This window comes from Pinus tabuliformis, chromosome 4_2, assembly GCF_031772625.1.
Source record: "Pinus tabuliformis cultivar Carrire ecotype Pingquan chromosome 4_2, CPIR1, whole genome shotgun sequence".
Lineage (NCBI taxonomy): Eukaryota > Viridiplantae > Streptophyta > Pinopsida > Pinales > Pinaceae > Pinus > Pinus tabuliformis.
In genome coordinates, this window is record NC_142304.1 from 974,759,910 (window position 1) to 974,831,998 (window position 72,089).

At 36.9% G+C, this 72,089-nt stretch overlaps 1 protein-coding gene across 1 annotated transcript; it reads right to left on the reverse strand.

Annotated features, from left to right (window-relative positions):
* Nucleotides 1-5,877: 5,877 nt before the first annotated feature.
* LOC149172887 (GDSL esterase/lipase At3g26430-like) lies at nt 5,878-44,917 on the reverse strand. Its single transcript, XM_089424456.1, has 6 exons — nt 44,400-44,917; nt 43,491-43,700; nt 12,120-12,289; nt 11,749-12,019; nt 11,359-11,620; nt 5,878-6,169 (listed from the first exon to the last, which is right to left on the reverse strand). Exons 1-6 carry the CDS (start codon nt 44,716-44,718, stop codon nt 6,091-6,093), a joined length of 1,311 nt encoding a protein of 436 aa, XP_089280582.1. The 5' UTR covers nt 44,719-44,917; the 3' UTR covers nt 5,878-6,090.
* Between the last annotated feature and the right edge of the window lie 27,172 nt (nt 44,918-72,089).

Here is a 72,089-nt window from a genome sequence, read left to right on the forward strand (position 1 = left end):
CGCTGCAGAAAGTCTCAGGAGCCAAAGTGATGTCTTTCTTGGATTGATTTTCAGGGTATAATCAGGTTGTTGTGCATCCAGATGATCGAGAAAATACTGCATTCACCACTCCTTGGGGCACTTTTATGTATTCCAAAATGCCTTTTGGGTTGATGAATGCTGGAGCCACCTTTCAGAGAGCTATGGATATAGCATTTGTGGGAGAGAATGATAAGTTTGTCCTTATCTACTTTGATGATATAACAGTATACTCCAGCAGCCATCAAAACCATTTGCAGCATTTGGAAAAAGTGTTCTTGAAGTGCAGAAGGTTTGGGATTTCAAGTCAATCCTAAAAATCACAATTTGCTTTAGAAGAAGGCAAGCTGTCAGGACATGTTGTTTCTGCTGCAGGTGTCTAAATTGACCCAGAAAGAGTAAAAGCAATACAGACCCTGTTTGTCCCTAGATCAAAGAAGGACATCCAGTCCTTTCTGGGCAAGATTAATTTTGTGAGGAGGTTTATACCAAATTTTGCAGAACTGGTGAAGCATATTACCTCCATGTTGAAGAAGGGGTCGGAAATCAAATGGTCTGATGCAGCAAGAAAATCCTTTGAGTCCATTAAAAAAGCTATTACGGAGGCTCCTACTTTAATCAGTCCAGAATACAGCAAGGAGTTCCATATATTTCCTTTTGCCTCTATTGACACCCTTGCAGCAGTTTTATTGCAAGCAGATGAAGAAGGCTAAGAGCATCCGGTGGCATTTTTCAGCAAAACCTTAAGGGATGCTGAGCTGAGGTATGATATTATTGAAAAACAAGTGTATGCTCTTATCAAGTCTTTGAAAGCTTTCAGAGTTTATATTCTGCATTCCAATATAATTGAATATGTGCCTTCTACTTCAATAAAAGATGTCCTAACACAACATGATGCTGATGGAAGAAGGGTAAATGGATTGCAAAGTTGATTGAATTTAATATAGAACTAAAGCCCACTAAGCTTGTCAGATGTCAGGGTCTTGCCAGACTATTAGCTGAAGAAAATTGCAGAACATTGGACATAAATCTCATAAGCACAGATGCAGAAAGTGGTCAAACAAAAGAAGAGGAAGCAGCTGAACCAGGGAGAAAGCAGTCATTGGCAAAAAATCTAGCTTCTTGTGATTGGTACTGTGCAATAGCTAAATTATTGTTGAAGCTAGAAATCCCTCCAGGTTTAAGCACAAGTCAAGCCTAGAACTATTAAGCTTAAGGCAGCTAAATATTGCATTAATGAAAATCTGCTCTACTGGAGGGATCCATCTGGATTGATTTTGAGGTGTCTGGACAAAGAACAGTCAATGGAAGTTATGCAGCAGTTTCATTCCAGCATGTGTGGAGAGAACCATTATTGGAAAACTACAGCCCACAAGATCCTCAGAGCTGGGTACTATTGGCCCACCTTATTTTCTAATGTCTTTTCATTTGTTAAATCTCGTGACAAGTGCTAAAGATTTGAAGGGAGACAACAGTTGAAGTCCTTGCCCTTAAAACCAATACATGCAAAAGGCCCTTTTCAGCAGTGGGGCTTGGATTTCATTGGAGAAATCAATCCACATTCCATTGGCCAGCACAGATGGATATTTGTAGCACTGACTATTTCACTAAGTGGATTGAAGCAATCCCGACCAAAAAGGCTGATCATAATGTGGTCATGAAGTTTTTGACAGAGCACATCTTTACCAGATTTGGTTGTCCACATAAATTAGTCACGGACAATGCAGCAGCTTTCAGGGAAAAAGAATTGGTGGATATGTGTGATTAAATGGGCATTAAACAGGTTCATTCCACCCCATATTACCCTCAAGGTAATGGCCCTAGCAGAGTCTTCCAACAAAAGCCTGATAAGAATAATTAAAAAGTTGCTGGAAGAAAATAAAAAGAAATGAGATTCTAAGCTCAGGTATGCACTATGGGCTGACAGGGTAACCACCAAGAAATCCACAGACAATTCTCCATTCAGGCTGGTATATGGCACTAAGGTTGTGTTTCCAATTCAATTAACTATCTCTGTGGCAAAATTCCTTCAAGAAGAGCAGAACGGGGAAGAGGACATGGCAAAAAGGATCACTGATTTGGCAGAGATACATCAAATTAGAGAACAGCTAGTTGAAAGGTCTGCAGCACATCAAAAGAAGATCAACGAAGCTTTTGACAGAAAGGCCAAATCAGACAACTTTCAGGTGGGAGACTTGGTTCTGAAGTGGGATGCACTGAAAGAGAAAAAGGGCAACCATCGGAAGTTTGATGCTTTTTGGACGGGGCCTTTTATTATTTCACAGATCCAAGGGAACAACACCTTTATACTGCAGAGTATGGGAGGAGAAGCAGTTTTTGAAGGCCCAATTAATGGGTGTTTTCTGAAAATTTATGTTATTTAAGGTCTCTTGGCCTTAAGGTTGTAAATATGTTGTTTTATCAGTTTTTAGTGTAGGTTCAGTCAGACTCCATGCCCAATGGAACACTAGGAAATTTTATTAATTGGTTTTCACAGGAAAGGCATTGATCCGCAAGTTCTTGAGACCTCACAGGGAGGATCTCATCCCTAGAAGGAGCCAGTGTTAACTCTGCTACATACTTTGATGATTCAAGGGTCAAACACAGATCTGGCTGTGTGTTTAGGCTAAAAGGGAGCTCACAGCAGTCTGTTTTATTCTTCCCCTTCATTTTCCTTACACTCTCATTACCCTCCGACACCTTTGTTTTTCCTCCAAAACTCTGTATAAACCCTGTTTCTTTAAGCACTGAGCACAAAGCTTAAGCCCCGCACGACCATATTCATGTGACCCCGCACTCCCATAGTCTATCACCACCTTTTGATCCCAGTCGTTGATCACCACAACTTGATCTAACGATCCCCGCTGCAATCAATGAACGATCCACCCATTTATTTCCTCCACCGTCCGATCATCTACCGCACAAATCCAACGGTATTCGCTTCTCCCGCGATCATAAACTAACCACTCTTTAACTCACGAGAAAGGTGGTTTCCACCGCATCCCTTCATCCACGTGTCGCGCGTTAAATGGGATCGCGCACCCACGTACCTTTACCACCCATCCCCCGTAAGTGGTGCGGGGAATACCGCTTACCACCCAAACTGTTTTCCCGCTCGTTATCTCTCGTGTACCTTTGACTCCCGATAGTCGTTGGATCTGCTTGCCTGAGATCCAACGGCCTGTGTCCATCCCAATCTCATATCTCCCGATTCCTCCTGCAAAACAATCCCTGCCGTCCATCTGCACGATCCAATGGCCAGATCTTCCTTCTCCATTCGCCTGTCATGCAGTCCTCTTGTCCTTGACCTGTCCCATGCATCCGAAGGACGAAGATGGCCAGTGTTCAATACTCTGTGCAGTTACTCCTCAACCACCGTCTTCAACGAATAGTATGGCCAGGAGAGAAAAGGACCAGCATCGAGCGGAGAAATGTATTTAATAAGCATGGCATTTTATCTCATACAACACTCTACCTACTCGAGAAGGACAACCAAATACGAGATAACATCAAATTCATTTATTAAAGCAAGCAGTTTGCAACAGAGACTCTTTTAGACAGTTAAAGCAATTGGTGGTCAATTATGACCCCTCCATGCCTAGAACAGCAGAGCGTTTTTGTAATCAACCTCTACATATACCCAAAAAACAGATATAATCAAGTTTGATGGTTGTTGTTTTGATGTAAGGTTTAAATTCTGGAGACTGTAACTACTTTGATACTTGCAGCGTCTGGTCTTCATTTTCAGTTAATACAAGCTTCTTTTACTATTAATTGCTCACTTTCCATTTCTACTCTATTCTAGGTTGTGCTTGTTATGCATTTGTTCATGTGCTCTTGATATTTATCATTTGAGGGGCTATCATCCCACCTCTATGTGTTGAAGTCTAGTATGTATCATTGAATGTGTTATGCAGGTTTCTGTTTACCTAGTGCCAGAAAGCTGTCATCTTGTCTGTGCATTAGAAAATAGATTTGCAGACCTCTTTACTGGTTGCAACCGGCCATCACATGGTTTTGTGCATCTGCTGGTGTGGTCAGTATTCTCCATGTACACCTAATCCTCAAACGGTGAGTAATTGGTGGTCTAAAGCCTTGTAGTCTAAGGGTGTTCTCTGGAGTTAAGCATAGTAGAAGTGGTTGTCTGGCTTGAACAAATATCATTCTTTCCATTCATCCATTTCCAATATTATGTTGAGTTTGTAATGTTCCCAAGCATCTTCGAGATACAACCTAGGAGAGTTTCTTGGGGTGATAACACAATATTAGAAGAAACATTATTTCAACAAAAGAACAATTCCACAGACATTTTGATATGAAGAAGACCAATTACTATGTAGAAACATGTGATGAAAAGCACCAGAATCTAACAACCATTCTTCATAGTATTGAAGAACATTACAAATACATAGAACTTCATAAATCATACATGGACCTGATTCAAATAGATTTTCTTATTTTTTGGAGTCTTCCTTGCATTCCCACCTCTTCCAAAAATCTTTCTTGATATGCCCTAACTTGTTATAGTACCAACATTTAAGTTTACTCTTCTTGCCTTTTGGCTTTGATTTGGACGTACCTCTTAACTTTTCTTCTTTTTATGTGGATCAGCCTCTAACCACCATTGCTTCTAATGTGGAACTTTCAATACCATATTTCCTTCATGCCTCATTATATAAAAATGTTCCAAAAGTAAAATCATATTCAAGAGTATCAATTGTACTAAAGCTAATGGAAGTGACTAAATAATCCCATGATTCAAAGAATGAAATCAACAATGTTCTTATCTTCCCCATCAATTTTAACATCCATACTAGTCAAGTGACATATTAGAGTGTTAAAAGCATTTAAATGATGTGTAATTTTTGTACCTTTGTTCATTTTTAAACTATACAGTTGTCTCTTCAAGCAAATTCGATTTGTCAAGGATCTCAACATATAAAGGCTCCCCATCCTGCACCATAAGCCTATTGTTGAAACATCATAAGACTATTGTTGTTACTTATCTAATAATGTTAAACAAGACATCATCTACAAGAGATAACCAAAAGTGTTGATAGCTTTTACATACAGATCTTCACATTCTTTATCAGTCATATTCGTAAGTATCTTCCCATTATTATCTAATATGTTATAAAATCATTCTTATACTAACAAATATCACATTTTAGATCTTTCATAATTTAAAATTATTTTTACCATTAAACTTCTCTACCTCAAATTACACAAGATCCCTTCAATTTGATATTTTTTTAGATGTCAATTAAAAAATTATACCTATATATAGACACTCTCAACTTCTTCATTAAAAAAATTGCAGATCCTCCCTCCCCCACATATAATTATGTCTCCACTTATAAACGACTCTATCATTACACACATTACTACATAAGTCTAGTTTTACCTCAACACACTCTCAACTTCATTAAAAAAAATTCCAGATCCCCACAAAAATAATTATGTCTCCACTAAAAAATGACTCTATCATTACACACACATTATTACATAAGTCTAGTTTTACCTGAACTTTCTGTGTTGACAGTTAGGGCCGCTTATAATTCCATGGCCCTTTTCTCTACACTGAAATGACTTCTCCTGTCTGCATGCTCGGATAACCTAGACCCCTACGATAGGCTCCTCTACAATTAGGGTTTGAAAAAACCAAGGACTATTACTCTGTTTATATTTTCCTTGCCGTGGCTGATAATCCCCTAAGCAGGCAAGACTCCCAATAATATCATAGATCTATCTCTCTCCTCACTGCAGACAGTATGGGTGTTTTTGTGGCTCGAACTCCTACTGTGCCTCGACCTCCTGCAAAAGAAGAACGAACAGTTTTAGGATTGTTGTGCCTCCACCTCCAGTAGTCTCTCCGGCGGTTTTCTCCTCTGCATGATGGTCCCATAACCGGCTTCGGTTCCTCCACCTGTGGGTAGAATGCAACCCTCCTCTTTTTTTTAATCATGTAATTCTGTTTTGCAGATGTCTACATGGCCACACAACTCGACCTTTTCTCAGCATGGCTCGGTCTTCTTTGTGCGGGTTGGCCTCCTTTCGGTGGCTCAATTTCTTTTACAATACTCTAATACACATACATCCTCCCACAGTCTCCTTTGACTTGTCTTTCATACCGTTTGTTGATATATGCAACCTGTATAAAATATAACTTTTGAGAAATAATGCTAGCTGGTATAAAATATAACTTTTGAGAAATAATGAACAAATATGATGAATAACAAACTCAAAATCAAAAAATTACCAAAAATACTTTAATTATTTAGGGAAGTATAAGAATATTTTAAAATTAAGTTTAGAGTATGTTCTAAAATTGTTTATGTTTGGTTAAATAGTTCTTTTGGAAGTAATGAGGAAAACAGGTAATGCCCAAAATTCAGAGTTATATGGCAGGAGTGAAACCCTGTCCACTTATGGACCACCAAGAAGTAATTTGAGATGGTGGTTTTCCTTGTGTAACTATGATTAGTCTGCTTCTATTCCCGGATAACAGCGAGTGATGAGTGTATTGTTGGTTTGACAACTAAATTATGATACTTTTTCCCATTATATATATATATATATCCAATTTTAAGGTCATGGCCAAGCCAGAGACCAAATTGGTGTATGAGACCCCCTTGTTTGTGGGACAAGGGAAGTGTATGAGACCCCCTTGTTTGTGGGACAAGGGACCTACCTTGCGTAGCGATTTGACTTCTAAGTCCTACGAAGGCATACATACTCTACTTACGTTTTGAATCTTAAGGAAACACATGGAAAGAGCTAACCAGCCATCCCATGGTATTTAATGCCGGGGATATGCACGTTCGCTTAGCCCAATAACACGCGAAAGCCAAAATATTAGTTAATGCCGAAACTTGGCTTTGCGTGTTATCGCGGTTAAACGGTGTGCATATCCCCGGGCATAAATACCCTGGGGATCGCTGGTTAGCTCTTTAGGAAACACATGCTCTTAACTATTAAGTCCACTCAAACTGTAGAATATATATATATATATACTATATATATACTTACTTTTAGGAAGAAACACATGCTCTTAACCATTAAGCTCACTCAAGCTGTAAAATATATGACAATTAGTGGGATAGTAGGATTTAATTTAGTGATATGACAATTAGATAAATATCTTATTATAGGATGGGTTGACTTCAGATGAGATTTTGATGGTATGACCATTCATCAAATCTAATCTGAACAATTACTTATGATCTTTGATTTGAGTTTATGTTGATTCTAGTATCACATCTGTTGACTTTACTGTGATAGTAGAATCAACAGAAGTGATAGTAAAGTCAACAGATGTGATAGTAGAATCAACATAAACTCAAACCAAAGATCAGTGTCTAATTGTCATATCACTAAATTAAATCTTATTATCCCTAATTGTCATATTACTAAATCAATCCCACTATTTCACTGTTAATTTGACAACTAAATTATAATAAATTTTCACAATATTAAACACTTTAAAATTAGTGTTTAAAATTTTCATTTATAACCTGTTATCTAATAAAGCGATGTTATCTGATTAGAGTCCGGCCATCTAATAAACAGCAATGTTATCTAGATTAGAGTCCGGCCATCTAATAAACAGCAAAGTCTAACAGTTTTGATAGCCGAATAAATTTGCACACTATTAAACACTTTAAAATTTTCATTTATAACATGTTATCTAATAAACAGCGATGTTATCTGATTAGAGTCCGGCCATCTAATAAACAGCGATGTTATCTGATTAGAGTCCGGCCATCTAATAAACAGCAACGTTATCTAGATTAGAGTCCGCCCATCTCATAAACAGCAAAGTCAACAGTTTTGATAGCCGAATCAGCATACACTCAAACCAAAGATTAGAAGTAATTGTTCAGATTAGATTTTATGAATGGTCATGCCATCAGAATCCCATCTGGGGTCAAGCCATCCTATGATTAGATACTTACCTAATTACCATGTCACTAAATTAAGTAAAATCCGATCATTGGATCTTCCAGCCAAGTCGGATTCCTATAAAACACTCTTGCCTGTAAAAACGGAAACTCCTTCAATATTAGATTCATTGCATTTCTGTTTCTATATAGTCGGTCTTAGCATTGGATAGATATGAGCTTGTCGGAACTGATGCACAGAATCTTCAGAGAGAGCTGTGATTCTTTTGCCAGTAAGGATGAAGACAGCGAGAGGAATTAGAAACAAGAGGGAAATCGGCGCCCATTACGGGCTAAGGAACAAAAATAACAATGGATCACAAAAGAAGAAATTAAACTTTTTAGTCCAGGCTCCATAATGGGTAGACGCAAGGATCCGGCTTCCAGATTCAAGAACCATGAAATTCCTCTCAGAATTCGATGTCAGATCTCCTTGAAAGGATGGTGCCAGGATGGACTTCCAGTTGAATAGCGATGGTTGCCCGATGGATTTGATATTGGTGAGCGAACTTCCGAGTCCCCTCACATCCACACATATTATTCACACAGAGGAAACGCCTTGTGGCGTAGTTAAAGGCTGGCTACCCTGCTTGCAGTCACTCTCTATGTGCCATTAGTTTGGTGTAAAGCACAGGAAGCTTCCAAGAAGCCCTGTGAAACATTTTGTTTAGAAATTTTAACTTAATATGTAGTTTTCATCAGTTAACCGAAGATCATCAACCTATATACCTTTATGTTTCTCCATGGTAATGCTAATCACACCATTTATTCCAATCGACAGATGAGATTAATAAGAGACAATCATCTTTTTTCTTTGTTCGCAGAACACATGGCACTTTAGTGGGTATGTGTATTTCTTTTTCTGGTTAGCTATATACCCAGCTAACTTAACTTCCCAGTAATGTGAGGTGAGAGTTACTGCTTACCAATAACTGAGTGACAGGAATAGCTAAGTCTTAATTTCTAGATGTTTCAGTTTACATTCCCATTAATGCAATTTTTATTATTGATGGACAAATATTTTCATCAGATCTGACCTCTGCTATTAATGTGGGTATTTCCATAAATAGAGTACAATCCACAGTTAAGATATAAGTTATAAAAAAAAGGCAGCAGGAAAATTAAAATTAGATCGCTGTCTTAAGTACTTCAAGATCGTGTAGTTGACTTTTTCCAGGTGTATTTTTTAATTGATTTTGTCCAAAAATTGTAGGTATTTGTCAGAATGGTAAGTTTGAGATTTCTGATCTGGACAATTAGAGTAAGCAAGGGATTTTTGAGGGCACTGAACCTATTAATACATTCAAAATGTATTTTAAAATTTAAAGAGTAAAAATAAAAAATCTCACAAAAATTTTTATCACCCAATTTCAGCCCCAAAAAAAAAAAAAAAAAAAACCATCTAATAATTAGACTATATTAAATTACACTACTCTGTTAAAGATGTTTCCATTCATATTTCTATTAATGTAATTTTTATAATTGATGGATAAATGTTTTCATTGATCTATCTTATCAAGGCCAGGATCTGACTTTCTATTAATGTGAGTATTTCCATAACTAGAGTACGATCCACAGCTCAGATAAAAATCATGAAAAGGGTCGCGGGAAAATTGAAATTAGAGTTCAGCAATTTGCAGAATTGGAAGCTTTAGCACACTTTGCTTTCTATCTTTACATCAGTTGGTAAGGGATCAACGACTATGTTAGGTGCTAAAACAATCTCAGTGGGCTCCTTTGAAAGTGGGAAAACACAATTTTTAGAGTACTCCATTTTGTGGGATTTTAGGTGTTAGTTTTATTATTATAATTAAAATATTTCATGTTTTCATATATTTATTTTCTGCCAGATTAACACTCTTTGCTTCCCTTCTTTTAATTGTGTGTGTTGGGCATGCTTGTTGCGAATGATCCCGATTCCCACCTCTATAACATTTGTGAGACAAAAATGGTTTATAATGCATTGCTCACACCCAAGGCTTTGTAAATCATGACAGTTTAAAGTGAGTGGAGGTGCATCTGCAAGTCTTACTGCTACTATTGTATATCCCAACAGTTTATCTACTATATATTTAGGTTATAATGCATTGCTTACATCCAACGCTTTGTCAATCATCAAAGTTTTGAACTGAGGTGCATCTGGAGGTCTTGCTACTACTACAGTATATCCCAACAGTTCTGACATCTACAAGAATCTACTATGTATTTAGCGTAGTTTTAAACTTTGAAGTGCATCTGAAAGTCTGAATACTAGAGTATATCCCAACAGTTTTGGTGTCTACAGCTCTCTACTATGTATTTAACAGATTTTGTTGGGCTTTTTGTGATTGGTTTACTGCTATCAACTATGTATTCAGTTGTTTCTACAACTATCTATTCTGTATTTAGCAGCTTCTGTTGGGATTGTTGTGATTGGTCTACTGCTATCAACTATATGTATTCAGTTGTTTCTACAATTATCTACTATGTATTTAGCAGCTTCTGATGGGATTTCTGTGATTGGTCTATTGCTATCAACTATGTATTCAGTTGTTTCTGCAACTAGTGGTGCCATGAAATAATGTCATACTCACCTTACTGCAATGCAGTGAAAAAGAGACTGAATTAGTGACTTTATAATTGGTCTACTACCATCAACCATGTATTCAGTTGTTCCTGCAACTAGTAGTGCCATGAAATAATGTTGTACTCACCTTACTTTGCAATGCAGTGAAAAGAGACCGAATTTTTGACAATTGGTGTACTACTATCAACGTTGTATTCAGTTGTTTCTGCAACTAGTGAAGCCATGAAATAATATTGTACTCACCTTACTTTGCAATGCAGTGAAAAGAGACTGAATTTGTGACTTTGTGATTGGTCTACTACTATCAACTACATATTCAGTTGTTTCTGGAACTAATGGTGCCATGAAATAATGTTGTACTGACATTACTTCGCAATGCAGTGAAAATAACCTCAACTTTTGACTTCGAGGTGCATATGCAAGTCTTACTTCTATAGCATATCCCGAGAACTTTGGTGTCTACAACTATCCACTGTGTCTTTAGCTTCTGTTGAAACTTTTGTGGTTGGTCTGTATTCAGTTGTTTCTGCAAGTAGTGGTGCCATGAAATAATGTTGTCCTCACCTTACTTTGCAATGCAGTGAAAAGAGACTGAATTTGTGTTGATTATTTTATGAAAATAAAGCATCAATGCACATTACAGTCATGTATAGTCAATTCTTAAGCATATATCAATTCTTAGCTGAGGCACATACAAATATTGTTTAGACACTGTTCCACAATGGATCTATTCATTGCTTTTTAATACTTATCCAAGTGATTAATACATCACTGCCAATGGTTGAATGGATTGACCTCTTTGATGAACTACGAAAGAAGCATAAAAACTGTCACCTAGTTGAAGATATGTGACAGACTTGAGATATGGGAAGAGGTGGATCAGAGAACTGTCCAGATATGACATGGCCCGAAAATATGTGATTAGAAGCCTGTGTGAAATGCACTCCATCCCAATTAACATAAACAGATGGGTCCTTGCAAGATTTTCCTTCCACTTGGGTTGCATTCAACGTAACCTTGGATCCACAGCCCACATGCCTGTTGTAATTGTACAAACCTCCATATCCACAGCATGTTCTCAGAGGATACTTAAAACCTGCACATCCAATCAATGAATATATTCTTTGCATCAAAATGCTGTTGGAAAAGGAATCACCTCCTCCAAATAATATTTGACACAATACCGAGATCAATAGAATCAGAAGAGGATCTTAAATGGTGTACCTTCCTTGGTGGCATTTGTTATTAGACCATATTTGATTGAATACATGTCAACATAGGTTATTGCTGCCATTGGAAGATCTGTCCTCAGCTGTATGACTGCTTCCTTGAGTAATTTGTTGTAGTCCTGAGCAACTTCATTGTACGGAGTGGCACACCCATTCTTGTCCATCTGAGATGTAGTGTGAGGAAGCCTGTCCAGAATGTAAGGCAGGCATCCTACTGGACCAGTGTTGTGTATTAAGAATGATCTTCCTCCTCCAAAATAGATATTCTGTTTGTTTTGGAAATTTTCTAACTCATGAGATTTGTGTACTGTAAATCAAGTCCCAAAATCATGATACAATGCAACTACAGACTAATGTTTTGCTCACCTTGATGATGGTGGAAAACTGGCTGATAAGATCAGGAATAAAGGCTTTTACTTGGTCTACAGTCATGTTGAGGAAGTAGCCAGCAGCGAGGTCATTCTGGCCAATGTCAAAAGTATAGAGTGCTTTGTTGAAATAATCTGACTTTGGTAGCAGCTCTTTGTAAGAAGCTCCTGTGTTCCATAATTGGTTATACACAGACATCAGCATCTATGTCAAAAATATACATAGCTGACCGTTGCCTTGCAAAAACATGAAATCTTACAGGAGATTTATTATATGTTTGCAAAAATTTCAAAGAATTTCGCTTCTTTCAAAGAGAACTCTGGATAATTTGATTTAAAGATCAGGAAAAAAGGAATGAAGGAAAAGATCAATTATTTCCATTAACCATAGGTGTCATAGATTTCTATTGTATAGGAGGGGTCTCTAATTTTCATCAGCCCCCTGCTTGAAAAATTTTCAAGCTTCAAAACTTATATGAACCAGAAAAAGGTATTACACAAACTCAATAGCTTAAATTTGTCTCAATTTATCGAGAGCAAAATAAGGCAAACTATCAATGGCATGAGTTGCCAGGGTGAACACACAGGCTTTCACTGCTTGTCTGTGCTCACAAGAGGTAACTTCGAGCATGCCCTGGTACCAAACTTATTACAGAGTAAAGCTGGTGTGGACCTCCCAAACAAGAACATGGTTTCATAGTGAGTGCAGAGATATGTTTGTTCACTATGTCTAATTGTCTCAAAATCAAAATAGCATCATATTAAGGGTAATATGGTTTCAGACCCCCCCATCGAGGGAACAGTGCACACTCTGTATAAGACATACAAAACTGCTAAGTTCCGTTCAATGGTTTATATAGTTCAGACAAATTCTTATTAAGAAATCAATGGCCCCATATTAAATTTAAGGATCTCATTCACAGAATCCCTTTGTCACTAGGAATGCAGACAGGCACCTACTAAGCAATCAATAGTCCCCTAATAAAGTGAAACATCATTTGATTTGGAAAATCCCTTTGTCACTAGAAATGCATGCCAGTGTTTATTTAAAGGACTAAGTCTCTCATCTCAAGATCATCAAGATTGAGGATTTCATGGATATAGATGAAAGTATAGTTTTCAATTTAGTTCGTGAAATTGCTGAACAATGAAAAGCTTGCAAAGTCCAGATGGACAATTGCCTTTCTTTTGTAATTACTGCAATCGTGATATATAGGAGAATCTGTGTTTGTTAGTTGTTATGCTGAAGTGGGACAGTTGTAAATATTTTATTTATTGCAGTGGTATTTAAGCTTCTAGAATGGGGACAGCTGTAGGATATACATGATGCCTGTTAGTTGTAGCCTCTAAATTGTATATTGGGACATTTTTGGTTGGGGTGATGTTTTCTTCTAAGTCAGAAGGAAGATAGGTGAGAGCAGGAGAGGGTTTCACAGTACCCTATGCAGTTGTCTGGCTTTGCACCATGAATCTATGAGTTCTGTGTAATTGTTTTGTTCTACGCAATATAATGATAGTTGAATCCCACTCTCTGTCTACTGTGTTAAATTTCTGTAGCTTCATATGAATACTCTGTGATGAGTGGGACTCTTGAAATTCCCATTAATTACAGTTTCTGCACAATGAGTGTACCTTGTTTAAAATACCTTTCCATCAAGGTATGAAGATGTTGGAAATTGTAATTAGGTTCAGTCTTCATAATAACATTTTGTAAACATGACATTGTATATTTTGTATAAAGAAATAAAAAAATTATTTAAAGCATGGGTCTCATGCTCAAGCCTAGGTCAAAAGCATTGTTTTCGTGCTTCTACGTCTTTCCAGGACAAAGAAGAATTTATGTCATGTACTATAGTCCCATTTGGACTTATTGTAACAAAAGAAAATATTTATTTTTGTCAAGAAAAAGCCATTTATAGTACTAATCATTCAATGTGCATCCATTCATAGGAAATACACTTCTGAGATAGCCAAGTTATCTGAGGGAGCAGAAGAGACTTGTTTGGGACTGTGTTTGAGTTAATTTGTCCCTCACAAGGCCGAAGTTTCAACAGCAGGCAGCCGCATTACTAAAGGATTGTTTTAGGTGGTGTTTTGGTAAGACTTTGAGGATGGTTTCCTTCTCATAACAGGCAGCAGCCCTAACTGTGGTTTGAAGGCATGTCACATGCCTAGATGACCCTAAAAAAGGGTTGTGTGCATCACAAACAGGCAGCAGAAATTGTTCAGAGAGAAGGACAGGCTGTGAGGCATGGTGGAGGGCTGGAAATAGCCCAAAACAGTTATTAAGGGTGGGCAGACTCAGTTGAAAGGAGGTCGTAGTCAAAACAGAGGGTTGGAAGGTGGAAAGAGGGTTGCAGCAGCTTGACTACAAGCCCTAACCAGAATACCAGACTTGCAGAGATAACACCAGTCCTTGGGAATGCAGTGTGTAATCAATTGTTGGTGTATTCATGTTGAATTGGGTGCTAGTGGATCAGTCCTGTTGTGAGGACATATGCAGCCTGTGGAAGCTGTGTATTGGAGTTGACTTGGGTGTCAGAAAGACTTCAATTAGGAGCAGATTCCGCAATGGAGGATTGGGCATCATTGGTCTGGTGGAGGGCAATGTGTTGATAGCCCAAAGTAGCCCTAGACGAGTTATCTTGAAGTGACGAAGAGGAGCTGAAGGTTGGGTGAAGTTTGGTGCCAAAGTGCAGCACCTTGATGGACAAAGGTGACTACTAGCCTGGCAGATTGGAGCTCGGGAATTGGCCAACCCAAAGAGCAGATTGGATCAGCCCGTGTACATGCAGCAGAAGTGACTTGCAGCAGTGTTAGGTGGCAACCCTCCTGGAGTTTATATGTGTTGTCCTTTGAAGGACTAAGGGGCAGCTAGAGAGCAGTACGGAAGTGAAGGACCGATAGGACAAGATACGACATCGAAGCTGCAACGAAGTTTGTCATTGTATCTTGTATACCATAGACTGTTGTATTATTCATATTTGGTTTAATATAACAAAGATTGGGTTGTACATTATTGTACAATATTTTTAAAAATTGTGTATACTTGTGTACATGTGATTTACTGCTTTATATTTTCTGCGGTGCAAAGTAGTTCTTGTTGAGATTCTTGGTTTAGTAGCGTCGGAAATTTTAAGATTCTAACCTAGACCCAAAATCGTGGAAATTCAACATGGTATCAGAGCGTGTGTGAGCTACTTTGGAAGTCAGTGAATCAGAGTTGTGTGCAACGAAGTACAACTTAAGAGGAGTTGGTCAAATTGTAGGTGACAATGTCGAAGTTGCAGGCTGGTATCTGATATGAAGACAGGTTGGAGGGGTTGTCCAACTGTAGTCCGTGGAAGGAAAGGATCAAGTTGGTCTTGTAGGTCAACAAGATCTGAGAATTCGTCGAAAAATCCATCAAGAAGCCAATTGATCCAAAGGAGCTGGAAGTGTACAAGGATTTGGATACGAGGGTGAGAATGATCATCCTAGATGGTGTGAAAGGTGCCCTAATATCTCATTTGTCCGGGAAGAACACCGCACATGAGATGTGGATGGCTCTTCAGAATTTGTTCCAAAATAAGAACGAGAATTGGATATTGGCATTGGAGGATAAGTTGAAGTCCACCAAGATGATAAAGGGTGAAGGCGTGACTTCGTATCTAACGAGATTGTCTCAGGTCAAAGATGAGCTTGTTGCCGTCAGTGTGACTATTTCAAATGGAGATATGGTGAGGATTGCTTTGAAAGGGTTCATCGAGGAATGGAAGCCCTTCATCAAAGGGATTGGTTCCATAGAGAAGTTGCTAGACTGGAATAGGCTGTGGGACGACTTCATTCAGGGATAGTTGCGAGACGAGGATCTTCATCCAAAGAAGAAGGCTTTCGATGATGACGTGGCACTTGCAGTGCGAATGAAGGGTAAGCAGAAGAAGGACTTGAGTAAGGTCAAGTGTTTCAACTGTGGCGAGATGGGTCATTTTTCGTCGAGATGTCCGATGAAGAAGAAGGGAGATGACGAGAAGAAGAAAGAAAAGCAAGCCATCAGTGTTGCCACTTTTGCTAAGATAGATGATCTCACCAGGAGATTGGAGGAGGAGGACTTTGCTATGATCTCTCATTTCTCGCAGGGTACTATCAATGAGGATGGATGGTACGTGGACAGTGGTGCAACAAAGCATATGATAGGATCACAGGAGGATTTTGAGACTCTAGCTGAATGGGACTCGAAGTTGTACATGGTGTTGAGCGACAAGAGTCAGTTGGAGATCCGAGGATCGTGTATTGTGCCATTCAGAATGGAGACAAGACTTGTGATGCGGGTCCAGGATGTACAGTTTGTACCAGGACTCAGATATAGTGTGATTTCCGTCTCGATGATTGAGAGGAAGGGATTTGAGGTCTTGTTCCAGGATGGGAAGGCAAGACTCAGGCCCATAGTCTCTAAGTCTGATGGGATTGTACTCGGAGTTAGAAAGCATGGTCTATATAGGCTGACGAGCAAGCCTATGGATCATGAGAAGCAGGTGGAGCAGGTGCAAGTTCCAGGGAAGCAGGAGTAGGTGCAGGTGCAAGTTTCAAAGGGAGTTGAGTTCGAGAGGGAGCTTGCAGATTCAGAGGGAGACTCTACAGTCCAAGAAGAGCGCATGGTCGATGGGGAGCAACGGTGCTCCTACAACTGCCAAGAAGGAATCATGGCGAGAGTGGAAGACATTACAGGAAAAGGAGAAGAAGCAAGATGCTTCTAGTGACACTGACACTTCCGAGAAGGGCGTAGTTCACAAAACAGGGATTGCTGCGATTGTGAGTGCCAAGTGTTGGGCAAGTGTTGCGAGCAGTGATGATGATGACGAGTTACTTACTAGTCTTGGAAGTACCTCCCTCGCTAAGAGGGAGTGTTGATTTGTGTAGCTTGGGAGGTACTCCAAGCCCTAGGGTTCAGGGTTTGGAGGGAAAAGCACCACAAGGGTCACTTGTGGGCTTGGAACCCAAGGTTGGGGTTTTGCACCCATCGGGATTTGGGCCAAAACCATGAAGAATTTGAGCATGATAAAATTTGAGTTGATAGAGTTTTGTGTGTTGATTCCAATGCTGCAAAGATCACTCAAATCAGAGCTCTAGAAATGAAGATATGAATTTTTGAAGTTGACAATTAATTATGGACAATCAAAGTCATGTAGGATTGAGGAATTCGTCCAAGAGACATGTCTCTTCAAATGAATTCATGGAGCCCTCTTTATGCATATATATAGAGGTGGAATGGAGTCCTAATCATGCAATGTGCATCCATTCATAGGAAATACACTTCTGAGATAGTCGAGTTAGCTGAGGGAGTAGAAGAGGCTTGTTTGGGACTATGTTTGGGTTAATTTGTCCCTCAAAGGCCGAAGTTTCAACAGCAGGCAGCCGCATTACTAAAGAATTGTCTCAGGTGGTGTTTTCGCAAGACTTTGAGGACGGTTTCCTTCTCATAACAGGCTGTAGCCCTAACTGCGGTTTGAAGGCATGTCACAGGCCTAGATGACCCTAAACAAGGGTTGTGTGCATCACAAGCAAGCCACAGAAATTGTTTAGGGAGAAGGACAGACTGTTAGGCATGGTGGAGGGTTGGAAATAGCCCAGAACAGTGATTAAGGGTGGGCAGACTCAATTGAAAGGAGGTCGCAGTCAAAACAGAGGGCTGAAAGGTGGAAAGAGGGTTGTAGCAGCTTGACTACAAGCCCTAACCAGAATACCAAACTTGCAAAGATAACATCAGTCCTTGGGAACGCAGTGTGTGATCAATTGTTGGTATATTCATGTTGAATTGGGTGCTAGTGGATCAATTCTATTGTGAGGACATATGCAACCTGTGGAAGTCGTGTATTGGAGTTGACTTGGGTGTCGGAAAGACTTCAATTAGGAGCAGATTCCGCAGTGGAGGATTGGGCATCATTGGTCTGGTGGAGGGCAACGTGTTGATAGCCCAAAGTAGCCCTAGACAAGCTATCTTGAAGTGACAAAGAGGAGCTAAAGGTTGGGTGAAGTTTGGTGCCGAAGTGCAGCACCTTGATGGACAAAGGTGACTGCTAGCCTGGCAGATTGGAGCTCGGGAATTGGCCAACCTAGAGAGTAGATTGAATCAGCCGATGTACATGCAGCAGAAGTGACTTGCAACAGTGTTAGGTGGTAGCCCTCCTAGAGTCTCTATGTGTTGTCATTTGAAGGACTAAGGGGAAACTAAAGAGTAGTACGAAAACAAAGGACCAGCAGGACAAGATACGACATCGAAGTTGCAACGAAGTTTGTCATTGTATCTTGTATAGCATAGACTATTGTATTATTCATATTTGGTTTAATATAATGAAGATTGGGTTGTACATTATTGTACAATATTTGTTAAAAATCGTGTATGCTTGTGTACATGTGATTTACTGCTTTATATTTTCCATTGTGCAAAGTAGTTCTTGTTGACATTCTTGGTTTGGTAGCGTCAGAGATTTTAAGGTTCTGACCTAGACCCAAGATTGTGTAAATTCAACAATTGCATCGTAGAAAGGATGTCAAACGATATACACATGCAAACCCAATAGGCACTGGGTTGTGTGGAGGTAGCTTGGAGGCCGAGGGCTAACGCCAAATGCAAGGCACCAAACTCAGTATCTTACGACATCAAGTGGTGTCAGAGCCTGAGACTTTGCAGAATCAGAGAAAGCAAGCAGAAGAAAAAGAAGGCAAGTGATTGTCTTCAACAAAGTCACTTGTAGTTTTTCCACAGGGAAACCATATTTAAGAGAAGAACATGTCGCCCATACATGGAGACCGAGGCAGAAACGAGGTAATTGATGAGTTACGATTAGAGTTGAGGTGCATCCAAGTGAGGATGGAAGCCATGCAGGCAGCTCAGAGAAGGGAACTTAACACAGGAGGCATCAGTGAGAGTGGAGATATAAGCTCTAAAGAGGAAATAGGAGCACAAGGAGGAGGGTAGATAGAGGAATGACTAATAAAGTTGGTTACAAAGGTAGGATCCAGGCCAAAGATGGAAGTGCCTGTGTATGATGGCAACTTAAATGTGGACGAACTGCTTGATTGGGTCAATGTAATGGACAAATACTTTGATTATGAAGATGTGAAAGATGACGAAAAGGTCAAATATGTAGTGACTAGGTTGAAGGGACATGCAACCTTATGGTGGGATTAACTACAGGCTAATAGAAGAAGGGAAGGAAAGGACAAAATCAAAAGTTGGGACATAATGGTGGCTAAATTCAAGGGCAAATTCATGCCTACGAGCTACCAATTCAACCTATTCAAGAAATTGCAAAATTTGAGACAAAAGGCCATGACAGTGAAGGAATACACTGAATAGTTCTATAGATTGAACATCTGGGTGAGTCACATAGAAGAGGACAATGAAAAAATTGTGAGACATATAAATGGGCTAAAATATGATATTTAGGACGAAATCGGTCTCTTACCCCTAAAGACAATGGAAGATGCCTATCAAGCAGCCTTAAGGGGAGAAGAAAAATTGGCTAAGAAGTGGAGCCAAAAGAGTAGAGGAAGGATACAGGCTTCAAGGGAAGCTACAAGAAGTTCTACCGTCAATCACCTAGAGGAGGAGAGTCCAAAGGTAAAAGATTCTTCTCAAGAGGCAAGGGCAGAGAAAGAGAAATCATGTGTTATATATGTGGGAAAACAGGACATATGTCTTGGGATTATCCTGAGAACTAGTCAACGAACCCCAAAAGAGCTCATATTGCAGAGGCTAAGGAAGAGACAAGAAATTCAGAGGTAAAGAAGAAATTCTTGAGATGGGTGAATCATTAATCTTGAAGAGAGTCTTGGTTAAAGATGAAGGAGCTCATGAACAAGCATAGAGAAGAAGTTTGTTTAGGATAGTATGCAAATCAAAAGGGAAATGTTGCAAAATGGTCATTGACAGTGGTAGTACTAGCAATCTAGTTTCTACAAAGATGGTGGAGAAGTTGGGATTAGAGAGGATGACACATCCTACTCCATACCAAGTGTCTTAGCTACAGAAAGGACACCAGATTCTGGTAAGTGAACAGAGTAAGGTAGAACTTCAGATTAGTAGTTACAAAGATGAAATATCATGTGATATCATGCCTATGGTTGTCTTCATATCTTGTTGGGGAGACCATGGCAGTATGATAGGAGAGATGTTCATGATAGAAGAAGAAACACTTATACTCTCGAAAAGGATGGACGCAAACATGTGTTATTGCCACTGGAAGATGAAGGAGCTAAAGAAGAAGCGGGTTCGATTGTGCTGCTGATGAGTGGGAAAGAGTTGTTGCAGGAAATCAAGAAAGAAGAAAAGGTGTGACTTGCTTTGATTGGAAAGCCTAAATTTGTACTTACTAATACTAACTTAAATGATTTACCTGTCAAAATTCAAGCATTATTAAACGAGTTTGCTGACGTCATTGTTAATGAGTTGCCAAATGCCTTACCACCTATAAGGAGCATCAACCACCAAATAGTCGTGATTCCAAGAGCAATTTTTCCAAATAAAGCAGCCTACAGGATGACACCCAAGGAGAATGAAGAAATGAGAAATCGGGTTCAAGAGCTATTCGACAAGGGACTAATCAGAGAGTTTAAGCCTTTGTGTTGTAACTGTAGTTTTGAGTCCAAAGAAGGATGGAGGTTGGAGAATGTCTACTAAATCCAGAGCAATAAACGAGATAACCATAAGGCACAAATTTCCTTTACTTCGCATGGATGATTTAATGGAATTTTTAAGTGGTGCAAATTGATTTTCAAATATAGAATTGAAAAGTGGATATCATCGAATAGGATGAGAGAGGGAGATGAATGGAGAACGGCCTTCAAAACGAATGATGATTTGTATGAATGGATTGTCATGCCTTTTGGCTTGACAAATGCACCTAATACATTCATGAGGCTCATGAATGAAATCCTCAAGGATTTTATTGGTAAATTTGTAATTTTATATCTGGACGATATTCTTGTTTACAATAGAATCAAGGAAGAACATTTAAGGTTTTTCAAAGTGTTACTGAGGAAGCTGCAACAAGAGAAGCTTTGAATAAATCTAAAGAAATGTTCCTTCATTAAAACATAACTAGTCTATTTAGGTTTTGTAATTTCTCTAGAAGGATTAAAGATGGACCTAGAGAAGGTGAAATCTATCAAGGTATAGCCATCGCCAAAGAATATTTATGAGGTATGAAGCTTTGACAGTTAGCTAGTTTTTACAGAAAATACATCAGAAATTTTAGCCATATATGTGCACAAATAGTCGTCCAAGGGGGGCAACTCAATTGGTGATTGAAGTAATGTGAGTCTTGCGAAAACTGAGAGATTCAAGGTTCCAATCCCTCGGTTGTGACCCAATACATGAAGAGGAGGATAAGTCGTAGACCCACATAGGTTTACTAGTAGCTATGTGTCAGGCGGGTTGTTGGGTTCCTCTAGGATACAAAATACATACACACACGTGTGTGTGTGTGTGTGCACCAATAGTCGAAATCATCAAAAAGGAATATTAACCATTTAAGTGGACAACGATAGATGAAAAAAATTTAGATTGTTGAAAGCAAAGATAACAAAACAACTGATTTTAACTCTACCAAATTTTCATAAGCCTTTCCAAGTTAAGTGTGATGCAAGTGGAATGGCCATTGGCGTTGTTCTAAGTCAATCTGATAAGCCTATTGCTTATTTCAGCGAAAGCTAAATGAAGCCAAATAAAAATATTCTACCTATGACAAAGAGTTCTATGCAGTGATACAATTCTTTAAAAAAATGGAGGCATTATCTCATGGCTAGAGAGTTTATCCTATATACGGACAACCATGCCTTGCAGTTTATAACCAAGCAGGAGAAGTTAAATCGAAGGCATGCCAAATGGGTAGAGTTTATGCAGAATTTTACCTTTGTTCTTAAACATATCAGTGGGAATGCTAACAAAGTTGCAGATGCCTTGAGCAGGAGGTGTTTGGTTTTGCAGGAATTCAAGTGAGTACTTTGGGATTTGAACATCTCAAGGAAATGTACAAGGAGGACACTGAATTTAGAGAAGCTTATGAAGCATGTGAGAATCTAGTGATGAGAGATAGAACTCCTTGGATCGAGTATATGATTCGGGAGGGACTATTGTTCAAAGGCCGCCAATTGTGCATTTCAAAGTGCTCAATGAGGGATAACCTATTGAAAGAAAAAAACAGTGGGAGATTCGCTGACAACTTTGGACATGACAAAACTTATGCTCAGCTAAGCTCTTCTTATTGATGGCCAGGTATGAAATCTAATGTTAAAAGATTTGTGGATAGACGTAAAATTTTCCACTATGCCAAATGGAAACAACAAAATGATGGTTTATATCAGCCATTAACCGTATCAAGTAGACCATGGGATGCCATAAGAATGGATTGTGTTTTGGGTCTACCTAGAACCCAAAGGGGAAATGATTCAATCTCTATAATTGTTGATAGATTCTCAAAAGTGGCACACTTTATACCCTGTTCTAAGACCAATGATGCAACCCATATTGCAAATTTGTTTTTCAGAGAAATTGTAAGGTTACACAAATTGCCCAGAAGTATAGTTTCAAATAGGGACACTAAGTTTGTAGGAAATTTCTGGAGGACATTGTGGAAAAAACTCGAGACAAGTCTTTCATTTAGTTCATCCTATCACCCCCAAATAGATGGGTATACTAAAGTGGTAAACAGGAGTTTGAGAAATTTACTAAGGGGTTTAGTAAGTGAGCATAGAAGATAGTGGGATCAAGTTCTTCCACATGTTTAATTTGCTTACAATGACTCTCATAACAAAAGTACAATAAAAAGCCCATTCCAAATAGTGTACGACATGCAACCAAGGGGCGTTTTTGAAAGAAATATGAGAAAGGAAGATGTAAGGAGTGCTAATGCAAAGGAGTTCACTACAACAATGCAAATTTTACATGAACAAGTCAAGGGGTAGCTGCAAGACAATAGTCAAAGGTACAAACAGAGGGCAAATCTAAAGAGGAGAGCGATCAATTATGAGGTTGGATATCTGGTTTTGGCACATTTAAGGAAAGAGAGGTTCCCAAAAAATGAATATAACAAATTGAAGTTGAAAGATAGGACCCAACAGGGTTTTTAGGAAATTTTCAGCTAATGCCTCTAAAATTGAACTACCACTTGATATCCGAATTTCACCGTATTCAACGTCGCAGATTTGTATCCTTACAGAGAACTTGAAGCTGACGATGAGAATGATTAGGAGGAAGATCAATGGATGAAGCAAGAGAAGATAAGAAGAACTAGAAAGAAAGAGTACTACAAGTACTTGGTTAAGTGGAAGGGCCTCCTAACAGAAGATGCAACTTGGATGAGTGCAGCCAAGATCCAAAAGTATGGCAAGACAATTGAAGACCTCATGGATATGAGTCCATGAAAACCTTTTGTTCTGCAAGAGTCTGATGCGGGAGCATCCTAGCAAAGAATTTCATTTTTGACCACATGGACAATTTCCTTTCTTTTTGTAATTACTGCAATTGTGATATATAGGAGAATTTGTTCGTTACGTTGTTATGCTGAAGTGTCCTTATGGGACACATGTAAAAATTTTATTTATTGCAGTGGCATTTAAGCTTCTAGAATGGGGACAACTATAGGATGTACACGAGACCTATTAGTTACAACCTCTAAATTGTACATTGGGACATTTTTTGTTCGGGTAATGTTTTTGTCTGAGTCAAAAAGAAGATACGCGAGAGCAAGGGAGGGTTTCATAGTACCCTACAAAGTTTTATGGCTCTGCACTACGAATCTGTGAGCCTTGTGTAATTGTTTTGATCTACATAATATAAAGATAGTTGAATCGAACTCTTTGTCTACCGTGTTAAATTTCTATAGCTTTGTATGAATACTCTGTGACAAGTGGGACGCTTGAAATTCCCCATAATTACAATTTCTGCACAGTGGGTGTACCTTGTTTAAAATAACTTTTGATCAAGGGGTCGAAGTGTCATTAGTTTACACCAAGGGTGTAATAATAGAGAGGTAGAGGACGATTTGAGGCCATTCAAACATTCAGGGTTCATTGGTGAATTTTATATGGATCGAGTCATGTCCACTCATTGAGTTCTCGCTTAAAGTCCTAGCCTCAACTCTCAGGATAAGCACAACATTCCCTCTCCTGGAACCAGGATGCATACTAACCTAGGGCAGGGTTTCACCCGCTTGAGGTTCCGTGAAACCAAGTGGTATTGCAGGGGGTGCGAAAGTGGTAAGTGGTAATGGGAAGGGACCCCTAGAAATTGATTTAACTTATCCACGTACGCGGGCGGAACTAGTAACTATTTTTTTCGTGCCCCCCTCCCCCCCCCGAAACCAAGTGGTATTGCAGGGGGTGCGAAAGTGGTAAGTGGTAATGGGAAGGGACCCCTAGAAATTGATTTAACTTATCCACGTACGCGGGCGGAACCAGTAACTATTTTTTTCGTGCCCCCCCCCTCCCCACCCTTAACTTTCAACACACCTGGGGGCTCCCACAACCCTACTAGGTTGTTAGATTTGGCTTGCCCACGATCACGTCAATCAAAGGTGATCACGCTTTAATGAGGGACCAAAATGTTAAACTTGGGCGGGACTTGAGGCCCCGTAAGATGTTGATTGAGTAACGTGTCAATTGCGCCATAAAAGGGAAGCAAGACGATAAACACAAGTAGACCCATAAGCGTTAGGCATGTGGAGGTAGCTTGGACGCCAAGGGCTAACACTGAACGCAGAGGCACCAACCTTAGTAGGACATCAACAAGTTTCTAGAAACTTTTAGCATTATGTTGACACCTAATCATTAGGATTGGGTGAACATTTGTAAATAATGTAAATAGTAAATAATGGAAAATGAAGAGACACTGGGAGGTGAAGCCCAATAGTCTATCCCTCCCATATATAACCATGAGTAATCTTAATGAATAAACAATTTGATTTGAGGAGTTACCTCCTGGCCTGACATGGTATCAAAGCCATCTCCGTTTTCATCTTTTATGCCCTTGTAACTCCCTTCTGCCATTTCTGCAATCTGTCATATCCTCCATTCCTATGCTCTCTGTCCTCTGCATGTTTTATAATCTGGTCTACGTTCACATTTTCTTTGACGCTCCCTCACCACTATTTTACTGTGCGTTTGGTATCAGCGCACCCACAAATGTTATTTAATACTCCACGCTGCTATACCAACAAAATCCCACGCTGCCCTGGTGGTTTCTCATACTTTGTCTGCACTACTGGTCTCGGCCTTCTACATTTTTTATAACATTACATACTCGGTTGCCATACCTTGGTTACCCTACCGCTGCCATACACTCCCTCTCAGCATCGACATCCTACACACTGCGTGTTGGCCTCCATACACAAGTTAACATTGCCTTGGTATACATCAACCTCCTTGATATACGTTGGCTTCCTTGGTATTCCCACTGCACAGCAAACATTGTCTCTCCACCATAGTCGACTCCCCTCTGCAACGTTGAACGATGTCCTCTCCACCACAATCCACATACAATGCTCCTTCGTACACAGTGCAGGCCTCAATACACAAGTTAATGTCCCAACTGCCCACTACCTCCATCTCCATACCACATTTCCACCTGCGTATTTCCACTGGCCTCCCTTGCATACCACTATGGTATACCCATCCTGCATCTTCTCCCACCCTTCATCCTACGCACTCGCTCCTCACCCGTCCTTCCTGGCCCATTACGTTAATAGCGCCATATGCGCACTCCCCATATATCCCCTCCTCCATACCACTCCTCCCCCATATAATACCTCTCCCAATAATACCTCTGTCCTATTGCTACCAGAATTGCATTTTTCATAATATTGCTACTACAGTGCAGTTTTTTTTTTACATCAAAAGTGCATTTTTTGCCAGCAGAAGTACATTTTTTACATAGTACACATTTTTTAAATGCATTCATTGATCTCTATAGTTGGAGTAGTTCTCTCTGGGAAAGAGAACTATCCAGAATGGTCGCGGAAGATAAAACACACTCTCATTTTCAATGAGTTGTGGAAAGGAGTTTGTGTAGGAGAAGGAGATAATGAACCTGCAAAGCCTACCTCAGACAAGGAATTCACCATTTGGGAAAACAAGAACAGCAAGGCCTATGCATTGATTGCAACATCTGTAAATGAAGAGGTGAGTCGCCATATTTCACCATTTTCAAATGCTTTTGAAGCCTTACAAAAGTTGAAGGAACTCTATGACTCACACTCTGAACTTGAAGTTGTCTAATTGATGATTAAATTGTTCAGTCTTGAATTAAAAAATGATGATCCTCTTGCTTTGGCATCAGAAGTAAGATCTATTATGCATGATATCAAAGTCACTAATGTTGAACTAGACATTCCTCTTATAGCTTTTGTCAAGGCACTTTATCCCACTTATTCAAATTATCTTGAGTCATTGCAAGCAAATGGAAACCTCAAAGAGATTACCTTTGACTCCCTTGTGAAAAAGTTTGTTGAGAGAGAGAAGGCTTTTGGGAAAAAGACAACTCCTCAGTCTTCTGAAGAAGTTGTGTGTCTTGCACATAGAGAGAAGGATCATGCTCAAGATTCTTCTAGAGGAAGAGGTGGTCGAAGAGGAAGAGGAAGAGGAAGAATAACTTTCAGAGGCAAGGGGGGCAGGCACCCTCAAAGAGAAAAGTTTGACCTTCATTACATATGTTGCAATAGAGATGGATCACATGATGCATCCACATGCAAGTTGCCTTGGGACAAAATTGAGCAGGAAAGAAGTCAACCCAAAGGTAAAACTAATGACAAAGAGAAAGGTAAAGCACCTAAATCCGCTATGTTGTGGCACATTGTAACATTGGAGTAAATGAAGATTTGTTTAATGTTTCACTTGCTTCTTGGAAAAATGTTTGGTTGCTTGATTCAAGAGCAACTTGCCACATGACTTTTAGAAGAGATTTTTTTGAAGAATTTACTGATAATGTTGATGGAGCAGTATATTTTGCAAACAAATCAAAACTCGAGCCATCAGGGCTTGGCACAATCAGACTCAAATTGCCTGGTCTTCCAAACTTTCTTCAGCATGATGTTTTATATCTCCCACAGCTGAGAAGAAACTTGTTGTCCTTGGTCCACATCCGCCAGCAAGGACACTCCATTCATATGTTTGATGGCAAGGTTGAGGTCATAAAAGCATCAGATCACTCACTTGTCATGACGGGGATAGAAGAAGAAAGACTTTTGAAGCTACAAGGTACCTCTGTTCGTGCACAAAATTTCTCATACAATTCTCATTATGATGAAGGTACATTTCCATCAAGTCTTTTATGGCATGCTAGATTTGGACACTTGAACTATGACAACCTTCGCTTGTTGAAGAAAAATGGTGTTACTGGTTTGCCTACAATTCCTATGAAACTTAAGCAATGTGATGCTTGTATTCTAAGAAAGCATAGCAAACAGTGTTTTCATGATTCACATTCCAGAGCACATAGAAAACTTGAACTCATTCATTCAGATTTATGTGGTCCAATGCCTGTTCCTTCTACAAATGGAAATAAATATATGCTGACATTTATTGATGACTACACCAGAATGTGTTGGGTTTATATAATGAAGAACAAATATGATGTTTTTCAAACATTCAAGAACTTTCATTCATGGATTGAAAATGATGCACAATCTCATATTGGCTCTATTTGCACTGATAATGGAAAAGAATACACTTCAAATGAATTTAAAAACTATCTTCGCCAGCATGGGATCAAATATCAAATAATTGTGCTTTATAATCCCCAACAGAACGGAGTAGCTGAAAGAATGAATAGCAATCTTAAATATGGTACATTCTATGATGCTTTTCAAGAATGTAAAATTGATGTTTTGGGCTAATGCAGTTCTATGTGTTGTGTATGTAAAGAATAGATGTCCATCTAATGTTATTAGAAACAAGACTCCTTATGAAATGTGGTATGGCCACATTCTTTCGGTAAAGCATCTCAGGGTCTTTGGTTCCACCTGTTATGCCTTGATACCAAAGGTACAAAGAAACAAATTTGGTGCAAAGAGTTGTAAATGTATCTTCTTGGAGTATTCAAATACCTCCAAAGCACACCGTATCTATGATGAAGTTAATAAGAAGTTTGTTGTATCTAGAGATGTAATCTTTCTTGAATCTTCCAAAGCTGACAATGTTGTTGAGCGGCAGTTTGATTGCTTAGATAGATTCAGACATGCAAAATCGTTCCAGAAATTTGATAATCAGATTCCACATCTTGAAGAGGGGATTCCTATCCTAGATCAATCTGTGGAATATTCTTCTAAAGCACTCTCTCCCCCACATGAAGCTCTAGCCACTAATGATACTATAAGTGATGTGATTGACAGAAATGGGAGACTCAATCTTGATTCAGTCCCAACTTAGTCAACTGAGCAGCTTGGGCCATCTCAGAAAGGTCCTCCAAAATGGCTGACAAAGACACTTGAAAGTGTTCATTCTGATGAGGTTTGAAAGACAAGAACAAGAAATTCAACCAGGCAAAATGGAGGTGATGTAAATGATTCTAATTCACCTGTTGATATGGATGTTTCTTATGATTGTGAATTGAATTTGTCTAAAGATTTTGAACCAAATTGCTTCAAAGAAGTCGCTTCTCATGATGAATGGAAAGAAGCGATGCAAAAGGAGTATGATGCCTTGATAAAGAATGGCACTTGGAAGTTGGTTGATCCTCCATTGAGAACCAAACCAATTGGCTGCAAGTGGGTCTACAAAAACAAGTGTAAAGTTGATGGATCACTTGACAAGCACAAAGTCAGGCTTGTGGAAAAAGGTTTTGCACAAAAGGAAGGGGTCGGTTATGAGGATACTTTTGCCCCCACAACAAAATGGGCTACCATCCGGACACTCTCTGCCTTGGCAGCTCAGAACGGTTGGAAAGTCCATCAAATGGACGTAAAAACTGCTTTCTTGAATGGAGATCTGAAAGAAAAAAAAATTATGTCCCAGCCAAAAGGATTTGTTGTGAAGGGACATAAACATAAATAATGCAAAACTTGTGAAATCCTTGTATGGCCTCAAGCAAGCACTGCGAGCCTCGTATGAAAAGTTAACTAAGCATCTTCTGAAACTCAACTTCAAACATTATGATCTTGATTAATCAACCTTGTTTGTCAAGAAAGTTGGCAAAACAGTTGTATATCTTGTGGTATATGTAGATGATCTTTTGATGACAGGGAACAATGACAGCGACATTTGCATCCATAAAGAATGATTGAGGAAAGGTTTTGAAATGACTGACTTGGGCTATGTTCACTACTATCTTGGGATTGAAGTAACTCAACATTCGAAGTCTATATTCCTCTCTCAAAAGAAGTAAATTGGAGATTTGTTGAACGGGTTTGGCATGGCTGAGTGCAATCCTTTGACTACTCCAATGGAACAAAACTTAAAGCTCACATCCATTGAAGGAAAAGAATTTGAGTATGCAACAAAGTATAGACGACTTGTAGGAAGTCTCAACTACCTGACTACTACCAGACCAAACATTTCGTTTGTTGTTGGAATCCTCTCCAAGTTTATGCAAAAGCCTTGCGAGGGACATTGGTCTACTGCAAAAAGGGTTATAAAGTACTTGAAGGGAACCCAAGACTTTGCACTCAAGTATACACAGGTGGGCAACTTCACCTTGATTGGATACTCTGATTTAGACTTTGATGGAGACAAAGAAACTGAGGTATCTACTTCAGGTTATGCTATGAGTCTTGGATTAGGAGTTGTCTCTAGGAGATCACGCAAACAATCAGTTCCAGCAGAGTCCACAACAGAGGGAGAATATGTGGCAGCAACTTGTTGATTTGGGGTAGCATCGGATGTGCTCTAGCCATGAAAATTGGTGGAGAGGCTATAGCACATGAGATCTCCAAGACCCAGAAATGGTTTGGGAAGATTCTAACCAGTTTGGGAGATATTGAAATAATTAATATTTTTAATGGAGTTCCTAAGTCTAAACTTAGGAAAAATAAAATATTAATGGGTATTAATATAAACTGGGTTAGAAGGGTCCAAAAGTCATGGATCAAGCCAAATCTAACCTTAGCCATTGATCAGAGATTTAATCTCAGTCGTTAATGGACCAACGAGAAAAGTATAAGAGGAGGCTTGAGGGTCAGTTGGAGAACACACCAAGAGAGATCAAGAATTCGATTTTCTGGGGCAGGGTTTGCTGAGGAAATCGAATGAGTGATCTGAGTTGCAGCTAAGGGGCAGTGAATACATAGCAGAGAGGCAGTGTTGGTACCAGAGAGGCAATGCAAAGCCCAGTGAGATTGACGCAGAGGCAATTGGAGGCTATGCAAAGGTAGCCAGGAGTTGTGCAGTGCCAGAGAAGCCAACATGTGAGACGCAGAGGGTCTAGGGGCTGATGCAGAGGCTCCAGAAGCTAACGTAGGGCCTTGAGACAACACTGGAGGATTTTGTGGGACATATTGGGAGATGGTGAGCCAGATAGGGTGACGCAATCCATATTAGAGTGACGCAGAGCAGCAGAAGCTGCAATTGTTGTTGTGGGATCGTTCATCTGGTGATTAATCAGTCGGAATATCTGTCTCTGAGGAGAGGTACTACTGCCAAGGGCATTCTTTGTTGGGTGAGCCATTTCTGGCACCCTAGTTGTATTCTGGAAATTGCATAATAATAAAACCCTCTGAATAGTTGCACCGGTTTTCCTGCATTAGGTTTTTCCAGGGACATTGGTCCAAAAACAACAATGTCACTTGTGTGCTTGTTTACTTTCAGTTGATGATCTATAGATGTTGATACTGTACTTATATTTATTTTTAGTATTTACATGGTAAATAACATGTTAAGTAATTGAACAAGTAGGAAGAAATAAATCAGATAGTACAAGACGAATTTCTAACGGGTTAAACTTAGAATTTCCAACATGGTATCAGAGCGTGGTTGCAGATCACAGGATAACTGAAGGCATCAGCCGAGTAGAGAAGTAGCAGCAGAAACAACTGTTCCAAGTGACAAAAGTTGTTCCTCGCAGAAAGCGGGAAGGAAGGGGTGATGCAAAGGCCTGCGTCATCAGTTCGAGCCAGGAAGAGGATCAACGCAGAGGCAGAGAGGAGCAGACTTGACCTATGCAGTGCCCGATCATCTTTCTCAATCATGAAGGATTGACCTGTGGCTAGGAGGTGCAGATTTTGCCAGTGTCGGGAATACGCAGAGCCTAGAGGCTCAGTCCTTCAAGTTGTTGGGGTATAGGAGGCTGCAGATAATTTTTAGAGCGAAGCTAGTGGGGTACTGTGGTCAGAACAGTACCTAACAGGGCAAGATCAAGGAGGAGGGATTTCCAGAAGGGAAATCGAGACTCAGAGGGAGTCAAACCGAGGACTTTCAGTAGGGAAGTAGAGAGACTCAGAGGAGTCAGAAGAAGAGCAACATAATGGTTGTGAATGCACTGAGAGATCAGGACAGGTTGGATGAAGCATCCAACTTCGCGATTTGGAAGGCCAGGATCTTGTCCATTCTAGACAGATATCGCATCAAGGACTTCGCCTTGAAAACAATAGCGATCCCAGTTGACCCAGTTGAAAATGAGAAGTATGAGGAGGCAATGGCCAGGGTGAAGTGCATCATCCTTGATGGGGTCAAGGATCATGTGGTGCCGCATATTGCCGAGAAGGACACAACAAATGAGATATGGGATGCCCTGAAGAAATTGTACCAGCATACTTCTGTGCAGAGGAAGATGTTACTTGAAAATCAGTTGTAGTCCAGATACAGAAGGGAGAGCAGATAGATATCTTCCTCGGTGGATTGAAGGAGATCTGTAACCAACTAACTTCCATAGGAGCCACACCGGATCAGGAACTGATGGTGAAGACCGCATTGAACGTAGTCTTAGACGATTGGGAGGTATTTGTCCAGAGCATATTGGGTAGGTCGAGCCTTCAGATTAGGAGGAATTGTGGGCGGCTCTTCGTCAAGAAGAGATCAAACAGGTGACCAAGGCAGGGAGTAGCGGAAAAGGGGTGAGAATCAAGAAGGAGGAAGAAGAAGATGCAACTCTCGCATCTGTGGGAAAGCAGGACAAGAGAAAGAAGAAGAACCTCTCCAAGGTCAAGTGCTTCCATTGTTGTGGGGAACTGGGTCATTTTGCGAACCGGTGTCCTAGGAAGAAGAGCAAGGGAGAGGCTTTTGAGACCAAGGCAGCACCAAGGAGGGTAGAAAAAGAAGTCGAGGGGGATGACGACTATGTCGAGGGCTCATGTGCCACTTGAGAGGAAGTGGGGTGACATCGAACTGTAGTCAGAAGGACTATATGCGATGAGGGGCAAGATCCTTGAGGTACCCAACCTCTTGGATTATACCTTGCTACGGGAGCCCCGAAGAGGAGTAGCAGGTGTTAAGTCTTGAAAATGTCATTCATTTCCATTACACTTTCACTATTATGTCCATTATATCACTTCCATTTCACCTCCATTTCACTACTATGTCACCACATTCATCCCACTCTCATTATCATTGGGCCACATTTATGTTTTTCCAATCTTTATTAATTCTAAGCCTTTTAAGTGAATTTGTGGTTAAAAATTAGAAAATAATGTGCATATGCTTATACCTAACAAATGGGTTGAGATTGTTGACATGTGTAGGTTGAAAGGAGGCTTCTAGAAGACCCTTATGTGGCACTCTAAGGCTAAATTCGAATTTGGGTGGAAATAATCATGGGATCATGAGGATATGTGTCACATCTCCTAATTATATTGTAACTCTAAGAAGACATGTGTCTTATCAGTTCCTATTTTGATTAGGATTTTAGAGGTAGAGGGAGAGATTCATGGACTCTCATTAATGAGATAGTTTCTCATCTTTTTGTATAAATAGGAGATCTCTCTCCTTCATTTGTTAGTCTTTTAGCTTGTGAGTTCTTAAGTCTTAGTTTGTTAGTTCTTAAGCTTCTTAGCTTATGAGATGGCTTTTGAAAGCTTTGGAGAGCTTTGTTGTACTTTGCAATTTTGAAAAATTTGAATAAAGCTTTGATGTTCTCAACATAGAAGGAGATGTGAAGTAGATGTCATGGAGCATATTAGAATGTAAGGTAGAGTAGATTTCATTTTGTAATTTTGCTTGAATTTCATTATGTCATTTGATTGCTTTCAAGTTTGATAGATTAGATTTTTCATTCATGCAATTTTAATTCATGTAAGTGTGTTCAACCGGTTGATTGTAGATTAGTTTTTCTTTACATGTTTTTGCAGCAAATAGTGACATGAGATTTACCTCTCTGCTGACTTTGTTTTTTTAGCTTTTCAATTTCAGTTATGCTTTGATTTCAGTTTTATTCATTTGCTTTGTTAGCTAGTTTAGATATCAGATTGCTCAAGTTATTGATGATTACCTCCGAAAGCCATAGTGAGACTAACTGGCGAGGGGTCAGACTATGAATTGATGTGATTTGATTTTAAGTTTACTTTTCTGCAATTAGATATCAGATTGACTTCAGTCAAAGTCCTGTTTTTATCATGTTTTTCTTGAAGTCTTTGTTGTCTGAAATTGAAAATCATTAATCCTTATTATAAAAATTTACAATTTCAGAGAAAAAAACAAAAAGGGAAAAACAATCTATGGCTATCTTCAATCCTAGCTTTCAATGTGGCCTTAGTAGAAAATCTGCATCCCTGTTCAAGCTTTGGCCTGAAACAAACCTGCAAAATCATAAATAAATAAAAAATGCATTTAGAAGTGAGTTTATATCATAACGATGGTGGAATATGCATTGGAAGCTTACATAGTCTAATCGCAAGATCTGATCCCAAACAAAATCCATGACTTTGAAATCAAGACAGAGTGCTGGCAGCCACAACCTTCATATGTTGAAGAGATCTCGCCCGTGACCAAATTCCAAATTGCAAATGGCGATGTTTAAATTCTAGAGAACATGGGCTATTTAAATAAGGGCTATATCAAAGAAGATGCATTCCCTGTTTAGACCGTACAAATATTGCCCAATATGCATATGAATTAGTTGCAATAAGCCGACAGCTGAATGCTTTGGGCTTGATAGATGTGCCAGAAATTGATTCGGATAGTAGTTTAGCTGAAGCTCTAGACAATGGGTGATACGATTACTTGGTTCTGTTATTCATAATAACAACAAATGATTCAAACATATGCGGCAGAAGAAATCGATTTTACAACCGAATGCAGAACAGTAAACATATTAACTCAGAAAAACGTAAACAGAGAAAAACGTCAAACTTTGAGAGCACGATTTGGCCAAACGGAGGCGAATTTGAAAAAACTAAACATGGGTTTTTTTGCCAGTAGGGTCAATTAGATAACCCAGAAACCGTTTCAAGAAATTCGTGGCGGTTTAAGAGAATTTCTTGGTTCTTTGGAGCGCATTTTTGCTTGCCGCGTGAAAAAAACGGAATTTTCAATTAAACGAACAGGCTGTGATTTAATTCGGAAATGAGAATTCTAATTTGATTATGTGCTGGCATTTACTCCACCATGTCTCCCACCTTTTATTGCCATTCGTCTATAACTCATTAACACCTGTAATCCCAATTGAAGACGGCTCTGCTAGTGAATTAATTCCATTACGTGAACCAGTTGAGTACGCCTCTTCCAAACTGATCTGTCATCTTCAACCGAACTTCTCCACTCCACCTGTTTAACAGCTAAATTGGATAACTTGACCAAGTGAATACGACTCTTTTACATCCATATTGCTTGGACTATGATAGTGGAGTTTGAGTGCATAATTATTCTGTGTGGAGGAGTGATCGCTCTCGGTGGTAGAACTGCATGGTATAATGCACTGAAATTTGATTTTATAATGCGTTAAAGAGGAGAATGTGAGTGCATTTCAAAGACGTGAATGAAATCATTATCATATTTATTTACTCATTTTCTACTCTTAAAAAAAACCATTCACGTGAACTTTATAAACGAATGAGTGGTGAAGAAGATAATTAGTGGATTATTCATTCAGCATAACTCTGTTTTCAATTGGTGATTACGGTAATGGGTAGCGTGGAGATGAAGAGATCCTCTTACAGACCCGACGGACTCAAAGTATGATTTAGATAGTACTTTCAAATTCTCGCTGGTGAAAATGTGAATGAGGTAGACAAAATTGGCCAATCCGGATGATCATTCATATTTTATAATGAACAGGGCACAGACAATAGAAAATAAAAGCATGACAGCAAAGGGAAATGGGTTGTTTTATGATTTAGAAACTGGAAGGAGTGGAGGTTTTATCATGATGTGCCTTCAGTTGTTTATCAAACTATAAGTTGAAGCTTTGTTGCTCATTTTCCTTAGCAGTCTTGTGTATTTCAGAAGTCTGATATAACTGCTACAACAGTGTAATCCTCGAAGTTTAGTCCTGAAAATAAGTTATGATAATCCTAATACACTTAAAGGCTCAATAAGTATTATCTTGTTTGTTTTTCAAGTGAGATTTTGGGACTGTTTGCATGCTAATTTTGGGCTGATCTGAATCATATCAAAGTCTGGTGCATTATAATGGTATTCTTGAAATCATTGGTTTTCGTTTGATCTTGAAAATAATCTATCATTTCTGCATACTAGCTCTTGCATATTTGCACTCTTGCATAAGCATCTTTTTGATAGTCGAAGTGCTCTAAAATTGTTCCCGTGCCTAATTACTAAGTAACCAAAAGATTGAATTCATCTTCAAGGTTTATGATTCAGAAGGCAGTAGGAAAGTGACACTTCGGGTATATCTCAAAAAAAAATAAAAAATAAAAAAATAAAAAATGATGGGGCTCATTGGGAGAGCTAAATCAGTTGAACACACTTGGACTTGGACTCTCTTTATCTAAGATAAAATGGGCAGTCAGGGATATGCGTTTGATGGCTGACTGTCTTTTAGCTGCGGAATGCAGCCACTTTCCGCAGCTGATTCAACTTTCCGCAGCTGTTTTTGTTAAACTCTAGGTTGCAGGTGTCATCAAGCAAAACAAGCCACATGGGTAGCTGGGAAAATGTTAGTACATGGATGGTGTCCTATTCATTTGATCCAATTCGATGAAAAAGACCCCGGTCAAAGAGAAGTCAAGTTGTGTGTTATCACTAAGTTGCCACACTGAATCGCCACACTAAGTCACTGCATGTCAAGAAAAAATAATAATTTTGAATCAATGAAATGAATAAGTTATTTGCTCACTTTTCTGAAGATATTGATTAATTTTGGACTGATGATGAAAGATGAATGGCTAACTTTTATTCAAAATTTTTAGCTACAGAAACTGTGCACATTCCACAGCTAAAGTCCAATTCTGCAGCTGTCCTCTAATTCCGCAGCCGGAAAAACCTCATTGTTCAAATCAGCCTATCTTTCTCATACAAAATCAGATTTTGATGATTTAAGTATCGTTGGAAAGATCTCAACAAGATCTACACAATGAGAAATCCATCATTAAAGTTTGAAATGGCAAATAATGAAATAAATTGCTAAAAAGAAGCAACATTCAACTTGGGGCACCAATTCCAAAGCAGGTATAAATTCTTTTGATTTTTCCTTTGAAGACTTGTTTCATTAATACAAATTCTTAGTTTTGTGTGTAAATATCATAACTAGAGAGATTGATCACATCTCTCCTTTGATAACCTTACATTCCATTGCAGAAGAAGTATTAGTTTTTTTTGCAGGTTCCAGGAGGAAGGACAAATGACTACAAGAGAATGGTGTCTCTCTAAGAGACCAATTTGTTTCATAAGAGGATGATCAGCAACAAAGAAGAAATATGCTGATGCAAAATCAGATCCAAACACTTGAAAAACTTTCAGATACTATTGTCTCCATCACATCCATACCTCATAATAAACCATTCATCTCATTTTCCTCCATATTTTCCATTTACATTCACATACACTTTCCATCTCTTTTTGTCCATTCATAACCCACAAATAAAAGCAAGAGGCTTATTCACATGCTCATTGCCCATTGCCATTTTTGTTCTCTATTACCATCTTCCATTTTCATCTTCCATTTCCTGTCATTTTCATTCCGCAAATAAGCCTTGCTTCAATGCAAATTATTGAGTCCATAGTCCTTTGAGTCTAAGTTCTTTGTAAAAACACCTTGAGGCTTGCATGCCTTAATGGCAAGTCCTCATGCTGACAAACAATGGGAATACATTAATGTCTCTCGTTCGTCAGATCTTCTAGGCGACTCGACATTGGCAAAATCATTCGTACCTAGCAAGATGTGTTTGGGCATCTTGACTCTCATTGTCATCAATGGTGAGAGTTCTCGTGTTGACTAGTGGCATCCATTAATGGCCACTAAGTCAACAATTTCCTACTATGTTCGACATCAGAACATCTTTTCACATAGTAGGAATTGTGTCAATGAGTTTTGAAGACATGAAGACTATTATTTTCAGCATTCTGGAGCAGATTCAATAAGTTTTAGTAGAAGCAATAAAAAGTCATCTTATCTCTTTATCCATGACTCCTCTTGTTCAGACACTTGAAGAAGAATATGATCAAAATTTTTCAGCCACCACACATACAACTCATCCATTCTAAAGGGTAAGTTAAGGTACGTCATTTTCTAACTTTTGACCATATAATTCCATAAAAAACTAAAATGATAATTGTTGGGAAAAACATTTCTCTTCCTCATTTCATAAAATTGCCAATACCATCAGTTGGGGGGGGCGGGGGGGAATGCATTCATATTCATATCTTGTCATGTCCATACCATACTCAATAACCCACATACTTTCAACATATATTAACTATTACATTGTTATTATGAGCATACAATGGCTTCTGAAAAAGTGCCTAAAGGATAAATTGGATACAAACAAAATCATGGTTGTCACACAAGAACCAACCATCATGCGATCCAATAAAGATATACTTGCAACAATAATCAAAATATCATTATGCAAAGTTCAAAGATCAAAATAGAATGCAACAAAAAAAAAAAATTGTTGTAACACAAGAACCAATCATGTTGCAATTCAAGTAAAACACTTTGCAAAAATATGAAGTTATCAAATGATATCATGCAAATTTAAGCCAAAGCTCAAGGATCAAAAGAGGTAATGTAATATATATTGCATGAGGACATGTAATAGCTTCAATTGGGGGGTATGTTGAGTCTTGAAAATGTCATTCATTTACAGTACACTTTCACTATTATGTCCATTATATCACCTCCATTTCACCTCCATTTCACTACTATGTCACCACATTCATCCCTCTCTCATTATCATTGGGCCACATTTATGTTTTTCCAATCTTTATTAATTCTAAGCCTTTTAAGTGAATTTGTGGTTAAAAATTAGAAAATAATGTACATATGCTTATACCTAACAAATGGGTTGAGATTGTTGACATGTGTAGGTTGAAAGGAGGCTTCTAGAAGACCCTTATGTGGCACTCTAAGGCCAAATTCGAATTTGAGTGGAAAGAATCATGGGATCATGAGGATATGTGTCACATCTCCTAATTATATTGTAACTCTAAGAAGACATGTGTTTTATCAGTTCCTATTTTGATTAGGACTCTAGAGGTAGAGGGAGAGATTCATGGACTCTCATTAATGAGATGGCTTCTCATCTTTTTGTATAAATAGGAGATCTCTCTCCTTCATTTGTTAGTCTTTTAGCTTGTGAGTTCTTAAGTCTTAGTTTGTTAGTTCTTAAGCTTGTTAGCTTGTGAGATGGCTTTTGAAAGCTTTGGAAAGCTTTGTTGTACTTTGCAATTTTGAAGAATTTGAATAAAGCTTTGATGTAATGTAAGATAGAGTAGATTTCATTTTGTAATTTTGCTTTGATTTCATTATGTCATTTGATTGCTTTCAAGTTTGATAGATTAGATTTTTCATTCATGCAATTTTAATTTATGTAAGTGTGTTCAACTGGTTGATTGTAGATTAGTTTTTCTTTACATGTTTTTGCAGCAAATAGTGACATGAGATTTACCTCTCTGCTGACTTTGTTTTTTTAGCTTTTCAATTTTAGTTATGCTTTGATTTCAGTCTTATTCATTTGCTTTGTTAGTTAGTTTAGATATCAGATTGCTCAAGTTATTGATGATTACCTCCGAAAGCCATAGCGAGACTAACTGGCGAGGGGTCAGACTATGAATTGATGTGATTTGATTTTAAGTTTACTTTTCTGCAATTAGATATCAGATTGCTCAAGTTGTTGATGATTACCTCCCAAAGCCATAGCAAGACTAACTAGTGAGGAGTCAGACTATGAATTGATGTGATCTGATTTTAGTTTTATTTTTCTGCAATTACATTTTAAATTGCTCATATCATTGACGGTTACCTCCGCAAGCCATAGCGGGACCACTGGCGAGGGATCGAATTATGAATGTGTAATTTGATTTTAGTTTTACTTTCCTTGCAATTTTTTATTTCTTTGAGTGCAGTAGCTTAAATCGCTTTTCTATATTTAGACAGCAGCAAAGATAATAGTTTCATGATCAGTAGTTCATTATTTACTTGCTTAAATAGTAGCACATTTTCCATTCTTGTTCAAGCATGACTGTCATCACTAGTATATTCTAAGACCTTCTGAAGTGTTAAGTTTTGGAATCATTATAGAGGACATAATTGCCTTAGAATCTATATCCATACTTGCCTTCTAGAGACTTAGGAATAGGATTTCCATTTGCATTAGACACTTTAGGAGATCAACAAGAACAAAACCCCAAAACAAAACAAAAACTATAAAACAACGAAGTAAGAAAAAGGTTAACTAAGCACATATGTTGCACCACACTTCATCAGTTTACGATACCCGGATTGATAATTTATGTAGAGCAATTTAAGACGTTAAATTGACTAGACAGCAGGACTGGCAGATCTTAGTAGAGATTGATGCAGATGGAGCGACAGAAAGTGCTACAGTGCAGGAGTCCCGGGACAGTGCAGAGGCTAACAGGATGCAACTGTACGAGAAGCATGGGAATATTGCACCAATGCAGGATGGCACGGAGAGGTGTGCAACGGTGCGAGATGCATGGAGTTGTTGCAGTAGTGCAGAGGTCAGTAGAGGGAGCACTTGTTAGCAACAGAGGGAGCTTCAGCATCGAGAGAGTCTCTAGCCTGACAGGGATGTCAGAGTTGGGTGAATCAGTTACTTCCTTCTCAGTAACTGGGTTGCAGTGCAGCAGTTAGCAGTGGTAGTGCTATGGGCAGCACAATGCAGCGTGAGGAGAAGGGGATGCAGTGCAGATGCAGTACTGGGTATATGGACCAGCAGCGACATGGAGAAGAGGGAGCTACCGTACGGATGCAGCAGTGGTAGTGGCAGGGCCATGGGCAGTAGTACATGATGCAGCAGTGCAGAGAATGTTGGTCAGGGAGGTCTAGCATCAGCACAGGGATCAATGTTGGATGATCAGGGTGATACCCAGTGAGGAGTATTGCTAAAGCACAGTCCTCACTAAGAGGGAGTGTTGATTTGGGGTAGCATCGGATGTGCTCTAGCCATGAAAATTGGTGGAGATGCTAAAACACATGAAATCTCCAAGACCCAGAAATGGTTTGGGCAGATTCTAACCGATTTGGGAGATATTAAAATAATTAATATTTTTAATGGAGTTCCTAAGTCTAAACTTAGGAAAAATAAAATATTAATGGGTATTAATATAAAATTGGGTTAGAAGGGTCCAAAAGTCATGGATCAAGCCAAATCTAATCTTCGCCATTGATTAGAGATTTAATTTCGGTTGTTGATGGACCAACGATAAAAGTATAAGAGGAGGCTTGATGGTCAGTTGGAGAACACACCAAGAGAGATCAAGAATTCGATTTTCTGGGGCAGGGTTTGCTGAGGGAATCGAATGAGTGATTTGAGTTGCAACTGAGGGGCAGTGAATACATCGCAGAGAGGCAAAGTTGGTACCAGAGAGGCAACGCAGAGCCTAGTGAGATTGACGCAGAGGTAGCTATAGGCTATGCAGAGGCAGCCAAGAGTTGCGCAGTGCCAGAGAGGCTAGCGTGTGAGACACAGAGAGTCGAGGAGCTGACGCAGAGGCTAGCAGAGCTGACGCAAGGCCTATAGAGGTAGCGCTAAAGGACTTCGTGGGACAGACTGGGAGTTGGTGAGCCAGATAGGGTGACGCAATCCCTATTAGAGTGACGCAGAGTAGCAGAAGTTGCAATTGTTGCTGTGGGATCGTTCATTTGGTAATTAATCACCTGGAATATCTGTCTCCGAGGAGAGGTACTACTGCCGAGGGCATTCTTTGTTGGGTGAGCCATTTCTGGCACCCTAGTTGTATTCTGAAAAATGCATAATAATAAAATCCTCTGAATAGTTGCACCGGTTTTCCCGCATTGGGTTTTTCCGGGGACATTGGTCCAAAAACAACGGTGTCACTTGTGTGCTTGTTTACTTTCAGTTGATGATCTGTAGATGTTGATATTGTACTTGTATTCATTTTCAGTATTTACATGGTAAATAACTTGTTAAGTAATTGAACAAGTAGGAAGAAATAAATCAGATAGTACAGGAAGAATTTCTAACGGGTTAAACTTAGAAATTCCAACACAACTGAGACAACAAAAGAAATTGTGTGGCTTAGGAAAATTCTGGAAGATTTGCAAGTGAAACAAGTACATTCAACTCAAGTGATGATTGACAACACCTCTGCAATAAAGTTGGCCAAGAACACAAATTTCCATGATCGAACGAAGCACATCAATACAAAATACCATCTGATTCGACATTTCCTATTGAGGCCAAGACAATCCATCTACGCCATTGTTCCGCTAATGAGAAGATTGCAGACATCTTCACCAAAGCACTTGGAAGAGAAAAGTTCAAAAGATTTAGAACGATGCTTGGACTCACCAACATCCCTTCAGATTAAGGGGGGAATGTTGACATCTAATCATTTGGATTGGGTGAACATTTGTAAATAATGTAAAAAGTAAAAAATGGAAAATGAAGAGACATCGGGAGTTGAAGCCAAAGAGTCTCTCCCTCCTGTATATAACCATGAGTAATCTTAATGAATAAACAATTCGATTTGAGGAGTTACCTCCTGGCCTGACACATTATTTTTGAATGGAGAGCACTGTTAGAAACATGAAAAAATCACCTAGGTAAATGGGCATAATGGTCAAAGAAATGGTTAAAAGTACAGACCCTCCTTTCCTAAATCAGGCTATGAAGACAGTTCCAATAAAATTTCCTGGAAATTAACAATACAGCTATGAGCACCTTCTTCTCTTTCAATTTCCAGCTTATCAGATCTATCTAGACTGTTATAGTTACTTCCAGAGACTGTAGTTTCTAACGCAGGAGCAAGTCCAATCTGCCAAGGGTTCAGCACACTAATGCATGTTCAAAAACGCAAATTGAAAGGCTTTGGACCGTTCAGGTCAAAGTCACATTATGCTGCTTAAAGTGGAGCTAAGCTTACAAAATGTTGCATCAAGGAGTCTGATGATTTTTTCCTAATGGATTATACAAAATCACTCTCTCAACTGGAAGATATTTTTCAGCTTCAATCTAGCCCTCAGTTTGGGATTTGGGCCATGCGCATGGTTACTTAGAAGTTAAAACAGTAATTGGAGGCTAGCACATCAAAGATTTATCCGAAAGGTTTTTTCAACCTCCAAACATTAGAGATTCTCTTATCCAGTGTGTGTACATGGTCTCAGATAGCTTTCTGACATGAACTGCATATCAACAAGAAGGGCCTATAAATTTCAGAAGTTCCCACCATGACACACAAGCTTGATGCGAATATGTTCCTCCTTTACTTAAACGAGGGAGGGGAATGAGTCATGACAGAATTTGTCTTTACCTGAGCTGAGAAAGGCTAGCTGAGATAAGAATTTTCGGGACCATTGCTATGCTCGGAAGTTCATCCCAACTAATTAATAGTCTACTAGAGTTTCCTATTTTTCAGATCTTTTCTTTATTTCTGGATCTGCATGAGCATGCTTGGTGCCGTGTGATCCATTGTTCCAAGATCTTCAAGACTAAAAACCACTTTAAACTTGGAATTCAGTATCATCTATGTTTTCAGCTACCAGGTATTATTGTAATGGCACATAGTGGTGGCAAGCGATAAATAAACGCTCACTTGGCAAACCATAAAAGAAAAGAAAACAGAACTGACCATGCAAAAGAGAAGCAATGCCCTACTGAAAGGAATATATTCAATTAGTAGATAGAGATCATGTCAAGTTAGGAGGATCAGATTGGTGTTGAAGAGAAAGATTTATTCATTCACTATTGAGGAAAGCTGCAAGATAAATTCATACGCATTATCTAATATTCACAATCTGCAATTTTCAGAGTCTTACATCAGCCCTATATATTTTTAGATTCTCTTCTCTAATATTGGAAAGTACCTTCATCATAGGCATCAAGGGCCTTAGCCTTGAATTGATTGAACTGCCATGACTGCACGTCCAGGGAAAATGGGCTGAAACCAGACTGGAACAATGAAGAGTTCTGTTGACGAATGGTGGATCCAGCAGTTGCAAAGTTCGCTCCATGGCTGAAGTTTGAACCCACAGACTGCAGATAGGGGCTCAAATATGGCAAACCCAATCTCTCGGCTGCAGTAAAAGTCGGATCAATCCCATTCATTCCTCAAGAGTCAAAACTAAAACATCCTATGAACGGCAAGACAAAATAGCACATCACAAATTATTGTTATTGCAGGACAAACCAGTATAACTAACATACCATCACATGCATGTGGTCTGATATGCACTTAAAGGTTAAGAAACTGGAGGTTAGACATCCCAGTTGTTTGAACTGGACATATGCATTCCTCAAGTTTCACGAGCTTAAGTCCCTATTAGATCCACTATTCATGCTCTTTGAAGTACATATAAAACCCACATTCATAAACTTGAGGATTAAATGCATATAAAACCCATATTCATAAGTAAGCTTAAGTCCCCATCAGATCCACTATTCATCCTCTTTCAAGTGCATATAAAACCCAATTTTGATAAGTGCATGTCACATCCAATATTCAACTATAGCTTAGAAGCATGAAGTGCATATGAGGATAGGGATTACATGGGTTTGTTCTATTGTTAATGCCCTATCTAGATTCAATGCACAATTAACCACACTAACACAAGAGTTTGGCAGCATTGGAGGGCATATCAGACCAAGTGTCAGATGGTTTGCTCTGTAAATATTCATATTCAAATACCTTAATACACTATCTAGATTTGCTGCACAATTACACACAAACACAAAGTAGATGGATGACCCCAATCTAATGAACAGAACATGCATACCGATGAAGTCTATGACCAGCCTGCCATCACAGTATCTGCCTGCAGGCTTGTGAAAGAAAGACTCTCCATTAGGAGGAGGGGCCGCGCCAAAAGCTGCAGAGAGCCCACCAGTGTCCGAATTTGAATCCCCGAAGTTGAATATTGCTGGAAACTCACAGTCATCTTCTGCAAAGACATGAACAGTGCTGCCAAATGGGGCACTGAGAAGTAACCCCAAAACGAACAGAATGGAATGGAAGTCACAAAATGCTGCATTTTGCTTCCTGAAAGACATTTTGCAAGGCTGCAGAATCAATTCGAGAACGGATTTTGGTCTCATAAATATATTTCCCAGTCCTGCTAATCTCAAGACTAGTGTAAGCCTTCAACTGGTTGTTGTTCCTGCCATGTGGCGTGCTAAATAGGATAACAGAACAAGGCAATATCAAGCTCCAGACAGATTGGGCAGAAACAGGATTCTGTAGGCTGTTCGTGAAGATTATCACGTGTACTAGATAAGAGTGGAGATAGAAGGTTGCTGGGACCTTTTCAGAGAAAAAAGGCATCATTGATTATAAAAACATCATAAGATACAAAAGGGTGGCTGATGGGACCTTAAGTGTGCAGGCGGGTCTATTTGTGGTTAGTGATGATGACATGTGACTGATTACAAAGATCCTAATAATTAGACTATTTTAGCAAATTAATTAAGAACTGTTGTCCGTGCGTCTGTTTGTGATTAGCGATGAGTGGCTGATTACAAATACTCTAACCATTGAAAAGTTTAGCAAAATAATTAAAAATTGTTGTCCCTGGTTCCGTTTCTAATTACCAATGACCTGTGGCTGACTACAGAAATTCAAATGATCCAATTTTTTAGCAAATTAATCAAGAAACGTTGTCTTGTCATCGTATTAACACACGTTGGCGATTTGATAGGTAATGCTTTTTCAATAGACTGTTGGATTTTTGTGCAGAGAATAATTTCACATGGATGCTGATGTTTCATGGATGAAATAATTTAGATAAATGGTCCACAAGTTTGGAAATTGACACTTGCATAAAAGTTACCACATTGTTATTATTAAATGAAAATTTGTTAAAGTGGTAGTTTTTTTTTGGGTATTCCATAAAATATATATATATATATAAATAATTTTGGAGTATTTGAATTTTTTTTTGATGTTGGAGATAAATTTTTGATGGATTGAAAATCATTAAATTTAATAAATATAATTTAAAATTTCAAAAATTTCTAATAAATTTTATCATAATTTTATAGCAATTTCTATTATTTTCAAAATTTATTTATAATTTTTTTAAACTTGACTCTTTTATTTTTATACAAAGTAATGTTAATGAAATTTTAGAAAAGGCAACAAATAAATCTTATGCTATCGAGCTGTATGGAAAACAATGAGGATATACCAACGTCACTCAATTAAAGCTTAATAACATAGGATTTAAAGTCAATGAGGTAAATTAGACGTTGTCCAAGTTCATGATGTAACGAATCACAATCTTATTAATGAAAGTTCATTTCTATAAAATTTTGTTGTAATTTTGACTGAGCTATGGGGCATTAAGAGTTTAGTGATGAAGGTTGAGAATGAGGTAAATTAGAAGTTGTCCAAGTTCATGATGTAACGAATCACAATCTTATTAATGAAAGTTCGTAATTTTGACTGAGCTATGGGGCATTAAGAGTTTAGTGATGAAGGTTGAGAATGACGATAAATGTTTGTAAAAAGTTTTCCAAAAAATGATTTTTTATTAATTTTAAATAAAATTTGATTAAAATTATATTAATTTTTTTTTAAATCTAAATAAATTAATTATTATAATAAATTATGAAAAAAGATGGAATAAACAATATGCTTAAAAAATTTTAAGAAAAAAACAAATTTTATATTTACACTGAGTTATGTTTCACTAACTTAGTGAGCGTTTTTCCTCGAAGTACATACGTTGTTGGAAATTTTGACTCTAGAATAAGTTTATAACAAGAAATTTTAACTCTAAAATGAATTCATTGAATAAGAAATTATAACTAGTGGAATATGAAGAGATTAGCCCATAATGATGGGATGGATTTTGAACAAATGAAATATGATTATATGTTTTATTATGCAAAGAGATATTTGTTTTATTAGGCTGAGAGGCATATTGCACGGTCTAATATATTTTGAGAAGAAATTTGTTTTATTAAGGTGAGAGACAGATTGTACAGTTTAATAAGAGAAATGTATAACTGATTTGTACTCCATGTATATATAAATAAATTATTTTTTAAATAAAAAGATAATATGGTTTATAAAAATAAAAATAAAAAAATTATATATATTTGTTTAATTTTAATTAAAATCATTATAAAATATTAATAATGCATTTTTATTATGTTCACTCTATTTGTTTTCGTTATTACAACTTAAGATAAAGGATCTTTTAATTTGTTGTTGTTACGCTGCAATTCGGTATAGGTTTGATGTGGCTTTATCACTCTGTGTTAATTGTTATTACAACCTAAGATGAAGGATCTTTCCATTTGTTTTTGTTGCACTGCTCTATAACCCCATATAGGTGAGATGTGGCTCAGTTTGTTGTTGTTGCAGCGAGAGATGCTCTATAGCAAGGTATAGGAGAGGTGTAGATGAAATGTAAGAAAGTTTGTCAACATCTTTAAATGTCCAAAAAAAATTATATAGAAAAAAATATATATGCTTCATATGCTTTAATTAATAGCCAAATTGAAACATATATGAATATAATATGTAAAATGTAAACAAAAGTCAAATAATTTCATGTGAGAATGAATGATTTTTCTCAGTCATCTTAATTTATAAACAGAGAATTTAACAAACAAAAAATAATAAATTGGATAAATATAACTTACAAAACCATGGACTCTAACAAAAACCATAGGGAAAAACTAATAAATTAGATGAATATAAAATACACCATCAAATCCAACCACTAAAAATGAATGATTTAGTAATTTTTAAACTAAATGATATTTATATATAATGTTTAATTTAATAGAAATTAAAAATCATAATTTTATAGTACTTTAAAATCCATTATAATTAGTAAAAAATAATTAATATTAATGTATGACATTTAAATTTGACTATCAAAATTTAACATAGTAATAAATTTATTATATAAATTATGTATATGGTCCATCAAAATAACTAATATAAAATATAATTCTATAATGATTTAATAAACGCAAATATCTATAGATGAAAGACCCATTAAACACTTTAACGATAATTATTGTAAATAATATATATGAAAATGTCTATTATAATTAAAATTAATAAATAAATTAAGTGCTTAAGGTTTTTTTAGGGTGCAGAAACTATTTATGCATTCAAAAGTATATTTTAAACAAGAAGAAATCACAATTTGGCTAAAAATTGTATTGCCAGATTCTAGTGCAAAAACCATTTCGTCTATTAGTTAGACTAGGCCAAATTAAGTTTAAGGTGATAATTAATTTTTATTAATTAAGAAGTTTAAATTTCAATAGTGAATAATTAAAATATATATATAAATGAATATTTATTTAATTTTTTTCAAAATTTTCAACATAAATTGTTATCAATATATTACAATTTATATTAATTTATAAAAATAATATTTAACAAACGAAACACTAATACTTAATACTTAAATATATTTGAGATATGAAATGAAAACTATAAATTATATTATTTTTAAACTAGTGTAGATCCATTTTAATTCCAGATCTGCAACCCTCGAAAGGGATCAAAACTCCAGAGGGATCAAATCTCTTGAGATATAATAAAAGTATTTTACTTTCAATCTCATCCATAAATAAAATATTTAATTAAAAGCTAAAAAATTCTTATATTCTCTTGAGATATAATAAAATCATTTCACTTTCAATCTCATCCATAAATAAAATATTTAATTAAGAGCTAAAAAATTCGTATATTTTCACTTTTAAGTGTGATGAAGATGTATATTTCTTATACTTTTTAAAAATATTTTGTACAAGAGTTAAATAAATTAACTTCATATACATCGAAAAATTATTTCGATGTGACCATTATAAGATATTTCAATGTCAAAAAAGCAAAAATAATTGAAAGTACATAAAATTAATATGTGGCATTATTTTGTATGCTAATGAATTTGAACCTAAAAGAACTCATTAACAATGCACCTATATAAGCTAATATGTGTCATAATAATAATAATAATAATAATCATTATGGGTCATAAATAGAATATTTAAATATGGTCTGTTAAATATTATTTAGATGTATTTTTAAAAAAAACCATCTTAGTGTAGATATTTCAATGCTTATGTTAAGTAAAATATGTCAATGTCAACTATGTAAATATTTCCCCCATTTTCAAGTATTTTTTGATTAATTTGGTTTTCAATCTAGTCCCCAAAACAATTCACAAGGAGTTGAATTTATTTCTGCATTCAAGCATTCAAGAATATATAGAGAGCATCATTTTCGGAGTTTTGTATTTTTTGTCATTTTTGTTCAAAATCCAATAATGTATTTTAAAAATCACAATTTTAAGTTGTTTAATTTGCAAAGATCAAGTGCCTCCAAGAGTTTTGTTTTTTTGTCAATTTTGTTCAAAATCCAATATTTGCAAAGATCTAGTGCCTCCAAGGATTTTTTATGCTCGCTAGAAATTATATTACAGGATTTAGGCTAAAAAACCATTTAATCTATTAGTTAGACTACTAGGTATAAACATTTTTTCTTTGAATTATAAAATATATTTGCACCTCAAAATTAAAGTCCTTTAAACACTTGATCCATCTATAATTAAAATACATCTACACTTATTTTATTTAACAAACACTAACCACACATAATCCCACTTTAATTAAAATTTTAGCGAAATTTTCTTGAAATATATTAATATAATTGAAATTATTTATAATGGAATGACATGAAAAATAACACGTTAATATCTTTTTTCTCATCACACAACAAACATAGCTTGAGTGGGCCTAATGGTTAAGAGCATGTGTTTCCTCCTAAGAGGTCATAGGTTCAAAACTGGAGGGGTAGAGGGGTAAAGTATGTATGCCACTAATTTGGTGTTCGGCTTTGTTGTGATCTTAAAAATAAATATTATTATTATTATTAAATATATATATTTTTTCCTAACATAACAAATGTGATAAGAAGCTACTGGGAATTTTAGGTATGAATAAAATTCTATCATGATCAAAGCATATTCATGGCTGAAAAAATGCTTTTATGGGCGGTTTACAATTATAAGTCCATCTAAAGGGTGAATTTTCACGACCAGAGAGGAGTTTCTCTCCTTTATTAAATGGAGATGCAGAATTAAATCTTGGATCCAATGAAAACTCATGTGAGTGATACTTTTAGTAAAACTCGTAACAAGATAAAGTGAAATATGTGAAAAACCAAGGATTTTTTACTCTTGAAATGTATTAGTTCAAGTTTTAAACAATAAAATACAACACGTGGTTTTTCTCAAATTTCCTCCGAGAAAAAGGTATGCATTTAGCATCATGTCATTATTTTTTTTATTTTTTTTTTCAAAAGGTGGAAAAACCTATCAAACTCAGTTTGTCAAACCAACAGTGAGGACAACCATCTCTGGCTGCTATCCGCGAATGTCAGTTGACACATTATCAAGGAAAACCACGCCACCTGAAATAACCCACTGGTGGTCCGTAAGGGAGCAGACTTTCACTCCTGCCAGATGCCTCTGGGTCTTGGGCCGTTAACCTGTTTCCTTACGTCCGAGGAAGACGAGCTCTTAGCCAAGCAGAAGCAGTTTTAGGGCATACTCCAGGCCCGAGCATCATGTCATTATATAAGTGAATTAATATCAATATCTACTGAATTTTTTTTCTTTTTCCTCACTGATATTCTTAAAATTTGACGAATAGTCTTTAACGAAATTGTAATTTTGTAAGATATTTTTTTTATAATAAAAATGGATTCAATAATTTTAAATAGTTTTATTTCAACCAACCATGTCTTGTGATGTTAACATCATAAATTTATTAATTTATGTAATACATAAAAATAATTAATTGATTAAAAAAAAAAAATTTACTGATATTTTCACCTCATATCATTTTTGAATTTTTGAATATTTAAAACATGTACGGTGGCATAATTTGAAATCATGTTGTTTTGATTTATGGAGATAAACCAGGTCCCACTTAATAATTTTTTCTTTAATTATTTTCAGCATATAATTTCAACCTTAGTTATGCCTCTAGATTGACTTGGATGGTGTTCTCATTCACTGCTTCATAAGATTATTAGTTGCCCAAAGTATAGAAAGGCAATGAAGTTTGAAGACATTTCCCAAGCCACAGAAGCTCTCAAAGTCGAATTGGACCCTCTCCACTGCATAGTGCTCGTGATAAGCTTTCCAACGATATATAGAAGTCCAAAAATGGACTTCTAGAACAGAAGTTAGAGTAGTTTGAAGATGGGGGTTCTATTGCCTTGAAATGAAAGAGGAACACATTAGAGGGCCCTGGGCACACTAAATCCCGCATTCCCATGACATCACAGTTCCACAGTCCTACAATCTCGCATCCCGCAAGTTCCGCAGTACCGCGATCCCACAGTCCCTTAGTCCTACATTGGGCCATCCTTAAGGAATTGTGGGGGGTGAAACACGCCGATAACGCAAATCGTCGATAATTTAGACCTTCAGTGTTAAATCGTCAAGGAAGGCCGAAATCATTTGACAAAGTAAATGCATGCAAAATTAGGAATGGGCGGCCCCCTTTCTCTCCAAGGGGCCACATGGCGCAATCCCATTGGCCCGTATGTATGACATGACAGCTGACGTCATCAATGATGTGGTAGTACGGTAATGACGTGGAAGTATAGGTGACACGTGGCACGCAGATTCAGCATTTTCAGGGGACCTATAGGGGCATTTCTAGGTGACACTTGTCACCACTCACAAGGTGACATGTGGCAGTGATGACATCATCCCCCACAGATCAGCAATCAGCGATCATACACAACAAAATTCATTCTTCTACCGAAGTTCGTTCCTGGCCTGCGATTGCGATATGCGGGAACTCCCCGGATGCAATATTTTATACATTAGAGTTATAGGGATGTCGAGTCTGTCCCTTTCAAAAGTCGCATGCTCATTCATCACTCTATCTCGCAAATCGGCGATCGCAAGTGTCAAGGGGAAAAGGCTAAGGGTAAGGTGTTATCAAGCGTCAGGACGCGGGATTCCAAGTAACAAAGGAAAAATGCCCCCGGGACAGGAGTTTGAAGGCCTTAGCGCCCGAGGGCTAAGCCCGTGGTCATATTATAAGAAAAGCAGAAAGGGGCTAAACCAAAGGGAGCTGAGGGGGATCATAGCCCGCGGATTTGTAATTATTCAAAGGAAAAATCCCTGATTACAATGAGGCCCAGATAGTACAATGCATGGCATTGAAGTTGTATGGGTCGGCAGCTAAAGTAGTGAATGAAGTATGGCGCAATAGTAGATCAATATGGGAGGACTCAGGAAGACTTAATGGCTCGGCATGGAGCCTCACTCCTCTACACACCAAAGGACCATTGAGACAAGCACTTCCAACGACCCACTCCCTATTCCACAGAATTGGTCATCCACGCAGTAAAGGAAGAAATGACAAAAAATGGCTCCATAGTAGAGGAACACAGCACATCATGGAAGTGACTTGACCAGAGGCCATTCACAAGGACAACAGAAGGGACACTTCCTCCATCATCCTCCAGTTTTCTTTTTAGTTCTGCAATTTCCATTTATTTCCAAGAAGGGATCGAATCCCAATTGTAATTGTTTTGGGCAACAACGCCTTACATGGGCCGAGACAACTAGTCTAGCAGACAGTTGGAGCTCTGGCTCATATATTTTGTAAACTGTAATTCCAACTCCCCCTCTTCTTATAAAAATGGGGAAGCATCACTTTAATAGCAGGTTGGATGGTTCAAGAATTTCTCACCCACAGGGTATGATTTTGAGAAGCCATTTTGGTTCAATTTGTTTTTCATGGGGGCTTCACTGATATCGTGTTGAATGTATGGACTGGTTATTTGGACCCTTTAAGATAAATGGAATTTCCCTGTTGATTCCAAGCATGATTAATGTGCAACATGTTCCTCTCGGTAATCTCATTTCATTTATGTTTTTCCTCATTTGAAACAGTATAATGAATGCAGTTGGTTCCTCTCTAATCTATGGATTTATCTTAGTTTTTCAATAGAAGAGTGTACTTGCATTATCATAGACCTACATGTGTTCACTAGCATTGCAGTACCCGTAAAATTACAGATTTACTTGTGTATTTGATTAACCAGTGGGACCTAGGTTAGCCTGGATCTACGTTAGCTTTTGGCAGAGAACAATACCCATATCATGTTTGGTCTGAAACCTTCTTTTGCACCCCACTATTTCTATCACTCCACCTCCTCCCTCTTCCATATTTCTATTGGAAAATCTTTGCTTAGGATTCTATGTTGTTTACAGCCCTATACATCAAATTCCATATTTATGCTTAGAACATTGCTGCTTAGGATTCTGTTTGTTACATGCCTATGCATCTACTTCTCTCCTTCCTTTCCTCCTCTCCACCATTTCTACAACTTCAGTTTTAAGCTGTCTCATTGTTGTGTGTCGGCCACAAGAAGAAGAGGCCATTTCTCTTTAAGATTTCCCAAAATACACCCCCAACATTTGGATCCATGTGTTGGCTTGAAACTACCTCAGTGAAGGCTTATTGAACCAAACCCATCCTATTACCTTTTTACGTGACAATTAGAGTGCTAAAAACCCCTCACATATTATCTCTTAAGCACTCCTCTCTTTAAGATGTCCTAGGCACTGGTTTATAATCAACCCAGAGGCCGTCTCTAGGAGGCTTTCTAACTCCCTTACAACACTTGTGTTGTTGGTGCGATTTGAAGTGACAACAGATGGTGAGGGTCACATCCAAATGCTCGCCTATATAATCTTCCACTTGGTTGCAAGCCTGTGACGATGGTATATGATGTTGATCTGATGGTCACTAATTGCCAAGCTAGAGTTAGGGTAACCATTTGTGGGGTTGTTGTTGGCAGGTCTCATTTGCTTCAGTTCTTGGGAGGGTATTTTGCCCTACGTTTTCTTGCTACCTTCCATGACAATTTCAGGCTTGAGGTGCCAAATCCAAGCTCTCCTCTTCTGCCTGTGCCGAATTCGTGAGCGGTATGGAGATACCCTCAGGTCCTTTATGTCAGCGTTCGGCCAAAAACCCTCCCTCTCGGAGGAGCACCATAAGTGGAATGTGGTCACATGGTCTCACGGGTCTTCACCATTCTTCCCTTCGAATTTTGGAATATCCGATGGAAGTTTAGTTTGGACTAGAGGCCCTGGATTGTACCTAATTGGATCATTCGTCAATTTAGTCAAGTCTGGCAAATTAAGCGTGACCAGAAAAGGAAGTCGTGGAGGACCTTGGGAATTCCATCCGGATTGTGTGGGGTTCCCGTAGGTCTGAAAAGAATGACCTGGATTTTGAAAGGCATCAGGTTGCCCGAAGTAACTCGTAGAGCCTATTGAACCAAAGGGTAATCTTTGTGGTCCAACAAAATTTGGATTTTGACCAACTCTTGCCGAAAATCCTCCATAACCATTTTGACTGAGCTGTGGGGCATTAAGACTTTAGTGATGAAGGTTTAGAATGACGATCAAAGTTTTGTAAAAAGTTTTCAAAAAATGATTTTTTTATTAATTTTAAATAAAATTTGATTAAAATTATATTAATTTTTGGTTAATCTAAATAAATTACTTATTATAATAAATTATGAAAAAAGATTTAATAAACAATATGCTTAAAAAATTTAAAGAAAAAAACAAATTTCATTTACACCGAGTTATGTTTCACTAACTTAGTGAGCGTTTTTCCTCGAAGTACATACGTTGTTGGAAATTTTAACTCTAGAATAAGTTTATAACAAGAAATTTTAGCTCTAAAATGAATTCATTGAATAAGAAATTATAACCAGTGGAATATGAAGAGATTGGCCCATAATGATGGGATGGATTTTGAACAAATGAAATATGATTATATGTTTTATTATGCGGAGAGATATTTGTTTTATTAGGCTGAGAGGCATATTGTACGGTCTAATATATTTGGAGAGAAATTTGTTTTATTAAGGTGAGAGACAGACTGTACAGTTTAATAAGAGAAATGTATAACTGATTTGTACCGCATGTATACATAAATAAATTATTTTTTAAATAAAGAGATAATAGTGTTTTTTATAGAATAAAAAAAAAATTATATATATTTGTTTAATTTTAATTAAAATCATTATAAAATATCAATAATGTACTCTTATTATGTTTACTCTGTTTGTTATTGTTATTATAACTTAAGATAAAGGATCTTTTAATTTATTGTTGTTACGCTGCAACTCGGTATGGGTTTGATGTGGCTCTATCACTCTGTGTTAATTGTTATTACAACTTAAGATGAAAGATCTTTCCATTTGTTTTTGTTGCACTGATCTACAACCCCATATAGGTGAGATGTGGCTCAGTTTGTTGTTGTTGCAGCGAGAGATGCTCTATAGCGAGGTATAGGAGAGGTGTAGATGAAATGTAAGAAAGTTTGTCAACATCTTTAAATGTCCAAAAAACAATTATATAGAAAAAAATATATATACTTCATATGCTTTAATTAATAGCCAATTAAAACATATATGAATATAATATGTAAAATGTAAACAAAAGTCAAATAATTTCATGTGAGAATGAATGATTTTTCTCAGGCATCTTAATTTATAAACAGAAAATTTAACAAACAAAAAATAATAAATTGGATAAATATAACTTACAAAACCATGGACTCTAACAAAAACCCTAGGGAAAAACTAATAAATTAGATGAATATGAAATACACCATCAAATCCAACCACTAAAAATGAATGATTTAGTAATTTTTAAACTAAATGATATTTATATATAATGTTTAATTTAATAGAAATTAAAAATCTTAATTTTATAGTACTTTAAAATCCATTATAATTAATAAAAAATAATTAATATTAATGTATGACACTTAAATTTAACTATCAAAATTTAACATAGTAATAAATTTATTATACAAATTATGTGCGTGGTCTATCAAAATAACTAATATAAAATATAATTGTATACATATATATTAGTGATTTAATAAATGCAAATATCTATAGATGAAAGACCCATTAAACACTTTAACGATAATTATTGTCAATAATATATATGAAAATGTCTATTATAATTAAAATTAATAAATAAATTAAGTGCTTAAGGTTTTTTTAGGGTGTATAAACTATTTATGCATTCAAAAGTATATTTTAAATAAAAAGAAATCACAATTTGGCTAAAAATTGTATTGCCCGATTCTAGTAAAAAAACCATTTCCTCTATTAGTTAGACTATACCAAATTAAGTTTAAGGTAATAACTAATTTTTATTAATTAAGAAGTTTAAATTTCAATAGTGAATAATTTAAAAAAATATAAATGAATATTTATTTTATTTTTTTCAAAATTTTCAACATAAATTGTTATTAATATATTACAATTTATATTAATTTATAAAAATAATATTTAACAAACAAAACACTAATACTTAAATATTTTTGAGATATGGAATGAAAGCTATAAATTATATTATTTTTAAACTAGTCTAGATCCATTTTAATTCCGGATCGTCAACCCTAGAAAGGGATCAAATCTCGAGAGGGATCAAATCTCTTGAGATATAATAAAAGTCTTTTACTTTCAATCTCATCCATAAATAAAATATTTAATTAAAAGCTAAAAAATTCTCATATTCTCTTGAGATATAATAAAAGCATTTCACTTTCAATCTCATCCATAAATAAAATATTTAATTAAAAACTTAAAAATTCTTATATTTTCACTTTTAAGAGTGATGAAGATGTATATTTCTTATACTTTTTAAAAATATTTCTTACAAGAGTTAAATAAATTAACTTCATATATAGAGAAAAATTATTTCGATGTTGACCATTATAAAATATTTCAATGTCAAAAAAGCAAAAGTAACCGAAAGTACATAAATTTAATATGTGGCATTATTTTGTATGCTAATGAATTTGAACCTAAAAGAACTCATCAACAATGCACCTATATAGGCTAATATGTTGCATAATAATAATAATAATAACAATGATAGTCATTATGGGTCATAAATAGAATATTTAAATATGAACTGTTAAATATTATTTAGATGTATTTAAAAAAAAAAAAAACATCTTAGTGTCGATATTTCAATGCTTATGTTAACTAAAATATTTCAATGTCAACTATGTAAATATTTCCCCATTTTCAATTATTTTTTGATTAATTTGGTTTTCAATTTATTCCCCAAAACAATTCACAAGGAGTTGAATTAATTTATGCATTCAAGCATTCAAGAATATATAGAGAGCAACATTTTCAGAGTTTAGTATTTTTTTATCATTTTTGTTCAAAATCCAATACTGTATTTTAAAAATCACAATTTTAAGTTGTTTAATTTGCAAAGATCAAGTGCCTCCAAGAGTTTTATTTTTTTGTCAATTTTGTTCAAAATCCAATACGGATTTTAAAAACCACAATTAATTTACAAAGATCGAGTGCCTCCAAGGATTTTTCATGCTCGCTAGAAATTATATTACAAGATTTAGGCTAAAAAACCATTTAATCTATTAATTATACTACTAGGTATAAACATTTTTTCTTTGAATTATAAAATATATTTGCACCTCAAATTAAAGTCCTTTAAACACTTGATCCATCTATAATTAAAATACATCTACACTGATTTTATTTAACAAACACTAACCACACATAATCCCACTTTAATTAAAAATTTTGTGAAATTTCCTTGAAATATATATTTTTTGTAAGCTACGGCATTTCTATTATCTACAACAAAATTAAAAGTACAACCATGGGAACCTCAATCCGCCCAACCGGGAAATCGGATCTGTTGGCTCCACATCATCAGACAGTCAATAAAGTTTTTCATGCTGAAAAATGACAAAAAATTTTGCAGGACTTTAAGCCCTATCTCTCCAGGTTTATCCAAAAAACTATGATGTCCCATAACTGCTAAGAGATCTAGATTTACTACTACTGCTAAGGCATACAAACTCATGTTCAAAAACCTAAGCAGTATCATTCTAAAATCAAAAGAAAGCAAATAACAGGCCTCTCAATTCGCCGCATTTCCTCTTCCGGAATTGTTGCTGTCATTGGTCTTCCCCAGCTCCTTCAGCATCTCTTGGATTTCCTTGAGTTGCTCGTTCTGCTGTCGCAGCAGCCCTTCCACATTCGCCACCTCCTTTTTCGCTGACGCCGTCTCCTGCGCCATTTCCACCATTTCGGCCGCGACTTGCTCCATGGCTTTTGCCAAGAGGTGCTTCAGCACCCAGTAAGTGTGAAGCGCACGGCGGTACAGGGTTAATCTGCCCCACGTGTTACCAGGGTCTGGAAACTGCGAGGCCCATTCATCCATCTCCAGGTTAGACAGTTCCTCTAATACCCTGTCCCATGCCGTTAATGATTTTCCTTATGTCCAGATTTGTCTCCAAGTTATAAGCCTGTTCAGCTTCATGCACTGCCATGCTAATTGATTTCTTTCCCCTTTTCCGTCCTCTTTTCGCCTGATTACCCTCCTCGATGTTGGTTGGTTGTCGGGGTCGACCTCCTCCTCTCTGTTCCTGCGTCTTCCGTCTCCCTCCTTTTCTGCCTCGTTTGATTCCTTTGCTACTTTTCCGTGTTTCGAAATGCTTACCTGCGAAGTCTCCCCCCTGGCTATGCTCCATTTCATCAGAGCTTTCAATTTCAATTTTGACGCGGCCCTGTTCAAAGTGCCTGTCATCTACTGCCTCCCTCTCTGCCTGGACTTTCTTATCCCTTCTCTCAGCCATTTTGGTGCGGTTGAGGCGTTGATTATTATTCCTCTGCCAGATCTCCCCTTCTCTCGCCACCTTCTTCGAATTCTTGTTGCCTGTCATTCTCCTCCTGTTCTGCCTTATAAGTTTCTCGCCACCTTTTCGCTTATGATGGATTTGCGCTCCACTTCTTATCTCCCCTACGCTTTGAATGATGGTTCCTGCAGTGATGTCCTGTTTTCGCTTTGGGCCTCGTCCCTGCTGATCTGAATGATCATTAAATGCTGATGTCAGGGATTTAAGGCCGCCGTCCTTCTGTCCTGTCTTCGTTGCCGCATGATCCTGCCTTATTCTCCTTCTCCCGCTCCATGCTAAATTTTGATTACCACTATGCTGAGTCATGGTTATCGTTGTTTATGAGCTGTTTTAAGCCGTCCCATCTTGCCATCGTTGCTTGATTGGACCAGCTGTCATCCACTTTCGCCTTTGTTTCTTTACTTCCCCAATTGGCCAAGCAATCCGCGGGCTTATTTCCTTCTCTTCTTACATGAGAGGTGATCTTGTATTCAATCCCTTTCAGAGTTTCCTCGATTTCTTAGACAATACTCGATGTCCTCTAGCTTTTAGCTACCTTCTCCCACTGTTTCCCTTGGATTAGTTTCCTTATAGTACTGATGACCAGGGCTGAATCCCCTTTGATTTCGATCTTCCTATATCCATTCCTTATGGCGATTTTGAGCCCCTGATACACTGCCATAAATTCCGCTTCATTATTGGTCATTGTTCCTCCGTGGTCTGCATAGATCCATTCTACCTCTCCTTGTCTGTTTCTGAAGACTCCTCCAAATCCAGCTGGACCTGGGTTCCCCTTTGCTGCCCCGTCGAAATTGAGTTTGATAAACCCTTCTGGAGGTTTTTGATAGATTGAGTGGCTTTGGCCTGCTGTAGGTTGGTGCTGCTTCTCTTTTTGATGATAGATCATCCCTTGATCCAAATTCAACCTTTTTAGGATTTCAGTTTCTTCTTCAGATGTATTCCAATCTTCTTCTGCCCACTTTTCCAGTAGGATTGTTTCTCTGATTTGTCTTAGGGTTCTTTTCCATACTTCTTCCGAGTTTGAAGCTTTCCCCTTGAATATTTTACTATTTCTCTCCTTCCACAGATTCCATACGTTGAAGCCTGCTGTCAAGTTCCAGGCTCTTCTTACAATCCTGCTTTTAAACTTCCCTTCTCCCCAATCACATAGGGTTTGAATTATATCCTGAGGATTTCGATCTGTGGTCGAGAATAAGTTTCTCGTCTTTCCCCATTGGAATTGGGCCGCGCTGCATCCATTGAGAAGGTGTTCCTAGTCTTCCTCATCTAGTTGACAAAGGCTGCATCTTGAAGGGCCTGAGAAGCCTCTTTTTTGAATTCGATCCCATGTTAAGATGCGTTTCCTTCCTACCAGCCAAACGAACATTTTGATCTTCGGCCACCATTTATTTTTCCATATCTTCTTCCACTTCTGTTCTTCAGCCGCCCCCTGCTCTAGCTATATCTTAACTTTATAGGCTTCCTTTATGGTGAATGCTCCTTTCGTTTCCTTACCCCATCGGAGGATGTCCCTGCCTTCTCTCTTTTTTATTTTCCTGGAATCTAATTCTCTACTAAAAATAGTTTTTTGGTCCTCTGTTGCGTTCCTATTCCAATCATCCATAGGTTTCCATTCCCTCCATTCAGCATTCCCTCTATCTTCTGTCCAATAATCTTTAACAAAAATGAGGTCTCTGTCCATACCCATTCTGTAAATTTCTTGCATTCCTTGTAGGTCTACCATTTTTCCCCTCTGTTGCCAGGGTTCCTCCCAAAATCTCGCTATCTGGCCTTCTCTTATCTCCTAAAAAATATGTCCATCAATTAGTTCCCTGTTTTGGATGGTTAAGTTCCATATGTCAGATCCACGAGGTGCTTCTTGCTTCCTTAGTATTTCTTCCGGAGTGTCTGGCATATTGTATTTTGATGTCCAAATTTCTTTCCACAGGTCCTTCCCCCCCTGCATCCATCTCCATCTTAACTTAGCTGCTAGCACTTGATTTAGGGTCCAAGGGTCTCTCAGACCGAGACCACCTTTTTCTTTTGGTTTGGTTAGGCTGTCCCAAGAACAGAGGGCCCACTTCTTTTGTTGCTTGGGTCCTCCCCAAAGAAATTTTCTGTAGATCTCTACCAACTTATTGCAAATTCCTTTTGGTGCTGCCATCACAGATAGGGGGTATATCGGGATCGCCTGAATGGTGGATTTAAGCAAAACAACCCTTGCTGCCAAGTTCAGAGTGCGAAAAGTCCAATTTTCTAGTCTTTTCAAGATCTTTTCCAAGGTGTTCTTCCAGTTTCCTATTTTGAGGGATGATGAATCCAACATCGTTCCTAAATATTTTGTTGGAAGATCCCCTTTCCTGTAGCCCAAGATCCTGGTTAGATGGTTTTTAATGGGCTCCATCGTATTAAAGAAGAAAGTTCTTGATTTTTCATTGTTTACCTCCATGCCTGAGCCTTCCATAAATACCTCTAAAATTTTCTTTATTCTTTTCACCTCCTTCATGGTGGCTTTGCAATATATCATTATATCATCCACGAACTGTTGGTGGGTGACTATAGTTTGATTACCCCATAGTCTCAGGCCCTGAATTTTCCTTTCTCTTAATTCTTTTTTAAAGTATCTACCAAGTCCTTCTGCTGCTATTATGAAGAGGAAGGGGGATAGGGGGTCCCCTTGTCGGAGCCCTCTTGTAGCATTAAATGACTTTGATGGCGCTCCATTCAGCAGGATAGAGAAATTTGGGGTAGAGATCATGCTCAAGACCCATTTCACCCATCTGTCATAGAACCCAAATGCTTTGAGAATAGTTTCTAGATACTTCCAGCTTAACCTATCATAAGCTTTTGACAGGTCTAATTTTATCAGCATCCCTTTTTCTTTCTTCGTTTTCAAAGAGTGGATTACTTCCTGTGCCACCACTAACCCATCCAGGATCTGTCTTCCTTCTACGAACCCAGTTTGATCTGGGGAGATTATGCTTGGTAGAATTGATTTCAGCCTTTGAGCCACCACTGATGCTACTATCTTGTAAATAACGTTGCATAAGGCTATGGGGCGAAAGCCTTCGGCTTGATCCGCTTGATTAGTTTTAGGAATCAAAATCAGTAGGGTTGAGTTTATCCCTGGCCATATTCTTTGATTTATTCTAGCTTCCTCCACCACTTCTAAAACTTCCTCAGCGAGAAAATGCCACCCTGCTTGAAAGAATTCTACTGTATACCCATCCGGCCTAGGAGCTTTGTTCCTTTTCATGTTCCTGACTATATCCTCCACTTCTTCCATCGTAACTTTCCTCATTAGGGCCAAGTTCTGATCTCTGGTTACCAATTTTGGAATCTCCCCACTTATCTTAGTTATGGCTTCTGTTCTGTTATCTTGAGTTTCCTTTAATATATTTTTGAAATGACTGACCAGGACCTTTTCAATTTCTTCGTGCTGGAGGACTCTTTGACCTTCTTGATTTTTTATTGAGAAGATTCGATTTCTTTGTCTATGCTGTACCATCGCTTTATGGAAGAACTTAGTATTCCTTTCACCTTCTCTAAGCCATTGAACTCTTGACTTTTGTCTCCATAAAATCTCTTCTTGTTTCCTTCTTTCTTCTAGTTGGTTCAATATGATTCCTTCTTCCTTTGTTCTTTCTTCCTGTATACCTTCTAGGATATCTGCCTGCTGCAGCTCTTCCATTCTCTGCTCTAGTTTCTTTTTTTCTTCTAGAATGTTACCGAATTCTTCTTTATTCCATTTTTTTAATTTATCCTTCATCTCCTTCAGCTTGAGTTGAAAGGTGTGCATCTTATTTCTTCCTCTCAGATCACTCGTCCTCCACCATTCTTCAAGTTTCTCTATCAGTCCTTCATGTCTTAGCCAGAAGGCTTCGAATCTGAAGGGTTTGTTGGGGGTTCTTTGCTTTAGATCTATTTCCATTTTAATCGGCCAATGGTCCGACCCTGTTACCGGTAGAATTGTGGCTTCTATGAATACATCTTTCATCATTATTTGTTCGGAGATTAAGAATCTGTCAAGTCGAGATGCTATTTGATTAACTCCCCCTCTGCGGTTATTCCAAGTATGGTTACCATTAATGGTTTGAATATCAATCAGTCTCTGCTCCCTTATCAAATCTGCAAACTGTTCCATTGCTTTATCCATTCTCCTTAGTCCTCCTCTTTTTTCCGCTGGGGTTTTAATCAGATTGAAGTCCCCTCCTACAATCCATTGTTTCCCTGGGATTAGACTTCTCAATGCTTCTAGATTTTGCAAAAATTGTTCCTTTTCTCCTTGGATATGCGGCCCATATACCCCTGTTATTATTACCTCCTCCGTAGTTCCTATTATCCTTCTCTCCCTGTTAGAATTCTTGGGAAGCTTAACCAATTGCTAAATTGGATCTCTTCAGGGTTCCAAATTATTACCAGGCCTCCTGCGCTCTCGATCGCATCCTGTCCCATCATTTCATATCGGTTCTTATTTCTGTTCAGGATTTCTCTCATTTTCTCAGTACATATTTTTGTTTCCTGTACTATCATTATGCTAGGTTTTTCTTTTTTCAGTCTATCATTCAGATACCTCTGTTTGCCTCTGCTATTGAGGCCTCTTACATTCCAGCTTGTAATAATCATCGCAACAGTTTCGGGGGGGATTGGAATACCTCTGAGAGAGGTATCACTCTTCCTGAATTGACTAGCATCTCTCCAACTTCTTGAATTGTTTCGCTCATTGTTCTTCTACCTCTTTTTTTGCCTCCCTTGCCAATACTGCTCATTCCTATATTTTGTGCTTCCTGCTTCTCCATTCTTCCCTCTTCTCTAACTTCCATTATTCCCTTCTTTTCTTTATATCTTTGGAAAGCTTCTTTATATCTATGTTTCTGCTCCTCTGGGATAAATCTTTCATCGAGCCTCTTCCATTCCTGCAGAAGCTTCGCCATAACTTGCTCTTCTTCTTCCCCTTTTGTTTTCTGTGGGTCTATTTCCATTTCTCTTTGATCTTCTTGGCTTTCTCTTGGGCTCTCCGCCCTCTCTTGATCTTTATTTATTTGTTCTATCTCTTTGTCAGCATTTTCTTTCATTACTTCCATTCCTTCTGATTCCTCTTCCTCGTTTGTCTCTATTTCTGCTGAAATTTCCTTGAAATATATTAATATAATTGAAATTATTTATAATGGAATGACATGAAATATAACATGTTAATATCTTTTTTCTCGTCATACAACAAACATAGCTTGAGTGGGCCTAATGGTTAAGAGCATGTGTTTCCTCCTAAGAGGTCACAGGTTCAAAACTGGAGAGGGTGGAGGGGTAGAGTATGTATGCCACTAATTTGGTGTTTGGCTTTGTTGTGATCTTAAAAATAAATATTATTATTATTATTATTAAATATATATATTTTTTCCCTAACCTAACAAATGTGATAAGAAGCTACTTGGAATTTTAGGTATGAATAAAATTCTATCATGATCCAGGCATATTCATGGCTGAAAAAATGCTTTTATGGGTGGTTTACAATTATAAGTCTATCTAAAGGGTGAATTTTGACGACCAGAGAGGAGTTTCTCTCCTTTATTAAATGGGAATGCAGAATTAAATCTTGGATCCAATGAAAACTCATGTGAGTGATACTTTTAGTAAAACTCGTAACAAGATAAAGTGAAATATGTGAAAAACCAAGGATTTTTAACTCTTGAAATGTATTAGTTCAAGTTTTAAACAATAATATATAACACGTGGTTTTTCTCAAATTTCCTCCGAGAAAAAGGTATGCATTTAGCATCATGTCATTATATAAGTGAATTAATATCAATATCTACTGAATTTTTTTTCTTTTTCCTCACTGATATTCTTAAAATTTGACGAATAGTCTTTAATGAAATTGTAATTTTGTAAGATATTTTTTTTATAATGAAAATGGATTCAATAATTTTAAATAGTTTTATTTCAACCAACCATGTCTTGTGATGTTAACATCATAAATTTATTAATTTATGTAATACATAAAAAAAAAAAAAATTGATTAAAAAAAAAATTTACTGATATTTTCACGTCATATCATTTTTGAATATTTAAAACATGTACGGTGGCATAATTTGAAATCATGTTGTTTTGATTTATGGAGATAAACCAGGTCCCATTTAATAATTTTTTCTTTAATAATTTTCAGCATATAATTTCAACCTTACTTATGCCTCTACATTGACTTGGATGGTGTTCTCATTCACTGCTTCATAAGATTATTAGTTGCCCAAAGTATAGAAAGGAAATGAAGTTTGAAGACATTTCCCAAGCCACAAAAGCTCTCAAAGTCGAATTGGACCCTCTCCACTGCATAATGCTCGTGATAAGCTTTCCAACGATATATAGAAGTCCAAAAATGGACTTCTAGAACAGAAGTTAGAGTAGTTTGAAGATGGGGGTTCTATTGCCTTGAAATGTTGCCTTGAAATGAAAGAGGAACACATTAGAGGGCCCTGGGCACACTAAATCCCGCATTCCTATGACATCACAGTTCCACAGTCCTACAATCTCGCATCCCGCAAGTTCCGCAGTACCGCGATCCCACAGTCCCTTAGTCCTACAATGGGCCATCCTTAAGGAATTGCGGGGGGTGAAACACGCCGATAACGCAAATCGTCGATAATTTAGAACCTCAGTGTTAAATCGCCAAGGAAGGCCGAAATCATTTGACAAAGTAAATGCATGCAAAATTAGGAATAGGTGGCCCCCTTTCTCTCCAAGGGGCCACATGGCGCAATCCCATTGGCCCGTATGTATGACATGACAGCTGACGTCATCAATGATGTGGTAGTACGGTAATGACGTGGAAGTATAGGTGACACGTGGCACGCAGATTCAACATTTTCAGGGGACCTATAGGGGAATTTCTAGGTGACACTTGTCACCACTCACAAGGTGGCATGTGGCAGTGATGACATCATCCCCCACAGATCAGCAATCAGCGATCATACACAACAAAATTCATTCTTCTACCGAAGTTCGTTCCTGGCCTGCGATTGCGATATGCGGGAACTCCCCGGATGCAATATTTTATACATTAGAGTTATAGGGATGTCGAGTCTGTCCCTTTCAAAAGTCGCACGCTCATTCATCACTCTATCCCACAAATCGGCGATCACAAGTGTCAAGGGGAAAAGGCTAAGGGTAAGGTGTTATCAAGCATCAGGACGCGGGATTCCAAGTAACAAAGGAAAAATGCCCCCGGGACAGGAGTTTGAAGGCCTTAGTCCTCGAGGGCTAAGCCCCTGGTCATATTATAAGAAAAGCAGAAAGGGGCTAAACCAAAGGGAGCTGAGGGGGATCATAGCCCGCGGATTTGTAATTATTCAAAGGAAAAATCCCTGATTACAATGAGGCCTAGATAGTAAAATGCATGGCATTGAAGTTGTATGGGTCGGCAACTAAAGTAGTGAATGAAGTATGGCGCGACAGTAGATCAATATGGGAGGGACTCAGGAAGACTTAATGGCTCGGCGTGGAGCCTCACTCCTCTACACACCAAAGGACCATTGAGACAAGCACTTCCAACGACCCACTCCCTATTCCACAGAATTGGTCATCCACGCAGTAAAGGAAGAAATGACAAAAAATGGCTCCACAGTAGAGGAACACAGTACATCATGGAAGTGGCTTGACCAGAGGCCATTCACAAGGACAGCAGAAGGGACACTTCCTCCATCATCCTCCAGTTTTCTTTTTAGTTCTACAATTTCCATTTATTTCCAAGAAGGGATCGAATCCCAATTGCAATTTTTTTGGGCTACAACGCCTTACATGGGCCGAGACAACTAGTCTAGCAGACAGTTGGAGCTCTGGCTCATATATTTTGTAAACTGTAATTCCAACTCCCCCTCTTCTTATAAAAATGGGGAAGCATCACTTTAATAGCAGGTTGGATGGTTCAAGAATTTCTCACCCACAGGGTATGATTTTGAGGAGCCATTTTGGTTCAATTTGTTTTTTATGGGGGCTTCACTGATATCGTGTTGAATGTATGGGCTGGTTATTTGGACCCTTTAAGATAAATGGAATTTCCATGTTGATTCCAAGCATGATTAATGTGCAGCATGTTCCTCTCGGTAATCTCATTTCATTTATGTTTTTCCTCATTTGAAACAGTATAATGAATGCAGTTGGTTCCTCTCTAATCTATGGATTTATCTTAGTTTTTCAATAGAAGAGTGTACTTGCATTATCATAGACCTACATGTGTTCACTAGCATTGCAGTACCCATAAAATTACAGATTTACTTGTGTATTTGATTAACCAGTGGGACCTAGGTTAGCCCAGATCTACATTAGCTTTTGGCAGAGAACAATACCCATATCATGTTTGGTCTGAAACCTTCTTTTGCACCCCACTATTTCTATCACTCCACCTCCTCCCTCTTCCATATTTCTATTGGAAAATATTTGCTTAGGATTCTATGTTGTTTACAGCCCTATACATCAAATTCCATATTTATGCTTAGAACATTGCTGCTTAGGATTCTGTTTGTTACATGCGTATGCATCTACTTCTTTCCTTCCTTTCCTCCTCTCCACCATTTCTACAACTTCAGTTTTAAGCTGTCTCATTGTTGTGTGTCAGCCACAAGAAGAAGATGCCATTTCTCTTTAAGATTTCCCAAAATACACCCCCAGCTTTTGGATCCATGTGTTGGCTTGAAACTACCTCAATGAAGGCTTATTGAACCAAACCCATCCTATTACCTTTCTACGTGACAATTAGAGTGCTAAAAACCCCTCACATATTATCTCTTAAGCACTCCTCTCTTTAAGATGTCCTAGGCACTGGTTTATAATCAACCCAGAGGCTGTCTCTAGGAGGCTTTCTAACTCCCTTACAACACTTGTGTTGTTGGTGCGATTTGAAGCGACAACAGATGGTGAGGGTCACATCCAAATGCTCGCCTGTATAATCTTCCACTTGGTTGCAATCCTGTGACGATGGTATATGATGTTGATCTGATGGTCACTAATTGCCAGGCTAGAGCTAGGGTAACTATTTGTGGGGTTGTTGTTGGCAGGTCTCATTTGCTTCAGCTCTTGGGAGGGTATTTTGCTCTACGTTTTCTTGCTACCTTCCATGACAATTTCAGGCTTGAGGTGCCAAATCCAAGCTCTCCTCTTCTGCCTGTGCCGAATTCGTGAGCGGTATGGAGATACCCTCAGGTCCTTTATGTCAGCGTTCGGCCAAGAACCCTTCCTCTCAGAGGAGCACCATAAGTGGAATGTGGTCACATGGTCTCACGGGTCTTCACCATTCTTCCCTTCGAATTTTGGAATATCCGATGGAAGTTTAGTTTGGACTGGAGGCCCCAGATTGTACCTAATTGGATCATTCGTCGATTTAGTCAAGTCTAGCAAATTAAGCGTGACCAGAAAAGGAAGTCGTGGAGGACCTTGGGAATTCCATCCGGATTGTGTGGGGTTCCCGTAGGTCTGAAAAGAATGACCTGGAATTTGAAAGGCATCAGGTTGCCCAAAGTAACTCGTAGAGCCTATTGAACCAAAGGGTAATCTTTGTGGTCCAACAAAATTCGGATTTTGACCAACTCTTGCCGAAAATCCTCCGTAACCATTTTGACTGAGGTGTGGGGCATTAAGAGTTTAGTGATGAAGGTTTAGAATGACGATCAAAGTTTTGTAAAAAGTTTTCAAAAAAATGATTTTTTTTATTAATTTTAAATAAAATTTGATTAAAATTATATATATATATATTTTAATCTAAATAAATTAATTATTATAATAAATTATGAAAAAAGATTGAATAAACAATATGCTTAAAAAATTTAAAGAAAAAAACAAATTTCATTTACACCGAGTTATGTTTCACTAACTTAGTGAGCGTTTTTCCTCGAAGTACATACGTTGTTGGAAATTTTAACTCTAGAATAAGTTTATAACAAGAAATTTTAGCTCTAAAATGAATTCATTGAATAAGAAATTATAACCAGTGGAATATGAAGAGATTGGCCCATAATGATGGGATGGATTTTGAACAAATGAAATATGATTATATGTTTTATTATGCGGAGAGATATTTGTTTTATTAGGCTGAGAGGCATATTGTACGGTCTAATATATTTGGAGAGAAATTTGTTTTATTAAGGTGAGAGACAGACTGTACAGTTTAATAAGAGAAATGTATAATTGATTTGTACTCCATGTATATATAAATAAATTATTTTTTAAATAAAGAGATAATATGGTTTTTTTTATAGAATAAAAAAAAAAATTATACATATTTGTTTAATTTTAATTAAAATCATTATAAAATATCAATAATGCACTTTTATTATGTTTACTCTGTTTGTTATTGTTATTATAACTTAAGATAAAGGATCTTTTAATTTGTTGTTGTTACGCTGCAACTCGGTATAGGTTTGATGTGGCTCTATCACTCTGTGTTAATTGTTATTACAACTTAAAATGAAAGATCTTTCCATTTGTTTTTGTTGCACTGCTCTACAACCCCATATAGGTGAGATGTGGCTCATTTTGTTGTTGTTGCAGCGAGAGATGCTCTATAGCGAGGTATAGGAGAGGTGTAGATGAAATGTAAGAAAGTTTGTCAATATCTTTAAATGTCCAAAAAAAATTATATAGAAAAAAATATATATACTTCATATGCTTTAATTAATAGCCAAATTAAAACATATATGAATATAATATGTAAAATGTAACCAAAAGTCAAATAATTTCATGTGAGAATGAATGATTTTTCTCAGGCATCTTAATTTATAAACAGAAAATTTAATAAACAAAAAATAATAAATTGGATAAATATAACTTACAAAACCATGGACTCTAACAAAAACCATAGGGAAAAACTAATAAATTAGATGAATATGAAATACACCATCAAATCCAACCACTAAAAATGAATGATTTAGTAATTTTTAAACTAAATGATATTTATATATAATGTTTAATTTAATAGAAATTAAAAATCTTAATTTTATAGTACTTTAAAATCTATTATAATTAATAAAAAATAATTAATATTAATGTATGACACTTAAATTTGACTATCAAAATTTAACATAGTAATAAATTTATTATACAAATTATGTGTGTGGTCTATCAAAATAACTAATATAAAATATAATTGTATACATATATATTAATGATTTAATAAATGCAAATATCTATAGATGAAAGACCCATTAAACACTTTAACAATAATTATAGTAAATAATATATATGAAAATGTCAATTTATAATTAAAATTAAAAAATTATGAATAAATAAATCAAGTGCTTAAGGTTTTATAATATTAATAAATTATTAATAAATAAATTAAGTGCTTAAGGTTTTTTTAGGGTGTATAAACTATTTATGCATTCAGAAGTATATTTTAAACAAAAAGAAATCACAATTTGGCTAAAAATTGTATTGCCAAATTCTAGTAAAAAAACCATTTCTGCTATTGGTTAGACTACACCAAATTAAGTTTAAGGTAATAACTAACTTTTATTAATTAAGAAGTTTAAATTTCAATAGTGAATAATTAAAAAAAATATAAATGAATATTTATTTAATTTTTTTCAAAATTTTCAACATAAATTACTATTGATAGATTATAATTTATATTAATTTAAAAAAATAATATTTAACAAACAAAACACTACTAATTAATACTTAAATATATTTGAGATATGGAATGAAAGCTATAAATTATATTATTTTTAAACTAGTATAGATCCATTTTAATTCTGGATCTTCAATCCTCGAAAGGGATCAAATCTCGAGAGGGATCAAATCTCTTGAGATATAATAAAAGTCTTTTACTTTCAATCTCATCCATAAATAAAATATTTAATTAAAAGCTAAAAAATTCTCATATTCTCTTGAGATATAATAAAAGCATTTCACTTTCAATCTCATCCATAAATAAAATATTTAATTAAAAACTTAAAAATTCTTATATTTTCACTTTTAAGTGTGATGAAGATGTATATTTCTTATACTTTTTAAAAATATTTCGTACAAGAGTTAAATAAATTAACATCATATATAGAGAAAAATTATTTCGATGTTGACCATTATAAGATATTTCAATGTCAAAAAAGCAAAAGTAACTGAAAGTACATAAATTTAATATGTGGCATTATTTTGTATGCTAATGAATTTGAACCTAAAAGAACTCATCAACAATGCACCTATATAGGCTAATATGTTGCATAATAATAATAATAATAATAATAATAATAACAATGATAGTCATTATGGGTCATAAATAGAATATTTAAATATGCACTGTTAAATATTATTTAGATGTATTTAAAAAAAAAAAACATCTTAGTGTAGATATTTCAATGCTTATGTTAACTAAAATATTTCAATGTCAACTATGTAAATATTTCCCCATTTTCAAGTATTTTTTGATTAATTTGGTTTTCAATTTATTCCCCAAAACAATATATAGAGAGCAACATTTTCGAAGTTTAGTATTTTTTTATCATTTTTGTTCAAAATCCAATACTGTATTTTAAAAATCACAATTTTAAGTTGTTTAATTTGCAAAGATCAAGTGCCTCCAAGAGTTTTATTTTTTTGTCAATTTTGTTCAAAATCCAATATGGCTTTTAAAAATCACAATTAATTTACAAAGATCGAGTGCCTCCAAGGATTTTTCATGCTCGCTAGAAATTATATTACAGGATTTAGGCTAAAAAACCATTTAATCTATTAATTAGACTACTAGGTATAAACATTTTTTCTTTGAATTATAAAATATATTTGCACCTCAAAATTAAAGTCCTTTAAACACTTGATCCATCTATAATTAAATACATCTACACTGATTTTATTTAACAAACACTAACCACACATAATCCCACTTTAATTAAAATTTTAGTGAAATTTTCTTGAAATATATTAATATAATTGAAATTATTTATAATGGAATGACATGAAATATAACACGTTAATATCTTTTTTCTCGTCATACAACAATTACAGCTTGAGTGGGCCTAATGGTTAAGAGCATGTGTTTCCTCCTAAGAAGTCACAGGTTCAAAACTGGAGAGGGGTAGAGTATGTATGCCTTTATGATCCAATGAAAATTCATGTGAGTGATACTTTTAGTAAAACTCGTAACAAGATAAAGTGAAATATGTGAAAAACCAAGGATTTTTTACTCTTGAAATGTATTGGTTCAAGTTTTAAACAGTAAAATATAACACGTGGTTTTTCTCAAATTTCCTCCGAGAAAAAGGTATGCATTTAGCATCATGTCATTATATAAGTGAATTAATATCAATATCTACTGAATTTTTTATTTTTTTCCCTCACTGATATTCTTAAAATTTGACGAATAGTCTTTTTTTTTTCCTCACTGATATTCTTAAAATTTGACGAATAGTCTTTAACAAAATTGTAATTTTGTAAGATGTAATTTTTTTTATAATAAAAATGGATTCAATAATTTTAAATAGTTTTATTTCAACCAACCATGTCTTGTGAGGTTAACATCATAAATTTATTAATTTATGTAATACATCAAAAAAATAATTAATTGATTAAAAACATGTACGGTGGCATAATTTGAAATCATGTTGTTTTGATTTATGGAGATAAACCAGGTCCTACTTAATAATTTTTTCTTTAATTATATTCAGCATATAATTTCAACCTTACTTATGCCTCTACATTGACTTGGATGGTGTTCTCATTGACTGCGTCAT

Excerpts from the sequence above, each read along its gene's own strand:
- LOC149172887 (XM_089424456.1), bottom strand. The coding sequence starts at position 44,718 with ATGAGACCAAAATCCGTTCTCGAATTGATTCTGCAGCCTTGCAAAATG. Across the intron at positions 11,621-11,748 it reads AACAAATGCCACCAAGGAAG|GTTTTAAGTATCCTCTGAGA; the intron begins GTACACCATTTA and ends TTGGATGTGCAG. Across the intron at positions 6,170-11,358 it reads TGTCACATATCTTCAACTAG|GTTGCATATATCAACAAACG; the intron begins GTGACAGTTTTT and ends TATTTTATACAG.